The sequence below is a fragment of the Anopheles marshallii genome, chromosome 3, assembly GCF_943734725.1.
Source record: "Anopheles marshallii chromosome 3, idAnoMarsDA_429_01, whole genome shotgun sequence".
Taxonomy (NCBI): Eukaryota; Metazoa; Arthropoda; class Insecta; order Diptera; family Culicidae; genus Anopheles; species Anopheles marshallii.
In genome coordinates, this window is record NC_071327.1 from 33042570 (window position 1) to 33114117 (window position 71548).

Genomic DNA, 71548 nt, shown 5'->3' on the forward strand with positions numbered 1-71548 from the left:
AACTTTGTAGAACATCATGTTCGTCTATCTCTTCAACTTTTTGAGTTATTCTCAAAAAACTAGTGGCCTGATAGTCATGGTACGGAACAGCCCTCTACAGTGCTTAAAGCGAGCACTGTGCTCGCAGTGCTTGAGGCGAGCACTGTGCGCACAGTGTTTCAGGCGAGCACTGTGCGCACAGTGTTTCAGGCGAGCACTGTGCGCACAGTGTTTCAGGCGAGCACTGTGCGCACAGTGTTTCAGGCGAGCACTGTGCGCACAGTGCGCACAGCACACCTTGGTGTGAGTGCGTGTGCGCACAGCACACTGAATTTTGCTGCTTTACCCAACACTACCAGTGATACATGTGCTCGCAATTTTTTGCCGTTAGACTGGCTGACGACTAGAGAGGTGTCTTATGGTTATTTGTCTCGCAAACCATTGAAACGGATTGAATGTCAAGTTATTCTTCATTAACGAAGAGAAGAAAGAGGTATTGCAAAATTATAAAAATAGCAAATCGAACAGAAACTACGATGGATGTTATATTGCTGATACTAGATAGGTAATAAATAGACATAAATATTCCTTTTTATTAAGTTAACTTTTTGCATTCCAACATAAAGCTCATTATCTTTGTCTATACGCCATTTTTTCCTCACACAACACTTCTCTCGTTTTGTATTACTTATTCCTACATCTTGTTGCTTCGCAGCACAGTCAGAGCAGAACTCAGTCGTGCGGAATATCTTGAACCAGTGTTTCCGCCTTGCTGGGCACAACAATCTAGCCGGCAAGCAAATAATAAGCCACCGGTCCAAACCACCCTCCAGCGTAACCCGCTGACTAGACGTGCGATTGATTCGCTTACGGGGCAGCAAAGAACATTAATACGAACTAACGGCACGGCCAGCATGAATGCGTCAGTCACTAGAGAACTGCTACTTTGCCGGTGGGGCGCAGGTGTGCGCGGTGGTCTAATGGTAGATTGGATCATAAATTTATTAAAGAGAATCACCCCATTTGGGTTGATCGCAGTTGCTTCTACTGCCTGTCAGAAGCTCTCTATCTTCTATGACTAGACAGGAGAGAAACGTACAGTGAACTCTTGCAATGCTTCAATAATCTATGAAAAGGAATTAAATATACAATCTATTTAAATATTGGATTATATCAACAATCTCCTTCAAGAAATAATAAAAATGAAATAATCAAAAGAGCGTTTATTTCCAAATTAAATATACAAAGCAGTAGTGTCTATCAGTTCCTACTACACAACTAATATTCCACAGTGTAAAGCTGCGTAACTTCTTCCAGAAATGCTGCTAGAAAGATCATAAAGGAAGAAGATTGTTCCACCTGGTGCGGATCGTTCCATTCGACTGATCAACGATCGATATGTAGAACATTACGCTTCGCAAAACTTCAGCTAACTTACGTCATCAGTAACAGTAAAAAAAATAAGACAATAAACCATCCAATGCCGCAACCACCCTACGGACTTAAATACTCTCAAAAATAAATTAGAATTCAATGTTGAATCTGCGAAACAGTACAGTAAGAATTAGTCAAGAACAAGTGTGTAAAAGTACAATTTAATTAAACACACAATCGATTCAAATTGTAAGTACATAAAACATAATGTGAACGGAAAATACTCCACTAGTTCAAGACGATACTTGACCGTGAATTCACCGTGACTTCCAACGTGCAATTGAATTGTTTTGTGGAGCACACGTTTGGTTAGGTTTGGTAGTATAAACTAACCCAAACGATAGTCTACTTTGAAATAAAAGTCTCCCGTGTCTCGCCTATTGTTCCGCGTTACGGTTCAGCGAGCGGTCTCTCGGTTGCAAACCATCTTCTGGACCTAGGATAAGCAACGATTGGCGATGTTATTTCGCATATGGGGGATGTTTTGCTGTTTGTTTACCGTATGCAAATGAGTTATTTTAAGTAAAACATTTTGCACCATGGAATTCTTGAATAAGAAACATATTTCGGTTTCATTTTTATATCAGATCTACCAGGTGCATGATTTCACGGTTTGTTTAAATTATGCCAATTTGAAAACAGGGTTAAGTAAGGAGGATAAGGATTAAGCTATATATCTGGAGGCAACTCACAAAGAGTTAAAAAGAAGTATACCAACTTGTGCTCGAACTATGACAAACAGACAACTCCCAGTGATCGTGAGGTCTCAGACCTCTCCTTCGACAGTAGACACGATGTTTCGCTTTTTGCTCTCCAAGATCTCAAGATCAAGGGAAGTAACCGACCGAGTTCCTTCCATTCGCAGCAGCAAACGAACGATGAGACTTGTTACATGAAGGTGAATCAACCGGGAACTGGAAAAGCAAACCGGCAAATCGAGAAAATCGGTAGGAATTCCGTGGACCCCCTAACGGGATACTTCTAATGTTATGTTAGTTACCCACCCCCATCATCCGAAGCGGGTTTCCACCATCCTCCAATTGAACTCGCTCGCTTCGCTAGTGTTTGGCAAAAGGTGCATCCATTACGGAAAGCGAAGAGAAGATTTTTCTTTACTTCAGTTACGTTACGGGCGAAGAGGATCTGTTGGGTTGGGCGAGCTTGTATACCCTTCCTGCCTACGCATTCGGGTTGGGTGTTGCGCTTTAGTTCACCCGACTTCCTCTCTTCTCGTCTTCCATTTCTAATTTTTCCCACACCAATGAAAACCTCTTGGCCCCTCTCTCTTGGGTGGTGTGGATTGAATTGATTGGGGTGCTATTGGGGGGATACATTCCCCGGGTGCTTTTTTGCAAAACCACAATTTGCAACCATCGGATACAGACACATTTGCAAACACCATTCTTCTGGGGCAAGAGTTGCTTTTTCAGCTCCTCATCCCAACAACACAACTAAACCGCAAATTATTTCGCAATATTCCAAACCGGGTCATGGAGTTGGGTCTAACAAAATCGCAAAACTTCACTCGTCCGGACAAAGTTGGCTTATCGACCCCTTATGGATAATTTAGAACGTGCACATCCCGCAATAACCCTTCGCAACATTAATTATCAAGTGGTTTTTTTGTAACGCTTTTCAAGTTCCTTGTCTATTTGCTAGAATTAAGCTGGAGGCACGAACTTTATTCTTTTCTGGCACAACACGGAGAGCCTCCGCTGACACCTAGATTTGTGCCGTTCACAACAGTCCAATACAAACACCGATACGCAGGTGCAGAAAATAAAGCCTTGACCTGGGCTGGTTCTATGAAAACGACTGCACAGTACTACTGCGTCCGGGGATGTTGTGGTCGATGCAGGTAAAACTGCATTATGCTTTAACCTCCCACACACGAATACTAGTGCGCCAGTAGCACGTGGAAAGAATAATTCAGTCGGTTTCATTTGCATTCTTTGGTGCATTGAGTTTTCTAACGTGACTTCTGTAGCTTTTCAATGCTATAATGTCCAAATTATCCAAATTTGAATAATAAAATTAAATAATTCCTTATTTAGAGATTCGTACAGTAGTTCATGAATTCCGCGAATTTAATGTTTGATTGAGCTATGCCATTCGTGTATGATGACGGCTAATTAGTTCGTTAAACTTTAAATATGATGTCCAGCAGAGTGCTTCAAGAGTGCTCAACCCCCTGTGGCACGCAGGGCACCTTAATACACACCTTGCTGTGTTCATAAACATGCAATCGAACATCGAACAAACCCGAAGGTCCACAAAACTCACCTAAAACAAGGTGAAAAAGGGCAATTTTAGTATGTTGCCGGTTTCCTTTTACATCCGGCCAACCATACCCACACCGTTCCCTTGTTCCCTTTCTATGTTTACCGACTGTACCGAGCACGCAGCACTCCACAGAAAGGAAGTTTGTATGCAAAGGTAAACAAAATATGGCTTCGACGTTTGATAAATAAACAAACTAATCACCATTAGCGGGGTGGTTCGATTTCCTGGATAATTTCGGTCCAACCTTACATGGGCTTTGTCTGACATTGTCCGATGCACCTTCTATTTAGCTAAAATAGTGAAATTTTTGTTTTTTTTCGGTTCAATTTGGAGTACAAAATGAAAATAAAAAGTAAATTTCCACTTACCACGTGTTGTTGCCTTTATTAAGCATAGCAACCAATAACTGTTCCAAAACCTGTACCAACAAAGGCAGCCTTGCTTGGATGGATGTTGGATTGATGTTCCTTTGTTTTGCCAATTTTCGTCCGAGAATCCCTCGCCAGACAACACACTGTACGCCAAATCCTGTTTTTCATTGTTTTTCTTTTTTCACCCCATGCGCGCACACACACGTAGAACCACTCCTGCGAAATGACATACCAGAGCACGCAGCGTCACTTACACACAGTCACACCTTCTATGTTTTCGATGTTGCTGATTTCGATAGCAGGCTATGGATAAAATTCATCCCCCAATTGCTCTCCGCACCGAAACAAGGTCACTGCACCGTGGGAAGGGTGTTCACAGTACAAAATCATTGGCTAGTTGCCGATGATGACGCTGATGATGATGAATGGGCGACTGCGATTCGCAAAGACGCACACAGCAAAGGCAACTTTCGGAACACCACGAATTTAACCAGCAGGTAACCTACTTTCGTCGATGTTGAATTTTGGGAACGCTTTCCTTTCACCGATGGGAGTCCGCGTGTCGCTTCTGCTTTCGTTTCTGCCACATAGAAGCAACGCTGAGATAGAAGGCGGAAGAATGGGGATTGCTGTTGGATTATGCTCTATGTATGCTGCTGCTGCCTCCTATACCAGCGGAACTTTACAGAGAGAACTCGCCCTGAGGAGGAAGTTCACACTTCCACCTTTCACATGCCAATTGCTGCCTAAATCTCGCCTAACTAGCGGATGTCCAAATTCCAAAGCACTCCCACATTGAACGTACGGAGAATGGTGTATCGTTTTGTTCCACTATATGCCACACAGCAGCAACATATCTTTCAACGCCAACGTCATCACTGTTTTTTCACCAAGCCTAATTTTTCGCGAAATTATCGTTCTTTGCTTTTCATGCGAACGTAATACGCGGAGAAGCAGCAGTTTCCAAAACTGATGCAACAGGGTGAAAAACACCAAACACGGGGAACTAAATTCAGCACACAGTTGTTAATTAAACCTTTTACTCTAATAATAACACGTACGAGATTCAGCTCCAGCTGCAGCTACTGCAATTCACACGCAAATTTGAGTCGAGATTTTTTGTAAGCGAAGAAAATCGAAACACTTGCGATAAATTTACAGGAAACAAACTGGCTTGTTCAACCTGACGTTTCTCCGAAGCGATTTGACGTTTGGAATGCTGGCGCAGCATGCAATGGAATTGCAATTGTGACCGAATGTGGGTTGAAAAGTTCGACTGTGCTATGTTTTGTCCATGTTGTGTGGGTTCTCTTTCCAACTGTACGAAAGAAGTTCCGCCCGACAGTCAGGCTGGATCATGTAGTACAAAATGACAGTAGCGCGCAATGCGAAATAAGAAGATTCTAAATTGATATTTTAATATGAATAAATAGTGCCCAAAAACAGGCTAATAAAACAGCTTAATTCAAATCGTTTTCGTGGTGCTAAATTAATCGTACTCTTTTGTGTGCGTTTTTACACCTTATTGCATTTTGTTTATGTTGCTCTCCAACGTCAATGTAGCATGTAGCGAGAGCCCGTAGAAGTACAAAACACCACACAATAACCCCCGGCTCTGTATACATCAATCAGCCGTTTTTTGTGTATGCGAGAGAGGCTATTTATTTACTCTTTTGCAAAAATTTTCCCTACCGTAACGAAAACGGAGGAACACAACCTCCGTGCGTGATTAGTGAACTGATTATCCCTGGCCGTGTTTTTCGAGGGTTTAAGGTGTGATCGGTGTAGCACGGGAAGTGGGAAAAACATCCAAAAACCTTGGAATCAGTGCACATTTTCTGCCCAATATGTCTGATACGGTTATCGATCTGGTTAACGATTCCGAAACGGAGGATGTGATAATGATCGAGGATCAGCCGGAAACCAGCGTACCGAAGGTGGAGCGGGAATCGATGGATACCAATGAGCCGGAAGTTGCGGAAGATCAGGACTCTGATGATGTAGAATTTGTGCCAGTGAATATCCAAATGTGAGTATTAAATCGATCGACCTGCCTTTTTCTTCTCTTGCGTTAATATGCGTACAGCGCGGTGCAAAATTTATGGTTATGAATGCGTGCTCCGATACCTTTCCATGTGAGCTTTCTTGCACAGCGTGTAGGATGAGTCAAACTATTGGGATGACGCTGATGATGAATCTTCCTTTTTGCAAAGAAGAATTAAACAAATCAATACTGAAGCTGCAACATCATCATCTGCCGCTATTGAACTGAACAAGAAACGGTGGCCAAGGTGATTTATTTTTATGTTGCACCCTACAAAGCCTACCTACTCCTACAGTCGTCTCCGCCCGTCGCGTGGCACACCTCTATTGCCGTCACACAATCTCATTTGGCCTCAGGTTTCGAGGGCAATAGAATTACGCACTGAGGTAGAAACAATAACGAGCATCTCCGAAGTGGTCCAATTCTCGGTTCCATTGTGTAGAGTAAAACAGTACAGTAGGTCTGCATTAACCCGAATATTGAAACGAATCTATCCGCCAATACTCTGTGTATGCAATTAGTGAAATGCAAAAGGAGGACAATTTCAATAGAAAAAAGATTTAGCATGGTAACCGTATCGTAAGTGTGCTCTTTATCTTTAGAATTCATTTTATCTGCGCCTTCGTTTTTTGCGGCGCAAACAATTTCCTGTTGCGGTTACTACAATCCTATCTTCATCTTAAAATGTACTCAATTCCACAGTTCTGGATGTTATAATGCATGTTACTTATTTCACTATCAGGCGCTCAATTATACTGTTTAACAAATTTATTAATAAAGTAATTCCGATTCATTCTTACACGATTGCTGCGACCCTGTTTGCTGTCGTGCTTCATGAATCGAAGCAAAAAGTGAAAAATTAAACAATTCTTAATTTCATGGGAAACGTAACAAAACGATAATGTTCTTTTTTTCTTCAACACCCTCTCTACGTCACACGATCGTTGAGGTACTGAAGGGTGTGCTTAAGCTTAATTGCCAGACTGTGTCAACTTAAACAAGAGAATTGCATGTGTAGCATGCAGACCGTTGCCCTGGAATACGCAAGGCATGCTGTTGTCTTCCACCATAACTTAAATATGTACCGGAACGTGTAGGATGAGCTGTGCTCGATCATCAAAGCGGGCCGCACAGATCGAACATCGATAATCGGATCTGCCGGTGTCAGTGTCTTGTGAGGTAGTGGTGGTTCTGTCCGCGTACACACAACCATCATCCGGATCGTTTTCTTCGTCCATCATTGCTCTGTCCTCTTGCTTTTCTACACCTGCTAATTCCACCATATGCAATGATTCTGTATACGCTTTGGTAGAGGTAAAGTTATCCTGGTGATGGAAAATGTCCTCATGGCAACTGCTATCACCACTACTATTACTGTTGTGCGTGGCATCCGGTGGCAAACCATCGTTCAGCAACATTGCAGCCAACCGCTCGGAATTACCCGGTGTATCACTCACAGCGTTAACCGAATCCGTCGCTTCCAATTTCACAACCGTTCCCGATGTGGTGTCATTTTCGTTGCTTGGTTCCGTTCCCGTTGCACTCGCTTCGTAGGCCTGCTTCAGGAAGTTGACCTCACGTTCTAGTTGACGGCGTGTAAGTCGCTGGCTACGCAACACTGCTGGTGGTGTTTCTTGGATCACTTTCTTAACCTTCTGCTCGACCGGTTTTTGCTGCGGCTGTCGGCCCGAAGCAGCCTTTTTGTTTTTCGCCTTAGATTTTCCTTTCGACACTGCTTTTTGCTTCCGTTGGTTGAATTCTTTCCCACCTTGTTGTGGCTGCCCGTTGTTGTTGGTACGTCTAGTTGAGGGGGTAGACAACACGTTCCTGGATGGAGCACTCTTTAGCGGTGATCGTAGAATTTCTTCCAGATCGTGCACGGTGTCACTGTTAAACCGATCCGTGTACTTATTCTTGTGCGATATTTCCATCAACAGCTGATGGTTAAAGTCATCTTCCGAAGCGCTAAATGAGACAGTACTTTTGCGAGGTTGGCCGTAGCCACGTCTGCATCCATCATCCACCATTGGCTCATCCATCGGATCGTCTGTGTTCCCATCGTCCAGCAAGGGAAAGCTTACGGAAGAGATCCGGTGCGAGGGTATCTCAGGCAGCAGCGAATTACTCTTTCGACTACGGAAAAATGCTTCCATTACGTTCGTGATCGTGCTGCCGGTACTGTGTGGTGAGGAGTGATCCTCACAATCCTTCATCTTGCCCGCTGCATCAGGAGAATCTTTACTGGTGTATGAAATCGTACGCTTGCGAGATGTCTTTTTTCTAGCCGAAACTACTTTCGCCCTTGACGCGTTTGTGCGACAACTGCTTGGTCCAGCCTTTTGCTTTGACTTTGCTTGGGGCGGTTTATCATGGGTGGAATTTGAAGGTTCGTCTTGCTGTCCATGAAGCAACACGATATTGCTTAACAGGTTAATACCATTTTCGTCCAACATATCGTGCGATGAATGGGATGGTTTCGAAACACTCGATCCTCCCAGAACCCGACGGCCACCGTACTCGAGATTAGGTTCCCGTTTAGTCTTGTGTGTACCATCCGGAAGGGGCAAAACTATTGAGGGTTTGGGTTCGTGACGCTGCTGCCTGGCAGTCTCCGTAGTGCCGCTGCTCTCTTCGAACCCAGTTTCATTCCCCTCGTCTTCAGCGTCTTCTTGGGACTTATTCTTTTGCTTACGTCGGCCACTCTGCAACCGTTCCAGCTCGTGCGGTTTCAACTTCCGCCGTCGTTTGTACTTCCTCGGAAATGTTGGTGGTTCACGCTTCATTGCCGTGTTCATGTCGCTGTGTTTAATTAGATGCTGTACCAGATCATCCGTGGTAGAAAATGGAGAACTACACACAGTGCAATAGAACGGCTGATCCGGTGAACCACGCTTTGCGTCCTCTTGTGAATGATGCGCACGGATGTGTTCTCGCAAAACCACCCGCTGATTGAACGCCTTCGGACAGACGGGACAGGCGTAAGGTTTTTCCCCGGTATGTATCCTTTCATGCTTCCGCAATGTGCCACCATCGGCAAAGGCTTTCCAGCAAAACCGACAAGCGTACGGCCGTTCACCGGTATGGATGCGCATATGAATTTGCTGCGACGATCGAGAACCAAACGTTTTACCACACTCATGGCACGGATATTCGTTCGATTTTGTGTGCGAATGACGATGGTTCATGAGCGTACGACCGTCGGGGAACTCTTGGTTGCACACTTCGCACCGGACCGTCTTGTTCCGGTGCGATTCCATATGGCGCTTGAGTCGTGTCATGTGATGGAACGTTTTGCCACACTGCGAACAGGAATGGGTCCGTTCCCGTGAATGATCCCACGCGTGCTTCATCAGCGTCGTTTGACTTTTGCACCGCTTGCCGCAGATGGCACACGACGTTGCGGTCAGTTCGCTCCGATGGCGCTCCTGTACGTGCTGCTTAATGGTGGCTTCGTCGAGGAATCTTTCGCCACACAGCTGACACTCGTGTGGTTCGTAGCGAGTGGTGTGTGATTCGGAGTGTTCCAACAATTCCATTCCGCTCTCGAACGTTTCTCCACACTCTCGACACGACAGCGCGGTTGGCTGGGTGTGCGTTTCGGGATCACTAGAGCGATTCTCGTAGTGCTCGATCGAGTAGTCAAGATCGCCGAAGTCTTCTTCTTCTATTTCCTGATCCGAAACGTCCTCGTCGAGATCATCACCGTAAGCGACGTTTTTCGAGGATGTTTGCACCAATTCTTGTTTGACGGCCACATTATGAGGCAATGCATTAACAGTGGAGCTGGTAGCCATACCGTGCTTTTGCTGCGTATGATTTAGTATGTGTTCCAGTTGGTAGAAAACAGCATTGCATTTATCACAATTATAGCGATTCCCGGTGTCCACCGATGTTCCGCCCGAGTCATACGCTTCATGATTCGGCACCCATTCGAATTTGCTTTCATTGATCACGGTTTCGCTGGTTGTATTGATTTGCTGATGCACCCGGCTTACGTGAAGTTGTAGCTGCGGCCAAGCATAGAATTGCGCAAAACAATAATCGCACTTGTGGCTCGGCTTGTTTGTATGGGTGCGAGAATGGGCCATCAACGCTTTTTCTCTTCCGAACGATATACCGCACTGTTGACATACGAACGGTTTGCGTTCATCGACTATTGGAAACACTGTACCAACCGATTCAGTTGTGGTATCTTGTGAATTTTCGATTGGTTCTTTTTTAATATGACGATTGGCGGGCATGCTAGTCCGTGATGCTCCAGTCGATCGCACCTGAGTTGTTTGGATTTTGGCCGACAGTGCTGGTTTTGTTCGTGCCGTTCGCAAATCGGAAGAAACAGTTTGTCGCTTTCCTGTCATTCTCTTCCCTGTCCCAGCTGCAGAAAAAGATGAGCTTGAATAATCCACATCGATAATAGATTGGTGATCGACCCCCGTTGGGCCGTTGCCGAAGGATGTGCGATCCATGGGGTCTTCATGCTCGTAGGAATTCGCCGAAGAAACACCATAATTCGTGGTCGAAATCAACTGCCTAGGTGGTTGCAAATTGTAGCTCACCATCGGGTCCTGTATGTACAGATCTTCATCCTCACTCGAATGCCTTGGGCGATGTTTAATGTGACCGACTGCAAGTTCCGGTAAATCATCTAGCATAGAAGAAAACAAACAGGACAGTGAAAAATTAGTGAAATGATATCATGGATGTGGTCAGTCTCTGTTTCACGTACAATCTAAATCCTGATCACCACGGAGAGATAAATCATCCTGTTCGTTCACGGCGTACGCGTGCTGCTTGAGATGATTGATGAGGTCCGTCCGTCGACCGTACTGAGCACCGCACAGATTACACACATGCGGCCGATCGTTCGAGTGTGCCATCAGGTGGTTCTGCAGGCTAGCCTTCTTGCGAAATCTCCGGCTGCAGAAATCGCACGGATACGGGCGGGACAGTGTGTACTGGTCCTGGTCGAGTGGAACCGGAATCTCATCCTCGACCGCGATCGTATTCAAACCAAGCTGATCGACTGTCACCTGCACACATTCTTCGCCTTGCGCTTGTACCCAATCGTCCGTAATAACTTCCTCTGTCACTTGACACTCTTCCGCGTAGTCGGCCTGGAGTTGCGGTGTTTGTTCCACGGTTTCCGATACTGGCCCGGAATCAACATACCCATCCAGTTCAAGATGACTTTGTTCCGTTGACTGCAAGGCATTGGTCGGGAGATGGTTTATTTTGTTAGTATCCACCACCGATGGCGGCATAACATCGGAAGATGTCATGTAGATTAAATTTTCCGGTGGAATTTGATCAATGTTCTGTATCGATCGTTCGTCCACGAGATACTCCCGGCCGTCAGGTGTTTGTAGTAGAATAGAATCATTCAACATAGTTCCCTGGTTGACCGTCGTTCGGTGAACCGGTTGTTGCTGCTGCTGCTGCGGTTGGTGGCTTTTTGTCACAGTCAGATTTGAATTATCGATCGCCGTGCCGTACTGCAGCGTACCATCGTTGTTGGCCACCGCACCTTGGCCGGGGATGGTTATAATCTTCACGTTTGGTCGCGCCTTTGTAACATATTTTAGTGTTGAAATGCTTCCTCCACCATTGTTTTGGCTGGCGCTGGTGCCAACCCTAGTCGTCTGCTCGGCTGTTGTCACTTTCCAGACCGGGAACGCGTTGTGGTTCATCGTTTTGACGGTTCCACCCGCTGTAGAAGTAAGGACGGAATTTGTATGAATTACTCAACACAAAAAAGACGTAGCAAGAACGTATCGTAATTTTCATTGCCGCTTTGCATTACGATAAAATGACAGTTTCCCAAGCTTTGGCACTTGCGCACACGCTTCGTGGGAGATAAAATGTTTGCGACCGTACGCCACCAGGGGGCGCTAGCTGCTCGCTCAATGTTGCCTGATCCAGGGCGATGTGTTGTTTCATGCTGCGGCCAAACCCCATGAAGCAGTATCGCTTTTGTTTGGTAGCGCAAACTTAGGTTATGGTTAACATTTTTGAGGTTATTGCAATAATATCCGACATCAAAACAAAACTCTGTATCAGCTGATTCGTGTACACAAACCGCTGGTACTAGGCGCGCGCGGAAGGAAACGCAAACGGGGTGCGGTAACGCGTGCGAAGAGGATTCCGCACTTTTTGATGGACCAAATTAACGCGATGAATGCGCCATTTTAGAAAAAAAGTTCTACTTTGTTATCGCTTTGCTGATTTGCCGGGATGATCAATGTTCCTTACAATAAGCCAGCGAACGGACCGACTCAAATTTCGTTTCCAGTTGGTCACATAATTACGGTGTTGAATATTGTGATGCCTACTTTCAAGGGTATCATTCGTAGCCGCGAATGTTTTGTCACGAATATCACTTCACGTTTAGTCCTTCTTCTTCCAACCAACAAATATTGAAGGCCAATTGTGAGCGGCTGGATCGATTCGACGGTGTCTTTCGCGCACAGTTTCACATCTTCTTCGTGATTTGCTCGTTGTGAAATATTCTTTTGGAAGTAAGAAATAAAAACATATACCGTGTAAACTAACTAAAAAACAATTGCAAATGCTAAAAGAGAAAAGCTAGACTGATTTCTTTTGGTTGCCCTTCACTTTGACAGCCAACGAGCAGATTGGATTAGTTCGGATCTATCGTTCCGGATTGGACGGCCATCACTAGCTCCGTGAAGGATGTGGTGAGCAGGTTGGATCATTCGCACTTGCATCTTTTGAGCATCTTGATAGCATAAATGAAAACGATTCATAGCGATTTGTAAAACAAATACTTCTTTTTCCAAAATTGTATTATTTCGTTTCATAACTTGAACTAATAACCCGTTTTTACGTTGGGTAAAAATTCGCTCGTGTGGGTAATGACTGCTATCTGTCGCCGTTAGTAATCATTACTGTCAAACCGCTAAACCCATGACCCAGCCTGACCGTTTATCATTCTGCCCTCGGATTTGGCTCGTGGTGGTGTGAAATTGGTTGCTATTTGGAAACAAATTCCCTACTTGAACAAAAAGCGACGGTAAAATTTTGTTTTCGTTGGCAAACAATTTCCACCGGCGCAGACAAGGGACAGAATCAGTGCAAATCTTTCCATTTTGGTCCCTGGCTAAGCAGCGATTGTGAGAAAGGTTCAACCCCTTCGCCATTGTTGTGCTCGATACGCGTTGTTCAATGGAGGAAGTGACGATCGAAAGGTGTGTATTGCGTCGATTAATATTGTCCAAAGTGCAACATTTTGGTGAAGGTTTCTTGAAAACTCCCGCGCGGTGAATGGCATGTAGTTTTAATTATAGCATTTATATAGCAGGCAGTAAAATTGTGTCGCAAATATCGTTCGATACCATTCTCACCTCCCCTTGACACTCCTTCCACTACACCTGCTGTTTGCATCATACAACTAGACTACCAACCTATCACTAGGTTCCTCCCCCACCCCCGTTCAAATCAACCATCGAATGTTTTAGCGATGTGAATATTTATAACTGAGCTTCTGGTTCAGGTGCACATCCGTTTGAAAAGCGAGAGAGTCAAAACAGGGGTCGTATTACGTTTACTAGGTGTGACCTTTACGAATGGCATGAATGTGAAGTTTTAATGCTTCGTTTTTTCCTTTTTCCGTTTATGTCGTGATAGGTTGGCGGAGGAAAAGAAGAATTCCGGAAACGATGAATACAAATCGAAACGGTACGAAGCTGCTCTCCGGCTCTATTCGGAAGCGATACACCTCAGCCCCGAAACGGCCGCTTACTATGGCAACCGATCCGCCTGCTACATGATGCTCGGTGACTATCGGGCGGCACTGAACGATGTAAAAACGGCTATCAGCATCGACGAAAAGTACGAAAAGGGATACATCCGGATGGCCAAATGTTCTCTAATGCTCGGTAAGTGATATGAATGAACAGTCTGGAAGAATGATTGCAATAAAAAAACTGCTTTGCAGGCGACGTGATTGGAACGGAGCAAGCAATCCGAAAGTTCTTGACTCTGGATCCATCGAACACGGCGCTAAGGGAAGAGATTGCTAGCCTGAAACAGCTGCGCGATTTGAACGAGAAAGCGGCAAACTGTTACGATAGGAAGGACTATCGCACCTGTCTGTATCATTGCGATAATGCGATCAAGATAGCGCCCGGAAGCTTACAGAACAAGCTGCTAAAAGCAGAATGCTTAGCCATGTTGGAACGCTTCGAAGAGGCCTGCAACATTGCGATCACGATCATGCAATCGCACAGCACCAACGCAGATGCGATTTACGTGCGTGGATTGACGCTCTACTACAGTGACAATCTGGAGAAAGGATTGTTACATTTCGAGCGTGCACTGATGCTCGATCCGGATCACAAAAAGGCGAAAGCGATGCGCCAGAAGGCGAAACAGCTGAAGGAAAAGAAAGAATCGGGTAATGAGTTGTTCAAGACGGGCAAGTACCGGGAAGCGCTTACCACCTACTCGGAAGCTCTGGAACTAGATCCGCAAAACAAGGACATTAACAGCAAGCTGTACTATAACCGCGCTCTGGTAAACTCAAAGCTTGGCAATTTGCGGGAAGCCATAAACGATTGTTCAAGCGCCCTTACGCTGAACGAGAAGTACATGAAAGCACTGCTACAACGCGCCAAACTGCACTACAACATGGAGAACTTCGAGGAAGCGGTAAAAGATTACGAAAAAGCATTAAAGCACGATCGTACGCAGGATGTGAAAAATCTGCTAAGGGATGCCAAGTTCCAGCTGAAGAAATCGAAGCGCAAGGATTACTACAAGATACTGGGCGTTACGAAGCAAGCGACGGAGGATGAAATTAAGAAGGCATACCGCAAACGAGCACTGGTACACCATCCCGATCGGCACGCAAACTCGACAGACGAGGAAAAGAAGGAGCAGGAGCGCAAGTTTAAGGAGCTGGGCGAAGCGTACACGGTGCTGTCCGACCCGATGAAGAAATCCCGCTACGACAGCGGTCAAGATCTGGAAGAGATGAACCATAGCGGTAAGTAGTTGGGAAAGTTGTTGCGGCACAATTGCAATGTATCCCTTTTGTTTTATCCGTATAATCGCGCCTCTCTCACCCTCTCTTCCAGCTGATATTGATCCGCAGCAGATCTATAGGCAATTCTTCTTCCCGTCCGATTACGGGTTCGGCGGATTCCAAGGCGGTGGCGGTGGCAATAGCTCAAACTTTTCGTTCCATTTCGGTTAAGAGGATGGTTTTGGTTGTTGGCACCTGGTATAGTAGTGCAGCAGCAAATGTTAAATGTGTAAGCGCGTATATTGTAACCCAAGCTAAACGTAATCCCGTGCATAAAACCGTCTGCCGATCTGTTCCCTCACTTCATTCTCCGTCCGTCACGGAATACGGAATTCGCACAAGGAAGTAAAAAAGATTTATTTATAGGCGCTCTACGCAACATTCGTCATTCACACTTCCTTGTCCATTGCAGACTTTAGTAACACATAAAACAAAAAGTAAATGTCTCCTCTGGATAACGAAAACTTTGCAATCGGAAGGCATAATATTTTTTCGTATCTAATATACATCAGTTGTGTTATACACAGAGTTGGTTTTGTGACTCGCTTTTGATACTGGAACACCTCACGCATTAAACAGAATGTAATTGATGGCGTTTTATTTTCCTCTTTTTTACATAAAACGCCGAACAAAACTGTTGTAATTTTTGTGTGATGCTATATAAATTATCTGTTCTTATTTTGTGTGTAGAAAATATGATTATTTGTAGATTGTTCAAATCATTTGGACGTTTCCTTGCGCCAACTTTTCATTGTGATTTTTTAAAATAATGAATAAAAGCATAACACCATTTTCCTTTTGCATTCACTATGCGGAATTGGTGAATATTGGGGTGCCATGATTCTTGTTTGGAATTTTGGTTTACCTAGAGAATAATTTGTTCTAAAGGATGTTCATCTTTGTGGTACTAGAACTTTGAAATGGATGATCTTTTAGGTCTGTCTTCCTTGCCTTTTTATTTGAGCCTTGAGCCTTGAGCCTTGAGGGCCGGATAGTCAGTTCTACGGTATGGTCCGGATACGTTTTGGTATGAGAACCGGACCCATTTAAGAATGATAACGTCACTAAAAAGTCGATTTTGTAATAATGCAACCACCCTGTAATTTGTTTTATTTATTACGAATTTGTTTCTTTACTTTTCAATGCTTGGATTTGTACATAATAATTTATGCTGGTACGACAAACAATTAGAATCTTACTCATCCGTCTATTCATACTACATGTGACTTAGGCAGGACCGTAACATAAACAAATATTGTAATCCAATTCAGAAACCAACACTTGCATACAGATACAACAATTTAGAGATGAAATTAATCGAGTTAAAATGGTGTACCGGGCAATTGGGTGATGTTAAGAATAAACAAAAAGGACAAAATGCACTTATTGCAACCGTACAAAAAAACTTTGTGCAAAAGAAATGCTGTCCATACATGCAGGTGTACGAATATCTGAAAGAAACCGCTCACCCAACTTTAATTGCAGACTAAATTATAGACGAAACATATCTTTGTATTGTAAGTTTTGTTTGCCGGAAGATTGTTTTGTGTTTTATTTCGTTTTTTAAATATTAACACCTCTCGTATAGTCAAATCACGTGTGTCTTTTAATGGTCAATAGTGTACAATTGAGTGTGAATGCTAACCATTACGTTATATCAAACATCTCATTACGATAATCATGGCACAAGTGTGTTGCGTGCACGTGAAGAACAATACATAACTGGAACGTTTCCGTATGGTGATTTTATGTTTTGAAGCCCGTGTCTACCATTTTGTACGCGGGATACACACAGCCATGTTGGTCACTTCCAGCGACGCCTTGTTCGCTATACGAGAACTCAAAAGTACACGATATTGCTTTAAGTTAAGGATGCAACAGGAAGTACACAGTTTTGGTTTGCTCACTGTAGCTCACTTTTATCATTATATTATTGTAACATTGTTAAAACTGTAAGTAGCGAACGTGTTGTTTTTTTTTTGGTACAGGCAGCGACGAAACAGCGGGTATCCGTGTCCTATGCTGGTCCCCGTTTCGGTAGTGTATGCGGTGTTGCATCATATTCTAGATTAAAAATGGGCAAAATCGTCCATAAAGGTACAAAAGTTTACAAACAACGCTCGTAACGCTTTTAAAACAACTCTCCTGCACCCAAATAACGCACCAAAAAATGGATGAAAGTTATTGAATATAAAAGAATCGTTATGTACGAAAGGTTATAAAACCAGAATTTAGCTAACACAAAACCCCATCACGCAATGTGGAATATCAGCCCCTACGTGGGCGAAAGATTTCCTAGCCAAGAATGAAGCAATGTTCCGTTCGCAGGACGTTTTTTTCTGGTTTGCACCATTCTGTTTAACTATCACGATTTTGTCTAACAATAAGTTCACTGAACTAGAGCACTATAAACTACCGTTTTGCTTTTGCCTACGTATCACGCACTAATCACTAGTGAAGGTTGCTAAATAGGAGCTAATAATACTGCTGCAAATTGCGCGGAGTGTAATTGGTTCGATTGCTATAACACACACTACCCAGTGTCCTCACTCATCACTTTGCGTCTATATGGCTTGTAATCTATGCTACCAACACCCTCGCATGCGGGTTGTCTAGACTTGTTCTACCGACGGCTTCTTCTCTAACTACCTTTATACTGCATCACTGCCTATACTACGTTGTTGTGTTGTAGAAAATTGTGTCACTAAGTAGTGTTGTGAAAAACAACTCCCGGGGGATTTTCCTTCTTGGTAAAATACTTAACTACACGGAGCGTTACGATCTCCCGGTGGAGACGAATGCTGGCAGTTTGTCTGACTTCACCACATCATCGTGTGTTGCCGAATCCGGATCCGTTTTTCAATGGGGTATCGCCAGCTATAACCATTCGTAGCTGTAATTTTGAAATGTGTTAGCAAACAACGCAAACCAACCAGAAGTTCTGTTGTGTCCACTTTTCTTACCTGGCACGCTGTGAATGTCGCATGAGGAAGTTGTTCAAGTTAGTAACTTAGTGTATACAAATGAGGAATTGATGAAGAAACTCTTACCTTACGATGGTTAAACTGATTGTAACGGTTATGGGATTTTCTCACAGCCTCTATTACAGCTTCTCTGATCCTACCGACATCCATATGGTCCTCCCAGGCCACTAAAGTGTCAGAGAAGTATCGATTTTAAAGACATAAAGTCATCGACCTAAGCCTTATTGAATAGAATCCTTTGCTGCAGATATTCGATGTGTTAGACCAAACGCCGGTGGCTCACCACCAAGGAACCGGCCCAGGTTTTACACGATCAATTATCAGATATGAGGCACTCTGCCACACTTACCAGCCATACAATCTGTGAACAGCAGCAACGTTTTCAGTGGTCGCTTGTTATACTTTGGCGAGATGCCATCGTAATTGTAGTGGATCAGCAGCCTGTCCGCGAACAACCGTTGATATGTGTCACTGAGCGAGGTATCGTGTGTTTTGAGCCGCCGAAGGATGTTAATCTGAAAATTTGAATTGATGTTCTTGAAGATATCGCGTTAAAATGCCCTATCGACCAGATCTTACATAGCGTTCCCTTGCAGTGTCGCTTGACCGGACCAATCGTTCCAACTGTTCCAGCTGTTCGATCGTTTCGATGGGGAATTTAACGCTCTCGATATCTTCCATTTGCTCTTCGCCCGCAGCGCATGGGTTCAGAAGCTCCGCTGGCAGGAGTATTACCTCTTCAACATCTTCTGTCTCGCTAACGGTAGCTAGTTAGGAGAGGAAAATAGAGATCCGTCTTAAAAACATAGAAGTTATTATTGTTTTAAACTACTTACTGTCCGTTTCGTCCATGAGAAGTACTACGGGTGCGGGAGAAAGTCTACTGGTGCTTTCACTATCATCCGGATCTGGTGGTGGTTTCCGCTTTGGAATACACGCATCGTCTGGTTCATCCAGCCCAGAGGATGATCCTTGATGATTACCATTGCATTCCACATCCCTATCTTGTTGTTGCATTGGTGATTCCTCCTCAGCTTCTGTTAGTCCGTTCTGCAGCGTTGATCCCATCTCTGCTTCATCCTCCGTCACAGGGACAGCTTCAGTACCGAGCTGGTCCGCCTCTATCACCGTCCGACTGTCGGAGCTACTTGATGCGCTTGCCTCAGCGATAACGACCGAAGGAATTGGGTACGCCAACGGAGCAACAACTTCCTCGACAGTACCAACCCCGTCCGGCTCATCTGTTGATCCAGTTGACTCTGTGTCGGGTTTATCACCCGCCACAGAACTAACGTCCTCCTGGAGCGGTTTCCTGGTGAACAGTAGCCGTTGTTTGTGAAGGCGATTGAATCGATAGATCTCGTTACTACGCAAACATTTCGTGCGAAACAGCAGGAACTCATCCAACTTCAGCGCACAGTCTTCGCAGATGGGTGACGGGAAGTCGAAATCCTTGGAGAGCTAAAGCGGAAATGCATACTCTCGTAAGTTTGGTGCAATTTCTCCCACCTGATAAGGATGTGATTGATTTACCATTATTGCCGTACATTCGAATATTTTCTCCACAAGCGTATCGGTTGTTTCCTTGCTGTTTTCCGACTGGAAGATTGACTGTACGATTTCCGACTTATCCGACAGGCACAGGCGACATTTGCGCTCCAGGTTAGGGATCAGATGTTTTCTGGCAGAAATGGAGCGACACTGTTAGCTCAGGTAAACTAGAAGCTGCTCACGCCTTATAGCGGGCTGGTGCTTACTTGAAGATACTTCGTAACTTTGCCATCCGGAAGCAGGCGACACGATGTGTAAGCGGTGTACGTAATCAAAACTGGCGATGCACTCGATGAAGTGTACAAAAACGCAAGTCAACTGGTTGGTTGTCCGGTTGTTACGGAAAAAAAAGAAACACACTGCAAGGATCTTTGGATGGGAAAAACCTAAACCATAAAAGCGAACAAACAAATCACTGAACAGGATATTCTTGGGTGTTTGCTGGAGTTGGATGTAAAACTATGCACAAAACACAAAACTCGAGCTGGAAGAACTGACACACCAAGCACTGCTGGAAAAGTGTGTTAGTGTGTTTGCCTATAATTTTTCCATTTTTATTTCCCCCAAACGCCACTCGCTATCCTTTTCCGTCTCGTGGTGGGCATTCCAACTGTCCACGCAAGGACGACGTGTAGTTTGACAGTTGAAAACTGATGTCCTGTTTCGGTCACACTAATTGGATGACGACGGTGGGGGACGAAAACGCACATGTTTACTAGATGGATCGGAGCATTTTCGGAGCAGAAAATGGCACACAAATTTTGGAGAGTGGTAACGCGAAAGGTGAGCACGAAACACATCGTGAGCTGTGAGAGGCTAACGTGGCGGTTTGGTGAAGATTTCATCGGGTTTCATTTCCACAGCGGTGCACATTGGTTTAAGGGCGCGCGTGAAACGTGATTGTGATGCGAGCTGTAATTTCAGCAGGTACGCAATGGACGCAATGGGGCGGCTGCCCTACGCCCCGTATCAACCTTTGCCGGTATGTTCTGGAACCGTTTCACGGTGTACCTTTCTTTGGGTATATCGGCCTGTTTCGTTTTGCGCTCGACGTAGATGGGGAATTTCTTCTTTGCCGGTTTGGACCGTTCCGAAACTGTGCGTTTGTCGCGAAAGTCTTGCGCTTCTACCTGCCAAATGCGTGCGTACGAGAAGTCCAGCAAACAGTCCATCGAGGGATCACCTTCCTTTTGTAAAATTTGGGGATAGACGAACACTAGGGTTAAATTTGGGGCGATATGATACGCATCGAGCGTTAACTTACCCTATCGTACGATGGGCGGAACGGTTCCTTCAAAAGACTATCACGATGCGCAATTAGGTTGTTCTTAGGACGTGCCAGATACGCCTTGGACCATTCGTAACGTGTCGGTGTAGGGAAGGAGTTAGTTTTACTTATCTTACAGCTCGCCATTATTACACACCCTGTAGTAGTTTATTTTTTATTAAAAGCACACGCAATTAATATATAAAAGACAAAATTAAAAAAAAAGAGCGCGCGCTATTACTTCCGCGAAGTTTCCGAATGACGAATGATAAAAGTCGTCAGCAAGGGTGGTGATGGATGTAAATTACCACAGTTTGCTAGGATATGTGATCTGCATCTGTAGCTACAGAAATCTCACATTCAATGAACGAGGTCTTAATAACTTACTTATCTGACGCTATAATCACTTCGCGGCCTTGGTCTCCTGCAGGAGTCCTTTAAACTGCTCACGGCCGAATGCCTTCCATTTCCAAACCATTATCCCGGCCTTTCTGGCCGACGCATCAACGCCATCACTCCATTTCAATTTGAGCCTACCACGCTTCCTCTGTTCATGTGGACGACCTAAAACAACTTTACGGGCAGGGTCGTCTGGCGTTATTCTCATGACGTGACAAACCCAACAGAACCTAACGTGTCTAATCCGCAGTATGACAGTAAGTTCGCCGTACATAGAGCTCCTCAATTTTTCTTTCTCGCATAGAGTGCCAAAAATCCTTCTAAGCATCTTCCTTTTTAACGTGGCTAAGAGGGTTATGTGAGTTTTGAACCAAGTCCATGTCACAGAGGCATATGTGTGTACTGGAACTGTATAGGTTCCATTTAGTCCTGTATATACCATCCTTCGTCGCGACAAATGTTTTCAGTAGAGAAGTTTCCTCAGACTGTAGAATGACCGGTTGGAGCACCCACGCGCGTATTTCAACATCAACGACTGTTTACCCAAGATAGGTGAAATTTTGGACGACTTTGAAAGAGCGCTCACTTATTACCTATTACCACCTAGTACGTAACCTCTGTGTAAGTGAGGATTTTTTAACAAGCTTGCTGGTGGTGCCACCATCAAATTGGTTTTTGCCTCGTTAATCTTCAACCCAAGGTTTTCTGTCGTCTTCTCAAACCTTTGGTAAGCTTCCGCTTAGTAGGAGAGTAGTAAACTAATGACTAATGTCTATGTCTTCAGAATCTGGATTGACTTGTAGCAGAGGTCTACAAACTACGACCCACGGGCCACATGCGGCCCTCAAGAGCCTCCAGTGCGGCCCACGACGCTATCACAGTTGTCACTATTTTAAGAAATTGTCTAATTATAAACACTTGTATCATTGTTTGACTGTTCAAATATTAACTACAGTAATAGTCAGTAACATTAAATACCAGAAATTGTGAAAAATAGTCATCTCGAGCGTAACATCTGTGTAAATAACTTGCAAGAAAATGTGTTAGCGGCCCCCAGGCTATCGTAGTTTAAAGCAATGCGGCCCGGGTGCTGAAAAGTTTGGAGACCCCTGACTTATAGAAGATGGTCTCCGAAGTTTCCACCTCCGAGTCGCGGATTGTCTGCTCTAGAGCGCTAGGTAGAAGAAAGGTCACCAAGAACAATATTCATGAATCATGTTCATATTCTCATTACTAATCGTCATCCTGTCTCTTCTATAATTGTATTTCGTATCAGGGGCTTTTTATAGTGTAAACATGCGGTGTCCAATCCAACCGTAAGCCATTGTCAGCTTTCCATTCGATTGCATTCATAAGTGCATCCATCCTGTTCCCACCGTTGATGTGATCAAGGGTTGACCTTATACATCAATTACATCACGTCAGCATCACGTCCACACGGCGGTGACAATCATTCATGACGTGACCACATGTAAGCAGTGCAAATGAAACTATCCTTTCCGCACGATACATACCATCCCATCCGGTTTCATTAGACATCTCCCAACCCGACACGCCGTGTTCTGTGGCATTCTTTCCTGTTATCCTTTCTCAGCCGATGCTTCAAGGACGATAGTGCAGTAAAACGGACGGTGCGATGATTAAAATCTGTTAGCCCTTTACTACACTGAACCAACCACCATCCATTGAAGGGGCAGGGCGCATGTGTCTCGGATCTTTCTCAGCATCACCCGTCTTTCGTGCAACGGCCACGGTACGAAGAAAGAAGGCAACATTGCCGCCGGTAATAGACCAACTAATTTGATCCAACCGTAAGACTAGCGACCAACAGCCAACACTCGGGCACACATTTCGAGCGCTAGTATTTAGAGTGGTCCATGTCGTGGGATCATACATTCAGCCGTGGCGTCCACCAGATGCTGCTCCTTCGGGGCTTTATTACATCCGGTTCCAATCCGGACAAAGAGGAACCATCTATCTACCCGCCGGCACTAATCATCAGGCAGAAGAGAAATTAAATAACACCTTCAATTCAGTGTCCCCAATGGGACAGCAGCGGGCAGAAATTACCACTCGGGGAGGGAAAAAAACATCAGTGAAACAACTAATCGAATAATTGTCTTCTGAGCGGAAAGCTGGGAAAGCCGTATCCAGCTGCTGGGATTTAAGCATATCTCGCCATGCTAAATCAACTCGTCGCGACTGCATCGCTGTAATTCGTGGTTGAACATCACCGTTGTAATTAAAACTTTCCCGCCCTAGATGGTCATTTGCGATAACTCCGTTCGGTGGTTGTCCAAAATTGGACACAGATTGTGGCCATGGTTTTTGAGCGTAGTTCGTCTAACTAAGCGCGGTGGCATTAATTAAAATTTCATGTTTGATTTTGTGAAAACTTCCAACCTCACCAACCTTTGGCGGGTTGCAGACGGTTGGCCGTTTCCGGGTTTGCCCCGAAGCTTCCGGTGCTGTTAAGGAGCTTGTTGGTTTGGCTGTTTCATTTACCTTTCGCGGTCGCGGTCTGTGGGACAACTGCCGAAAATATGGGACATGGGGCTGGCGATCCTGTGCTGGAAGGGAACTGTTTGTACAAACCGGGCAAAATTGACAATGACAAAGTAATGACTTCGCGGGAGTTAGGAAGGGCAGAAGGATCGCAACCTCAACACTTTGGTGCGCTGTGGTTTTCCACTTGAGCGGATTAGTGTCAGTCATTGTGGCCACGAAAGGACGCCCACATTGTAGGTTCTTTATTTATATTTTGAAGTCTTAAACCGTAACCCCTGCAATGTTACATAATTCAGCTTATGAACTGATTTTTCATTCTGTGATTTAAAGTTATAAGACATTTTGACCAAACACTTATGACCTATCAATAAAATAAATGTCCTACTGTATACGCGATAAAACCCATCCGAGTAATTGATTATGGATATTATCTATTGCAATTCCAAGAGACTACAGTGACTTCGTAAGACGTTCAGATTTGCCGGAAGTACGCGACACCACAACTCAACACCCCGCACAAACCAAAACAAAGGCAGAAACACAAACAGAAAGTCATCGCTCACTTCCAGCTTTTCGGGACATTATCCCATAAATAAAGAAATCATGACTACCCATCGTGGATCGTGCTGAGCTGAGCGACTCCCCGTTAGACCAGTGATGGGACGAAATTGGCAAATTGGTAATGTGAAGCGCGCGCGTCCACCGAATGCCTGTTGCTGCTACGGTTGGGGCTGTGCGTTTCATTAAGCACTCTGCCCGAGCATACTTCAGTGGATCGGTTGATAAGTGCTGAACCTTGGGCAGGAAGGTGCGTTAAACGTGAAGCGTCCCGAGGATGGCCAATTGAAGTAAATCAAAGAGCAGAGCAGAGGCAAAACCGGTAGTTTACATCATAAATGGATTAGATAATAAAGTTACATGTGTGTGAGTAATGGAGTATACCTAAACGGCGATTTAAAGGTAAAGCGGTAAAGAATTTAAATAAATCCCCTAACCATGCTAATCACTCAAACCATGCACATTATGTCAATGCGCTAGTACAATCGAGTACCTTCACTCTCAAAACAATTGACCGTGTCAATTGAGGCAAAGCAAATCAGGGCAACGCAGTTGCTGTGCGGTAGGTTCAGTTCCGATTCGAAAATTACCACCACAAACATTGCCCATTGAAAAAGGCCAAGGTCACAGCCACGAAGCGGATGTGTATGTCCGTGGCAGTGACATGTCCTCTTGCGTGGTGCATGTAGAGACTCTTCATTGAGTGCACACACACACATACGCAAGGGGGTTGCATTCTCGCTATGGGACGAATATAGGAAGAGCGAAGTGCAAAAAAAGGGTCACACTGACCAGCATCGTGCTGGTATGAAGCATTCGCGAAAAAGGGTTGCAAATATTACGGCACTCGAACTGATCCTATGTCCACGTTTGTGCGGAGGGTTTTATTTAAACAGCACGAGCATATTGCTTCTCACCGGTTGCTGTAATTTTCAGTATCCCAATATTAAATGTTTACCGTGTGCTATATAGCTTATCTGACCCGATTATCATTTGCATGAGTTATAACGAATTTCTGCTTATCAAACTTTTCGTTCCAAACATTCAAGATAACCGATAACGACTGTTGGGTTTTATTATCGCGATTTTAAAATGTGCAGTCGATCCGATTAGGCAAAACTCGTTTCCACCTTGATTGCACTGCGTACAACGTGAAGAGCGGGCAGTTCCCTTCCCAAGGGAGCTACTTGCGCGGTACCTTTACTTGCGAGATTTCTTATCGATGGGTTTGAAAGTAAGGCCAAAACAAAAATTGTAACGAAAACCAAAAAGCCCCTCACACCATTTATTTGTGGGCGTGTGTATTTGCTGGGCAACTTCCCGGCTTTAGCTTATCTTTAAGATGGGTCAAATTTGCTCATGGTGCCCTAGAGAGTCATTATCATTGTGGAGAGCGTTAATGGTTATGATCAAATGCTAGTTTCTTTAAGTGGTTTGTGTAAGTGACAAAATCTAGTACACCCTAAAAATGTGCTCAAAAGAATGATTACTTTAAATTAATATAAAAATTTCTAAATTTAATTAAAGAGATACAGAAAAAAATATATACCAAAGGAGGTTTTATTATACAGTTAATAATAAAAGTTTGTTTTACTGCAAATAAAATTGCTGTCTCGAAAAGAAACTCAATAGAAAGCAAACTTTGAAATCAATAGTCAAGCAATATACCACTATTTTGGCGCGCTTCTCCATTCACGGTGTTGTCCACCATTTGGATCAGACGTCAAATCGTTCGGACGCGAGTCAGCGTCGTGTTCCCGATTGTTCGGACGCTTCGGAATCGCGCATCCCATCATTCGCAGTCGGTGGAATTCGTATTCAATCGTCAGTTGTTTTAGACGCCGACCCGTGGGTGAACTCTGGAGCGTACCGTCAGCCAACCAGCAGTTTTATCGTACGTCTCGACGCGTTCGGTCCGATAGCAATCTTGGCGCGCGCCTTCACTAAAGAACGTTTGTGCTTGCTGTTTCGAACCGTGTCAGTGTTGTAATAAGTTTAAACCTCGCGGCGTAATCGGCGCTGACCGCACCGAACGCGCGTGCTTCCCGCTAGCGTTGTCTGGCAGTCACGCGTACCCCATTACTTTGGTTTAAAATTGTTTTCGAGTTTCAGCTGACGCGAAGCTCCTGATTTACCAACGTTTTCTTACCCATCGAACCATGCCCACCATTCCACCGCCACCGATACGCGATCTGGACGGTTTGCTAGCGCCCGTTCTGCCCGATGGAACCCGTGTGCTCGGTTACGAGTCGGAGTTTCTTACCGCACCGGGAGACAACTATGGCAGCACGATGTTGGCCGTTACGGTGCGAACGACACGTACCGCTTCACCTGCGGCAGAAGTCATCGAGCAGAAGGTAAACGGACGGCCGAAACGGTGTGGTAAAACCTGGGGCTTACTGGTACCACTGTTTGTAATGTGCGCATCGGAGAGCATGGCTCATGAAAATGTAGCTATTTCCATTCCCGCCGATCCCGACATCGATGACAGCGTGGCCAGCGGCTGGGCCGTGGGCGTGCTTAAGACCCGCTTAGTTAAGTGGCAGACGAGGAATAAATTAAGCAACCGGAAATCGGAATGGAGGCGCCTAGTACCGGTACTCGAGGCCTTGCCAGATTGGTGGGGGTGTTGCTTGATGATAAGAGGGAACTTTCGTGCATGAGTAACGATGTAAACCTCAATTTAAAGAGGATGATGAAGTCAATCGGTACATATTAATCATAACAATGTACCGCGAGGACCGAACGGAAGATTCCCGACCACGTGGTTAAGGTGATGGAGGCGCCCAGTAGCTTTCAGAAACACGACCACGTGGTTAACGTGATGGAGGCGCCCAGTAACTTTCAGATGAGTGTGCAAGAAAAAGGTGGTTTTCTTCTATTTCGTGCGGTTCATGAGAAAATGAAACAGTAATTAGTATGTTGAAAGGACGATGCGCACTGGCAAACAATCGGGAATGTGCATTGGTCCCATACCGGGATCTCAGTGCTAGTGACACAGTGTCACATTCTCGCTTGCCGGAACATGGTGAGTGTTTTTATGGAGGGTGAATGGTTAATCAAATTAAAACCATCATTCTTACCATCTTCAATGACGTGACAGTGTGCGAGACTACAGAATGTGTTTCAAGGAGGCCATTACACCCATCCACACGGTTACGTCCATTCTGCTTTTGTGCTACATTATCCACCGATGGCGCAGGGTTATAGAGTATGTGATAGAAAAGTAAGACCACCCCTCCAAGTCCGTAACCATATCCTGCGGTGTTGTGTCATCGGGATGGGCCTCATAAATTGTAAATTAAATCCTAGCGGCATCAAAAAGCTTTTTGCGCGCTTCGAAGGTTAGGATGCTATCAGTTGTGTCGAAGATAAATGATGCCGTCTCCTGTTGCTGCTGATCTGGCTGTGCTGAAAACGGGGCAAAAGGCACGTACATACATGGCAGTGCTGACACGCTTCAACGGTGACTGTTTTGTTTTATCCTTTTTTGGTCAAAAGAGCAAACTGTTGAGCGCACTTCAGCGTCGTGTTGTTCATTTTTCTCCCCTGTTTCAATCCGAGGAAGGTTTAATGTTGCAACATATAAAAATTCATTCCCGTAAATTTATACCCTTCACCCACGCGAACGAAACTATCGATTGGAACAACACAGTGCGGATGCCGTTTATGGTCCACATTGGTCTCACTTTTCTACTAGGTGTAAATGGTGTGAAAAGACGTCAGTCTTTTCTATTAAATTCGCGTTTCCCCTTTCAAGAGTGCTCATGATAGAAGGAGTCTTTTTCTGGAGAAGGATATCAGATTTTATCGGATTTCTTGAAGAAGCCGTTCAAATTCGTAGTCATGCTTTCTACCTTTCAACATGGCAGAATATTAGATAGGGATTGAGCTAGGAGAAAAAAAATCTTAGCACGAAGTAAGTGTAGAACGATGTTCCTGCTAGGTACACCATTTAATTGGCACTGATCGATAGGTCGCGTTGAACGATTTCGAATGAAATTCGAGTGCCTAATTTAGTGTGCGTGTGAGAGAGATAAATTTTGATGAATGGATTGCATCAGAGATAGAAACCAACCATTACGCATGTAAACATGTTATCGAGACAACATTAAACATCGACACATCTTCATGAAAGATCTGCGGACATTAGTGGAATGGAGTAGTGGTAGTAAACGTCATTCAAATGGACAAATAATGTTCATTAAAGTTATAAACCATCTGTTCCGAATCTGGTTTTCGGTTCATTAGGGAAAGGCGTGAAAATGTATACAAAATCTCTCAATAACAATATCTTAACTTTATCTGTTTTCTCTTCCGAGGAAGTTTGCGTCATCCCGTCCAACAGCCAAAACACAATCAAGCATAGAGTTGAGACGCTGAACACGAAAAAAAACAATCCTTCCAAAACAGGCAACAGGTGAATGCGTGGCGTGAATGATGATTTATCGGTCTTGTTTATCCCCCTTTCGAATCTCTTATCCTCGCTCGAAACGCTCGATCGGCATGGCATGTATTTTTGGTGTCTATGTGACTTGTTGTGCAGATTTAACCTTGAAAGAGAACGAGAGAAAAGCCAAAAGGGGCGCAATGGTAGTTGTTTGCTGATTTATTTTGTTTCCTTTCTCATACACGAAAAGAAAAACTAGACGAGCACGTTTCACTCGTGCTAATGACATTGACGATGGGGATGAAGGCAAGAACTGTTTCCTGCAACCACGTGCTAATGGGTCGGAAACCATTTTGCCGAATGCAGGACGGTCGTCGTAGAATACGAAGGATATTGTATTGTTGGTGTATCGTGACTGTATCTGCGATAAGAGTGTTTGTGGAAAAAGTTGAGCTTTTGGCAAGTTATTGTATTGTTAAATAGAGGTTTTTGCTGGGTGTGTAACAATATTATTTTCTTCGTGTAAGAAGGATGTTTTTTTTTAAACAAATGTAGATGCTCCCATCCTTCCCGGAAAAAGCATTGGCATAATTGCCGTCAAGCGGTATACTTAATTGTTACTTTTCAATACTAATAGACTGGGTTTTTTTTAATGCTTCATTGGAATCGAACACGAAAAGAGGCAGCCTAATTTTCTCGAAATTCCAATATTGCGGATGTTTTAAACGCTTTTCATGGAATTGTAGTTGTAAACATCCGATTTTCACCTAAAAAAAAACAAGCTCCTCAAGAAAAGGTAACAAAATAGTATCAGCATGGCGACCAGAAACGATTGTTTTTCTTCCTTCTTATACTTTTTCGTATTTCCCTTCTTACCTTTAAAAAGCGTCCTTCAGCGTAATCTCCACGCTGCACACGCTGGTTGTATTTCATTAAATTTTCGACCTGCTCAAATCTCAACCTTCCCCATCAGATCGAACCCATGTTGCAACAATCCCTGGTAGGTTCTGGGTGCGATAAATAAGCGTACCCAACATGTAAGGGCTGGAAAAATGGGAACGAAAGCGCAAAAAGCAAAAAGCAGGTCACTGTCGTCGAACTGTGCTAACCGAAATTGGGGTTTCCTCTCTCTTTCACTCCTACACTTCTATTCCTCCCAAAGGAAATGGCCGGAAACAGCTGCTCATATAGCAAGACATCACGTCCAGCCATTTGTGCGGAGCGGTAACGTCAACTTCACTTACACTTACGGTCGAGCCGAGTGTCGAAGTGATTTATTGAAAGCATTTTGTCTTTTTTCTTTCTTTCTACCATTCATTTTCCTTCAACTGCACCGTCACCGGTTCCAAAATGTAATGCTTGAGTTGATGCAAATAGGGATGTTGTTTTTTTGCGCTACCTTTTACAAATGCTGCTTTAAAGAAGGTGTGCCCTTTGAGGTGCTGTTGAACGGGCAGCGGTTGGAATGAAAAATGATTCACATGATCGATTTCTTAAAGAGCTGTATTTGTGCTTGTGTTTGTGAATGATTTAAGATGGGCACAGACATTTTAGAAGAGTATTAGTACATGGATGAAAAAAAAAACAACGATCTACTGCAATTTGTGCACTTGTTCTAGATAAATGTCCGTTTGTTAGAATTGCAGATGAGAATTATAACATCGTATTTTAATGACAATGCATACTTATTTTATACTCCATAAATATTAAATAAAACATTTTATTTAATTTAACATGACTTAACTTAATGAAAATTAATTGAACATTATTTACCATTGTATTGCTGTTTAACTAGGGTTTCGAATTCTAGTTCTAGTTCTAGTTCAACAGAAGCAAAGTTCAAACATCCCACTCCCAGTGACGATTTAAAAACTAAAACCTCATAATAAAGCTGATATTATTAATTATCTGAAATCGAACGAAAGTCCTAACCAAATAAATCCCCTCAACGTTTACACTCTTCTTCTACAGGATAACACCGATAGGGATCAGGATCAGCCTCCGGTTGAGATACTTCATCTCGTAGCTAAGATGCGCCCAAGCAGCGAGGAGTTTCTGGAGATTTTTCAAATCGATACAACCTTCGTGAAGGAGGCTGCCGTGTATCTGAAGATCGTGCCTACCCTGTTGGCACTGCAGCGTGAGCAAGGCTACGATGGAGACGATGAGCTAATCGATGTGTTTTGTCGCTGCTACAACGCTCGCGTATCGCTCGACCCATCGGTGGAAAAGGTGGACCAGGACGGTGTGATGTTGTTCGAGAACTTAAAGCACGCCGGATACGTCACTGCAGACCGCCGGCAGGGGTTCAATCGTGAACAGGCACGATACGTACTGCAGGTTAGTGCTGGAAATGGGAAACTGGATATGATTTGTGGATTTATCGTCCACAGACCTGGGAGGATAGTGAATCTTTGTTTTATATTCGTTTCCCCTTTTCGACAGAAATTGGCCCTCTTTCATGCGATCCCGATAGCGTTGCGCTACCTGAAACCGGAAGTGTTCGAGGCGGGCATCCATAAGTACCTCGTTAAGATTGATATCGATGCGGGACTGAGCCCGGAGACGCTGCGTCAGATGATGGATGTATTTCGGCAGGATATCGTGCGAACAGGTGTGGAGCGAGGGTTGGCCGAGCGAGCTCATGCCAAGATAAACGAGTGCCATCGACGCCAGGCGCAGCTGATTTCGGACCAGCTGACCGCTTACTGTACGATGCTGCACAACGACCTGTGGGTGAACAACATGATGATCAAATATGGTAATGTGTTTTTATCCATTTCCCTGTAGGTTTGGATGTTTGGAACGGGGGACAGTTAAGATACAGTTGCCCCTATCGAAATCATAAAACTAACAATGCCCTTGCCCGGTGTCCTTTTTGTTCTATTTGTACTTCTCGCTTTTGCGACGCGAATTTCATGCGAATCTACGCTATCATTATGTTACCCCGAACGGAACACAGACTCGACCGGGAAGACACCGTGCAGCTTGAAGTTTGTCGACTTCCAGCTGATTCAAATGGACTCACTCGTACGGGACGTTATTTTCTTCATCATCACCAGCGTCAACGATCCGGAGCTGGAAACGCAGCTGGACGGCTACTTCGAGTATTACTTCCAGCAGCTGGCCGCAAACATGGTCCGGCTGCAGTTTCCCAACCCGGAGGACTTTACGTTCGAAAGGTGGGTTTTTTTTCTGCCTCTCTACGTATTAAGTATCCACTGTTTGCCAAAAAGTGTGTGCTGGCCGTCCCATTGACGGCTGGTGGGCGAAACCGAAAGCAATTAATTAGCAGCATGCACAGCGCTGACAAAACCGAGTGGGTGGGACACATTTTACTTTTTTTCTACTCTTTGTTTGCCGTTTCATGGATTGCAGCTTTCGGGAGGAGATCGATCGGGTGGCACCGTTCGAGCTGTATCACATCGTATCGATGCTACGCGTTGTGTTGGCGCGCAAAGAATCGATCCCGGACCAAAGCGAACAGGATGCGGCACTGTTTTTCAACGATAATCTGGTAGAGGAGGATTACTACCGGCGGCTGGAGGTGACACTTAGAATCTACGATCAGCGAGGTTGGATTTAGACGAGCGGGGTGAATATAATGGCCAAACGTTGAAAGGAAGTGTTCAATTAAGCATAATAGTGGAATGTTTGTTACGGTGTACATACGGTGAAAAGTGGACAAATAATAAATACATGTTAATTTATATCACGTAATTACATAAGAAAAATAAAACTATATTCGTAATAATCTAAAATTATAACAATTATTTTACTTCACGTTTTGTGTTGGGTTTATTGGCCATTGTGTTGGCCTTTTAGCGTAATGTGGAAAAGAATAAATGAAAATGTCTTTTTTTATCCATTATTTAATATTAAAGTTAGTAATTTTAGACGAGATTAAGATTCGTATTAATCTATTTATGTGTTTCTGTATTTATTGAATGCTATTTGTTTCTATTTACATTTTCATACTTTTTTAGGAAGGCATGACCAGATCGTATAACTAAAGCTTTAGAATAAATGGTCGAAGAAGTGTAAGGTTTAAGAGTTTCTACAACTTTTTTGAGCTAAAATTTAGAAATTACTTTAAATAAATTAATTTGTTCTCTTACAAAGTTAAGAAAAACAAACGGACGAATAATTTATTACTGGGGTGGTTTTCTTGTAAATGGAACGGATAAAAACGGCCATGTTGCAACTGAGGGTGCGTTTCCATGCTTAAAGCTTCCATATTTGAGCTTTAAGCATAACTATGGGCTTTTCTCTTCTACATCGCTTCCATTTCCTTCTCTCTCTAAGCGATGTAAGACGTTTGAATGCGTGGAGAGAGACGTTTGAATGTTTGATTTAAGAATGTGAAATAACCGTTATTTTTGTAATTTTATGTATATTTGCAGTAACTAAAATTATGTTATAATATATAGAAATGGATAGTCAATAGTACACTGCTCTTTGTGATTTACAGAAATATATGGATTGTTTATTGTTTATTTTTAGTAGTTAAGGGATTATTTTCATGAAGTTTATTTGTGCAAAAATATTACTCATACCTACAACCTAGTCATCTTATTATATAAGAATAATTGATTGTATATTATATATACATAAGATTGTAATCGTATATCCATAGAATATTATGGAGCCAATATTATTATTTTTAGATGGAGAACCTTTTAAAATTTATTCTGCTATAAATGATTATGAGGTTTATTTGGTAATTATTGCACAAATGAAACACAAATGAAATATATTTGGATGACATGATGATCGAGAAATATGGTTATAAGCTCAAAAACAACATTTTCCCTACTTTTCTTCCCGTTTGCCGATGCGATGCCGCTTGCAAAGTGGACGCTTGTCGTCACACGTGTTCGGGTAGGTCAGGAAATGGACCACCACTCAAGACCACCACGCAAATCCCGCGCCGACGAAACAACACCGCACAGTAACCGGGGAATCGTTATTTTTATCTGATTTCATCCCCTTTCTCCTTGGGCGGCGCATCTCAATGCCAGCGTAGACCAAATGAAATACACTTTCTTCGATCGTCTTTGTGGCGTGGCCGTAACCGGCCATATCATTCTGCTACTCTGCAGAACTTCTCACTTTAGGCGCTTCATTTTAAAATTATAACAACAAAAATTAAATGGTTTCATTTAGCGCACGTCCGACATCGTTCATTATGTAACGCGCAACTGATGATGGTCGATGCATAATGATGAGTTGTTTCTAGACTTCGAGGTCATGGAAGTGGTTGCGGCTGGAAGGCTGGTTGGAATGAAGCCGAGTAAAACTGAATCCTGCAAAAAAAAAAAGAACGCTGAGGCATGATGTCCCATATAAAGGTTCCCGTTGCCATTTATCACAATAAAAATTATCACACACATTCATTGGATCGGCGAATGTGGCACGATGCCCTGCCGACGGTCGAGCGCGCGTGAGATCAAGCAGGCAATTAATTTATCAAACCAGTTTTACCCTCTTTTTACTCATTTTTCTAAACGATCCAAAGAAGACCAAAAGCATCGCATTGACATAAATGTTATGCTATGGATGAATGAGTGATTAAATGAACTTATGAGAATTGGTGGGCCAGGTTCCAGAGCAATCGAAACACGAGTGAAAGGCAGGGAGATATATGACTGGCATCAGGCGGATAGGTTACGAGATGTCGGATGTAATTGACCCAAGTCTGTGTCGCGATGTGAAACAAGAGCCCTGAATGCATAATACATGTTGATAATAATGTGTTGGCAGTGTTGGTAACCGCCGTGTCCGCAACAATGTGCAACGGCCCTAAGCGATGGGTTACCAATGTTGGAGCACTTTCTGGTGCATAATAATTATGATCCGATTGAATCTGTAAAACTCCCGTATCGAGTGCAGCAGCATTAAAATTCCATGCACATCGATCGAAACAACAATAACTTGTACCATAAACAGCACTCTAACCTTACGCAGAATAATTAGCAGCAATCGAAGTGCCATTGAGCAGATGATTGTGCTGGAACAGGAATGGGTTTTTGGGAATCTGAACCGCTCTTATCCCTCGTTGTCGGCAAGGTCAACGGACGTGTAACGGCGCTGTTGGCTGTGGTGGTTTTTTTTCGGGAAATTATACGTGAAAAACCAATTTCAGTTGCACTTTTAGGGCTGTTGAACGCTGCTGGAATTACACCGAACCGTTCCAGACTTTTCGGCTCGGCCGGATACAGTTGGTACACCTATGATGCGTGGGCGCTTACAGACGGTTACAAATTAATAATGCTTCCCGATCGGGATGTAATATTTTCTATTGGAAAGGTAGCCCAGATTAGCTTCTTGAACTGAAACGGATGTCCTTGAAAAAGATTGTTTAACTCCCTACTTTTCAACTTCGAGAAGCGCTCAATTTCAAACACGAGAAACTCTGAACAACCGCTTCCACTATGCATCTTTCCATATTTTATTGTTCCATGTTCGCTTAAGTGTAGCAGAGGCTCTGTTCAAGAGGTTTCGCAAGAACGGCACTAGAAGCTTCCGGGTGAAGATAAAACTGATAGTCGTCGAAGTCTTCGATGGCGAAGGCAATGGACTCGTTCGTTATCGCCTGTTGCGGGATTAAAAGCGAAGGTTATTCACACCCAATAGACGATAAGCTTGTAAGAAACAAAGAATATTGTTGCATTATATTCCATAGATGTGTAGTGAATTTATTGTGATCTCTCAACCATGAGAACGGCGATCAACATCGATCAGCATGAAAGGATGGCCTGGTTCTCGTCAGCTGTTTGTGGTTAAAAATGTCATTAGCACCTGAACGAGCTGGCGCCATATGTGAAAGGAAAACAATAAACAGCAAACGTCAATATTGGGTAACGGTGCTCTATGCACTTTTTTTCTCTTTATTTTCCCTTTTACTCTTTGTTCGATCACACACATACTGTCCATAATGGTCTGCAACCCGATCCAAGGCAGCAAAACGGACACCCCAGTCAAGTGCAGTGAGACCAGCTCGTGCAGCTCTGCATATGTGTCACGTCATCATCTTCGGTCGTTGGGCTGTGGATGTGTGGCGTCCTTGAGTCGGCTCGCACATTCGGTATGCAGCGTAGGAATGGGTTTTGAGGATCAAGGGCTGTGTTGATGCCGTTGTGCAGCGTGAGTAAACGCATTGCGAGTGTCGTATTAAGAGCGTTCGAGCAGCATTTCCCCCCAGCGTCATATGAAGCCGTGTGGATTAAATGGGGTGAGAGTTACTACTGAATTACTGGTGGTGGTGAGTGGAGTGAGCGAGTGGTTGCAAAGGCGGTTCCATTTGTTTTCCACGGGAACTTGTGCGTACTGGAGTGTTGTAAAACTCTTTGTTGGATTATCGATACCGAGCTTAAGGAGAGTAATGTGACCATATTTTTATTTGTGTTATGAAATGCTCATTGAAAGCATGCGATAAAGCTAATCATGGAAATAATTATTTTCTACTCACATTTTAAAACATTCTTTATTGCATTCGATTTCAAACTGCAAAGGGATTTTACTACGCTTTGAAATGGTCTTGTGCGGACAAAACAAACGTTTGTTTTGATGTTAATTATCTTCAAAAATAGTTGAGTAGCAAGTTCAAGGACTAATTGCTTGAAGTGATTATTTTTGTTTTTCGGGATTATTTGTTTACAAAAACAAGAATAAAACCAATTCTTTTAAAAAAGCCATTGGTATTGGAGATGGCAGTAGTTTTTTTTTGTAAAGAGAAGAGAAACGGTTACGGATAAATGGTCGAATTTTGTTGATTACATTTATTGCAGTGCATTGTTTTTAGACAAATAACTTCTCAGATCTGTGTGGACTAGAAATTTGCTTGCGAATTTATACAAATTGCACAATGTTCATGATTTCTCACACAATTCACTAGCACTTGTAGGACGCTTTTGTGTTTGGTTTGATTTTTAGTTGATTTTTGGTCAAAATAGTGAAGAATTTGTGTTCAAAATGGCTGTTTTAAATTGACAAAAGTTTACGTATATTACTTTTATTTAAAAAAAAAGTCTCAGAAAGTCAGAAATTGCTTAGAGCACTTGAGGTTGTTGTGCCGATAAAGAAGAAAATATTTTTTGTGGTTGATGAATGATTGTTGAAATCTTTACCATTTGAAACAAACAAGTTTGTTTGAAATGCTTAATGTATCAAGAACTCTTGTAATATCATGAAATTCGATGAATCTTTATTTAACCTTATTATCATAATTCTAAAATTCATGAAACAATTATTGCAAATGTCCCCATAACTTATTGAAATCCGATTTAAAATATAACGGGCGAACCATTCGTTTCGAAGTCCTCAACCGCCCGAGGCTCTAGAAAGCGACCTGTTTCGTACCCACACAAAACGGCCCGAAGCGAAATTTCTGCTGTCTCATCCAGGTGCAAAACAAAAAAAAACCTATCCAAACGAGTTTGACAAGCTTATGGACAGGGAACCGGGCAACGCACATGACAAACAAAGATGAAAACCCAAAATAATACAAAACAATGCGCACACCAACAACATCCGATCCGCGAACGGCGGGTTTGCGCGAGTTTTCAGGTTTTGCGCACAGCGAGAAGTTCGTTACCAAGCGCGTAGCGCGTCCACGTGTGTATGCGATGTATGGTCAATGTTGTTGTTGTTGATGATGATGAAGATGATGGGGTTGCTATATGCGCAAGGAGCACGTTATGTAATGTGATTATTTTTAGTGCTTTTCGATCCACACACTACCGCGTGTAAAGAAACCCCAAACTGATCACACCATTCCATGGGAGGCCACTTACCATAAAAAGAAGAAGTAACTTTTGAAGTTCCCACACCTTGGATCGTTGTGTATGGTTGAGCAGAATGTTCTCAGCTTTTAACGCATTTAAGACATTCTGGGGTCACTGAACACATTTTTTTTAGGCAAAAAACTACATAGGTATAAATACTAAAAGTTAAGAATACTAAATTGCTAACAACTTTATGTTCTTCATTTTAAGATAGCGAAGATACGAAATGCTGTTCCTCGGAATTCGCGTGGCGTGATGTTTACTCGAAGGTCAACCAGTTTGGTGATCGTTGATCACGTTTCTGCTTAGACACGAGATAAACATACCGCATGAAATGTTTCCGTAGAAAGAACTTCGAGAAAATGCCAAAGTCAAAACATTCTCTAACTAGTGGAGTTAAAGAAACGAAGAAGATAAATAGAATAGAACTCATTAAACGCTATATTCCATTCTCAGTTCTCCTGAAAGATAACTGCAACGCATTACAATGCAAATCACTAAGTGATTGCTTTCCATAGATGGTGCTCAATTAACTATTCCATCGACGATCGCCAACAATATTTATCGAACGATCGAAAATTATGATCACAATTCACAACGCCACAGGTGTCGGAAACAAAGAAAAAGAGAAAGAGAAAAAAAAATCAATTCCCACAAGCTGATCATCCGCCCAACAACTGCACCTACGTCCCGACGCATAGCGCACAAAATCGGAACCGATTTTAACGAGCATAACGCGTGTTTTATGTGCTGCTACTGACTGTTTGTTGTGGCATTTCGATGATCCATCCATCCGCACAGCGTGATCCACCCCTCGTGGTCCACTGTCCACTACCGGGAGCCGCCCAATCGCGCGGTTTTTATGACAATTTTATGGGACAGTTTTACGATCGTTTAATCGGTTCCGAATGTGGGTTAGTTTACATGAGCACGGGGTGGCGGTGTAGTTTGAACTTTTGTTTTCTGAACCTTATTCCAATATTTTCGGCATAAAATTCCACTTGACACTAGTTAATTGCTCTATCAGTTAGACCATTCAGGCACTAAAAATGTAGAGCTAGTTTGCAGTTCATTGAACTGACATGATTGAAGTGGTAGTAAATTATTGTATTATAAACTCTCTTCATAATGAAGTTAAAAGAAGAATTCTAAACAAACGGTTCGGTTTCACACACAAACAGTCGGCTAAGAAATGGCTACAGACACCCAACGGTGGCAACTCCAACATCCACGAACGTCATTGTAGAGGCATTGTGTAAACATAAACGTAAAACAGCTGAGATAAAAAGGCATAAACGAAGATTCTGTTTGCACTAGCGCTCACCTATATTGACCGCTACACCTGTCATCTGTCTGATTTGTCGGCATTCCACTAGTAATGCCCATATGAAAAAAAATCCTGACGTTGCACGGCGGTGGTTGATGTACGCAAGCACTTTGCAGCTTCGTTAACGCTTCCGTATTATCGCTGCACCGTCACTCTCAAACGGTGGGGATTGCACATTTGCCGACGTTGCACCTTGAACCGTTTTATTTTTTTGCTTTCGTTCTTTGTCGTGGGGCGTTGCTGGTTCTTGTTGGTCTTGGGGTGATGCTTCTGCTGCTTGATGTGTCCGCGTGTATCGTCATAACCTTGGCCGATCGAGAAGCGTGTACGCATGTGACATTGGTAACTGCTGGTGCTGATTTTGTTTACGAACCGATTCGTAGAACTATTTGTGAATGGTACAGCGTTGATGATACAAATGAAACCTAGGAAAAGCTGAATAATGTCGGTTACGAAAAATAAGTAGCGCTGGTTTCTTTTTGTATATAAATGGATTCCTGACCTGGTTTCGTTAACAATTTATAAATCTTTACACATTAAAGACTTTTTTTTAAGATTTACATTCTACAGATTATCGTGAAGCCTTTGTAGGTATCTGCATGAATCGAATGACTCCCACTGAACATCTATTTGCATAACTCATTTCATGAAGCATAAAACAAAAACAATTTTTTGGTGTAAACTTATTTTTTCACCTAAAAGGAAGCAAACTGGGAATCCATTTCTTTTAAACAGTTCAATGAAATGATTTCAAAATTTATTTGATATTCTCAACTTTTTCTATTTTGAATAACGTTGTATTATGTCTTGCACGTTCTTTCTGGTTAAAGCTAACCTTTTTTTTTATCAAAAATATTTTCTTGCGGCACAATTTCTGCTATAGAAAAATTAACATATTTTACTAGCATTATCCATTGGAGTCGTTCTACGCCCTCGCTCGACGAACATTATTCTGATATGTAAACTACAATCCCAAGGACAACACATTAGAAACATGGTTTCTTGATTGCTATCTACTAAACCTTCGATCATCAACCAGAACCAGCTAATGTCTCGCTCTTACTTTGTTTCGTCGAGTTTGCAAATGACAATCACACACATCTTCCAAGTGGCAGGTCCGGTTTGAAACACCTTTAGCTTTTTGGCTCGGTGTTGCCTTGGAAACACAATCCCCTCCCCCTCCCCCTCCCCTCCCCAACCATCCCTTCAGCTGAGAGTCGACTCAATGGAATTGGAAACAACGTCAACAGCGTCCGAATCCGCGATCTGCCCCATCCATACAATTCTTTATCATTTGCTTCAATTATGCTAGCCAGCCACGAGTGGGGGGGCAGCTTATCAGTATCAGCGTTTCAGTTGTGTTTAATTAACGCGTGACAGTATTTTGACAGCGCACGAACTGTGCTCGAAGGTTTTTGTGGTAGGAAAAACAGTAACAGATCAGAGTAGAATGTTTGAAACAAAAATCAATTGTTGAGTTCTCTGATGTATGTATTTATGTGTGTGGGGCAGTTGTGTTTTTCTCCCAATCGTTTCAAACATTGAGAAGGTTCAAGGTTATGCTATCGATACACAGCTGACGAAACCCTTCTGAAATAGCCTTCATTTTTCCTATTCCATTTTACCACCCATCGAACAGCTTTGACAAGGGGAAGTAAGCGTTTCGGTAAATATGAGAACCGTACCGTTCCAAAGAATGCTTCACCGAGCTGGTTGTGTTGCGTACTGATAAGATGTTTGTTTGTACGCAACCGTTGAAATGAAACGTGCAAACGTGGTTGGCTGTTTCACCATAAAACGTGCACAGTGTTTTGGTTACCATTTTGAGGCCAAATACGAATCTGGCGTCTTTTCCCGATGAACTTTGTGTAGTGAAATGGCAATATTAACGCAAGTTTTTAAACCATGCGGACAGTAACGGCAGGTCATGTCTACCAGGGCAAGATTATCGTCTTCCTTTTTTATGACACAAATCGCGTCAGCTGTCGTAATTTTTATTGCCTTATTCCAGTCGGTAGTAGGCTGTACACTCATAAACCTGTGGTCCCGGCGGGAAAAGGAGGTCAGCCCGGTAATGCTGCAAAACGGTGGCACAAAAAAGAATAAGATGAAAGGAGATTGTCCAACATCTAGCAAAAAGTTGATAAATGAGGTAGAATCTTCTTCTACCAGTTCCTTTTGGCAATGTCAATTTCACGTTGGACTCGAGTAAGTGGTCGCTTATCCGGAACGAATCATCTTCCCAATCATGCAGTGAACGGGTGACTGTTGATAATTTTCCGTTTTGAAGACGAAGTGGACAGTGGTTCAGAAATCGCTTCTGAAGCGTTCGGACGAAATTTACATGAGATGAGACATCTTACTGTACGATTTGGGTACAATGCACAGTTGCACGTTTTCGGTGCTGACTGCATTCACATGGCTTAAGAGCTTTAGGAACTATGGAAGCGATTTGTTGGACTGAAGCCAATTGTAAGGAGGAAATAAAGAAAAAGGTACCAGACGAATACACGTTCCTCGAGACAGTCCTGAAACGTGCTGCTCACGTTATACCGAAGATGGTGTGGCGTCTAGTTCACCCGAGTGTTAAATTGAGTAGCAGTCACCCATGCCCCTGTCAAGCAGAGTAAGACGTCGCTCAGATTCCCGGGGCAGAATTGTGATCGACAGGTGAAGCGTGAGATCGGTTGATATATATCGATGGGAGTTGTGTTTTTTTCTCAAACTCGCCAATTACAACTGCTGGCGAGCCTCCAAGGCATGACACGAGACCGCTGTGTTTATCGTCTAATTAGTGGCGTTTAGTAGCATTGGATAATAATGATGGTGATGAACGTGCGACGGTAATTGATTTGTTTGCTACTCGAAGATTAGCACAATTAGTGTTTATTCACACCAAACATTGTTGGACAAAAATGTTGGTTCAAATTTTGTTTTTAATATAAACTTTTATTTTAACTGTTTGTCGCTATAGGTTTAGCAAAATTGTTACTTAACGCTAGAATCTCTAAAATTTTAAAGCATTTATATTGACGATTTACTTCATAAACCATCATAATCCATCATCATAAAAAATGGAGCTCTTAAGAAGAGTCAGAGTTAGGAAGCAGAAGTCGTAGATAGAAGTCAACAGTGCCTATATTTTGACTATAAAATCTTTTTTTTTTCAAAAGTACCTTTTAATTACTTATCTGGGTAGTAGACCATTTAATTATCTAGAAAAAAAAATTGAGCACGAACATACACCTTTACAACTCACTTCGCTGTGTGGCGTAATTAATCGATGTAATCGATCAAAATCGTGAAGCAATCCTAGTAACCTCTCGTGATCGAGTGCGTTGTTTACACCTCCTAGTGCGATTCTTTGACAATCGATCTACGCCACTGATAACCCCTGTGTGCAGTTCCGTTTTGTTTAGTATTTTGTACATTCCAACCAAGCATATTTTGTGCATGTTTGCTTTCAGCAAAGATTCAATTTTAATCATCAACTACATCATCCCGATAGCCGCAACGGACACACGCTCCTGCAATTGATGAAGGTATCGCTGTGTAACGTAAATAATAATACGACTAAGCGCGATGTTGTCGAGACGTCGTCGGGGGAAGACCGTCGTCTGCTTCTAATCAGCAATTGACTACCGCGCTATTAAGCGATTTCTTTTGTGGCTCAGCTATTTACGATTAAGTGGCACCAAAGATGGGAAACCGATCGAGTACCTCTGCTCATGCCTTTGCCGACCATCGGGGTGTGTGTATGAATGTGCGGTTCTATTTATTGAATTCCAACGTCGTCATCGGAGCCGCGTTGTTCGCGTTCTTTAATCAGTTATCAATCCACTCGTTTATGCATCTTCCAGCCAACACTGGGTGGATGTTGTTGTTGTGCTTGTATGTTCTTCCTTCTTGCACCAGCCTCCTTAGCTACTAATCATCATTTTATCACCGTAAGTAATTGCAAAGTAGGCACCTTTTTTTGACTGCCCAGTTCCCGCATTTGGTCCGAAACCTCCAATAGAATTCACTTGTCAAATAGGCATTATCGGTGATTTTTCTTCTTTTTTCGCGTACTCTTGCTTGAAGGACTTTTGCAGTCCCTTCAGAGACAATCTTTTACACCTTCTTCAAGGTTTTTTCATCCTCCAAGACACGATGCAGTATGGATTGTACATTACGGTAGTATCGAAGACAACGGCTGATAACGGCTGATGGACACGTATTGGTAAACAATGGACTTTTGAGATGTCTTGGGAGGTCACGGAAAGGGAAACCGTACGATTTAAGATGGCGTAATGATGGATAGAGAGGACAACAAACGTACAGCGTTGGGACAATCGCTTACAAATCGAAAACAGTGAGTACGTTCCAAGATCAACAGATAAACGTCTGTTCATTAAGCTGTTCGCGCCTATTACACAACAGGAATTGTGTTACAATTGCCAGAAACTGTGCGCGTGTCAACGGATGATTGTTTGCTGTGTGGCGAATCAGTTAACACTTTCATTGGCGACGAATTTCCGTTTCGTGAGCTATTAAGATGTTAGCTTGGGTAAATTTACATAGTCAGCAGAAGGTGTAAATTGAAGGTGGGAATTTGAATAAATGCGTTATGTTTGTTCAAGGCTCGGAGAATAGGCAGGCACTGTCTTATCATAAAAATAGTGCTTCAAACATCTCCTACTGCTTGAACTTAGTACATTCCGTGCTAATTCTATCCATGACAGAAAGTGTGGCGCACTGTTGAGATCGGGACATCGACATCTCATCATCGACACGAACGCGTTCGTACGATACGGGGTCACCGTCATCAGTCATTCAACTGGCTGACAAGAGTTATTTTTGTCATAATGTCTTATGTTCCGCGCGCTACGTGGTCCATTAGCCGGCGTATCCGGTCGTCAAAGTTTCGTCTCGCACCGGGAAACGCTTCAACGGGTGTGCGATGCTGATAAAAGTGGCTAGGCATCACCAGACTCAATCAGACGCGTTGCAGCAGCTATCTACAGGCATTGTACAGGCGGCAGCTGCGGTGTTTCCACCTTGTCGAGATCATATCACCTTCACGGGGCATCTAATTCTAAACAGCCAACATGAACCGCCAATGATTGATTTTAATTTTTAGCTGCGTAATAAATGCTCTTCACCTCTTGTGTACTGAGCAAACGCCGATAGTACCACACCATCATCCGATCAAAATCAAATCCCAAGAGCTGACACAGCAGAAGACCCCGAGCAATAGCGTTTAACCGTGTGGCGAATAATTTAGATTAAAGCAAAATAAATTCAAAGCATCAGTAAACAGTAAATATAAACTGCCGGTTGGTTCGTCTCGTAAGCACGACGGTTTTGATGTTTGCGCTTTGCAATGTATCCTCCGCGTTGGTTTCGTTGCTTGTGATTTCAGCCAACACACAACCAGAAAAACCGGTTCACCTACTCGAGTTGCTGTGGAATGCAAATATCGAATGATGAAAAAAGGAGAGTAAAGGAATGATGTGAAAAAAGTGAAGTAAATGAATTTGTAAGAGCACAACGCGCAACATATTCAACCGATCGAACCCAGGAAGTGCGATCGTGCATTGGTGGATCGACCGTAATGAGTCAATATGGATTCGAAAGGAACCGAAAACTAAGTATAAGGAAGAGGATCTGGTTCACATTCACGGTTGCGTTTTTGGTGCTTTGTCTGTTTTGTTTCTATTGCGAAAGCGAAAGGTTTGCCTTCGTGTGGGTATATATATATATATGTCAAGTCATTGTGTAGGTCGGAATTTTAGGATTTGGGAAAAAAATTCCAATAGTTCGTCGAATTGGAATTACGTAGTATACTAGAACACAAACTTCTTTGACATATATTATAAGCCTTAAAGTACCCAATCAGCAGCTATAAACATATCGCTTAGTAACGCGCGTTACTATGTAGGGTTACGTTTCAGCAAAGGGTCTATAATGCTGAGTCAATCTGCCATTCTTCATGTAAATTTAGCATCTAGTTCGCCTTTCATCTAGTCTAGCGTTACGATAATTTAATCCAAGCAAAAGCAATCCGGTACAAAATGGCTTCTATTTATGTTATTCTACGCACCTATACTATGGAGGAGACAAAGACAACAACCAATCCACCCTTGAAGAGCATATCAACGAACCAACAGCTCGCAACAGTGGCGTCGTCGTAAAAAGACAGATATTTTAGACGATTTAACCTAGATTCGATGACACGCATTTGACGCTTTATCGCCCCCAAGCAACAGTCACCCCAAAACGGGGGGGTATACGTGTATTCCTGTACGCCGATGTATTGCTATTTCGTCTGCAAGGGATAATTTCTTTCTTTGAAAATCCGACCCAAAGGGGTGACTTTGATTTGTTTTTATTAAGAGCTTTACATTGGTCTAATAAACCTGCCGCTAGCATTAAAAGACGCTAAGGGATGGTGTTAACCGCTAAAGTCAGCAAGCAATAGCCTACATATCTTTAATCTTCTTTTTATTCTGACACAAAAGGAAAGCAGAAAACCTGGGTGATAACTTTGCAACACTGATAATGATGAGTGTCTTTTTTCTTTTCATTTGCCCTTGTACTACACCATCGTCATCGCGCAAAATGCGTGTATGTCGTGGTGCCATAACTGTGTTGCCGGTAGAAAAATTTGGTTCTGTCTGAACTTTACCCAATTTCGATCAGCTGGTGTGATGGGGCTGGGCGTTATAAACCAAGACCGGCATTCGTTTCTTCCGCGCAAAAAAAAACAACCAACCCCTTTCTGCTGTTCGGGTCGCGTTTTCCTCTATCGCGTTCTCATTTTGCGCTCCTTTATTATTATCATTTTTTCGTGGTCGTTTTGCTTCTTCTGTGCATCGTTGGCTGAACTGCGGGCCCTCGGCTCCGGCTGTATGTTTTGACGCTCACCTACTTGCGCTCTAGCGCAGCGTGTATTACGCGCAAGTCTCCACCGAACACGCGCACCATTCGCTTTCGTTCGCTCGCTTCGTTCATTCGCCCGCGGGAAATCATCTGATTGCCGCGTGTTCGGTCGTGCGCTTGCTGAGTTCCGTTACCGACACACTCAACCACACGGCTGGGCATGGTACTACGGTTCGACAGGGAAACTGATTTTAAAGAAGGTGGTTGTAAAACGAGGGGGGTTTCAGTGGTGGTGATGTTTTTTTTTCTTATTCTCTCGCTAGTTTACTTCTTGTTTTTTCTCTATGAGCTCATCGATATCGTTTGTCGTGTGCCACCACCGCGCTGGAACTGGCAATGGTAAAAAAACAACACTGTTTTTGTTTGGCATTCACCAGGCGGAAACAAACAAGCTCAATGTTAAGGGCTTTGGAAGGTGTTTTTAACCGTCGAAGGTGTAGCGTTGTTCATTAAAAGAGAGGAATATTGTTTCATAGAAATTATGAGGCAGATTAGGAGAGAAAGACCTCAATTTTGACTTAAAAAACACTTTACAACTAATTTGGCCGGATATTGCATTGATAACAGGGTTGCGATGTTTGATGCTAAATTGTGAGCAATGAGTTAAAAAACTAGTAAATTTCTTCAAAAATAAACTTCAATTATTCAAACTTACTCGAGTGTACTAATTACCATGGTAAAGTGAAGTTTTTCTATTGCATAATTTAAATGTACACAAAAAATCGTTACCTAGGTCAATGATCGATCATGTGCTGCAAAAACACAAATAGAAAGGCAGAAATAACCCCCCTCCCCCCTGTTTTGGGTCACCTTTTAACCCTTTTTCGGACTCCCTGCCCTCCGGAACGTCTGGGGCCTTTTCGAGTTTCGATGTGCTTGCATAAGTTGTACGAATCGGACGCAAATCGTTATTTCGGCAACCGTCCATCACGACTCCGGAGGGAACCAAAACCAATAGCTGGTGAAAGTATTTTGTTGTTATGCCTAGGCACCGACTCGTCAACTAATCAGCTGTCAGGTCTATGCTCCGTTAAACAATGTGTGCGCGGGGTAAGTTGGTACATTGTTTGGAGGTGTGCATTGAGACGGGACCAACCCATTTTTTTTAAACCTTCAACACGAGCTTCTAGCTGACATGGCAGCAAAGGACGGTCCCATGGTCTAGGAGTTCAAGGAATCGATTTTTACGGCTGAATGTAAACAAACATGGAACTGGACTTGGACATGGGAAGCAACGAAAAACTGGCTGAATAGAATGAAGACCACTGGTGCAATGCCACCTGATCTGTAATAGGATCCTTCCACCGATATAGTGAGGTGCTGAGGTTGTGTTTGTAAATTCCTAAAATGATGAGAAGGTCGAACAAATTTTGCTGGTGATGACGGGTATCATTAAGCCGGTTATGTCCACATCGTGCGGGAGAGGTTAAGCACGGTCGCTAAGAATGAATTTCGCCGAACGTCAAAGAGGAAGGAGGAACCGTTAAAAATAGCTTCTCGAAGAGCGAGAGCGAAAGAGGTGGCCCGTTTTTCTTCACCTGTGGAAAATTTTGCTTTCTCGAAAGAACCAATGAATGGGACGCATTCTTTTAAGCAGTGATTTAAGCATTTGTTTTATTAATATGTTTGTGTGATTTTCTTTAAATTTCTTCTTATTTATTTCACTGCTTCATTTGACCTGATATTATGATGCAATTAGTGGCTGTTGATCAAAATGCTAAGTAGACAGTTTCATTTAGTGATGATTTGATTTATTAGTTTTTTTTTATTTTCTTCTCTGATAGAACCACTTACACATCATACTGGACTTACGTTCTAAAACAACAAGTAATTTAACGATAATTTTCATCTTTTGTATCTCTCTCTCTCTCTTATTCTCTGTCCCTTGCACACTTAAACACACTCACAATCACTCCATGTCTTTCTCTTAGTTATGCTCAAAAGTAGTATTTTCACGCGTTTAGTGTTCCTTCGATATGATAACGAGGATCGGAATTTGCGATGATTTCTTCTTCATTTCAAGCTAGTATCGTTCCAGCCCTGGATCTTCTACTCATTGTATCTTTTTCTCACAAAATAATGCACATGCCGTCCCTTGGGATTAAATATCGTGGTACCTCTAGCAAGCCACCTCTTTGTCAATGAGTTAAAAACGAGCTGCATTGTTGTAAATGTAGCGTATTTCTGTTGTTAAAACAAAACAAATAAAAAAATGCACCATTCCCGTATACAAAACAAAAAGGAATAAACCCTGGCTGAGTCGCTTAAACTCTTCTCGCTTCGCTTGTCCTTGCGCAGAGCTCGTAGCGCTTTGCTAAAACTTTGTACAATTCCTTCCTACACGTTTGTAAAATAGAAATACCTCTGAGTTTGCATGCTTGTCAAAAAAACAAAACGACACATCGTATATAAAAAGCTGGTTCCATTATAATTGCAGCTCACAATTATGATACGCTATTCCAAACGGGCACTTATACCTCCGACGCTACCGCCATTATCATCTTCATCAGTCCATCGAGTTCGCATCATGAAAGTCTTGACATGTTGCACGCATTCCATACTGCATCTCCCTCTCTCTCTCCCAGTGGAAGCTTTTCCCACATTGAATGGATTTTTTTTTCTTCAGGTCATGACCCATATAGAAACATAACTGCACAATTAGTAATGTCCTTCGGCAAGCAAGGGGGAAAAAGAGTAATAACAACGTATACATATGATTTTGTGCTTCTCCGCTCCATCCGCTGAGTTCTGTATCGTTTGCATGTTCTGATAGCACGGTATCTGCCGCTCGTCTATATTAGGAGGGTTTTCCGTTGGTCATTCTGTGTTGGCATCATTGCGTCATCTTTCAGGAGCAGCGGTGGGTTAGCCAATGTAAGGATATGATGAGCAGGGGGGTAGTAAGGGAGAGAGTGTCTTTCTCGTTTACCTCCACGACCGCCAGACCGCTTATTCGTCCAACAGGCATGTAGTAAGGATGGCATTGCAAACTGCATAAGGGTCACAGTTCGAGCTCGGACGGCGATCCTCCAGATAGCCCTTCTTAGCGTCGGCAACACCGCGTGGAATACGCACCGAGGTACCACGATCCGCAACGCCCCAGCTGAACTTGTCGATCGAAGACGTCTCCAGCCGTCCGACCAGTCGGCGCTCGTTGTCCTTTCCTCCGCGCGGATCGTACGCCTTGATGTGCTTATCGTGCTTCTTGGACAGCTTCTCGATCGCCTGCTCGATCGCCTTGATACCGTTCTCGGCACGCATTGGCTTCGTGGAGAAGTTGCAATGTCCACCGGCACCGTTCCAGTTGCCCTCCATCGGTTTCGGGTCGAACGTAACAACCACGCCGTAATCTTCGGCAATGCGCCACAGGATGTACCGAGACATCCACAGATCATCGGCACACTTCATGCCCAGAGCCGGTCCGACCTGGTATTCCCACTGTGCCGGCATTACTTCTGCGTTGGTTCCGGCGAACTGTACGCCCGCGTACAAACATGCCACGGCATGGGCCTCAGCAATATCCCGTGCCACCACGTTCTGAGCACCGGTGGCGCAGTAGTAAGGACCCTGGGGTCCAGGGAATCCACCAACCGGCCAACCAAGCGGACGTCCATCAATGTCCAGGAAGGTGTACTCCTGCTCAATACCGAACCACGGCTCCAATTCCTTGGTGCGGTTGAACGCATCCTGCATGGCGGCACGATGGTTCGAAGCGGTCGGTGCACCATCTGGCTGGTACGTATCGCACAGCACGATCACATCATTCTGGCCAGCCTTGAACGGATCCTTGTAGAGTGCCCGGGGCACCAGCTTCATGTCCGAGTTACCACCGAGTGCCTGATACGTGGAGCTGCCATCATACTGCCAGGCCGGTACATCCTCCGGCTTCTTCGGCACATAGTCGAGGACGCGATCCTTCAACCGCACGTTCTCACCAGTACCGTCGATCCACACGTAGGTGGCCTGCACATACTTCGGATCGTACTTTAGCCGGGTGTAGCGATCCAGCAGCGTCTTGTTCAGGTGCGCATTCGGCGAATGCTCCAGGATCTTGGCACAGTTCGGCCCACGGCTGGTGCTGATCATGCGCACCGACGGTTTACTAGCCAGACCGGACAGCTCCTGGCGTATCAGCAGACCAACTACACGGAGGGCCATTTTGAGATTGTTCACAAGCTTGGTTACACTGACACACTAAGGCGAAAAGATTGCAAAAAATAAGCAAGTCTCACTTTACAAACGCGTCGGAATTTTCGAAAACCGAACGAACTAACAGTGGGGCGGTTTTAATTTATTCCACAACACACCTACGAGATTTCACAGGGATTAATTTAGCTACCGACTACGTTGAATTTCTATCACAAAATGAAGTGTCGATGTTCCGAACAGGTCTACTAGGATAGGTTGCAGATGCGCACACACTATCGACAAGGGTTTTTTTTTCCTACGCTCACTCACACACACGTTCGAATACACTTCGCACGAATTTGGTAGTAGAGTAGCACACACTGGTAGTGATGTGTTTCGAGCACTTCTCGTACAGTTTTTTGTGCGTCTGCTTACTAAAAACCGCTTTAATTTAAAGCCGTTCAAAGTATGAACTCCAGGACAAAAGTTTGGAGATCAGCTGCTGCTAGACGTGCTAGTGAATGTTGTAAATCCTGCGAAACAGATGGAAAGAAGAGAGAGAATATTAGAGTAGGATAAAGCAGTGGTTTAGAAAATTTAATTCTGGACACAAGAACTCGATTATTGGTACACCAAAGGGACAAAGGTTGGAATGTCTAAAAAAAAAACTATCATTGCTGTTGCTATCAATCGGCACCAAAAAACACAGCAAGAATAATAATACTAAGATAACTGTCGCTTTATCGTCGTCTGGGCAACGCAATAAAGTTCAAACACGCACTCTCTCAAAAACACAGCCTGGACAAATGCACTTTTATGGAGCAGAAAAGTTGTTGTCTCGAAACCGCACAGAGAATCTGGATGCTTCTCTTTTTTTTAAAAGAAAATCAGGGACACTTTTGTTAAACGCGTGCTGATATTGAAAAGGGAGTAATCGAAGCAAAACACACTAACCAGCTGAAACTGCCACACAGCACCTTCTGCGCCTCCTCTGCTGAAGAAGTTTTGCTGCTGCGAAAGCACGCCGCTGCTTCTCGTACCGCTGCTGTAACTTAAGTGCGTTCGTTTTAAAGCGCGGTTCAACTACTTAAATCGCGGGACCCACGTCCGCTGTGGGTGTAGTGGTGTGTCCGCTGCTTCAGGGGGTGCACACAACCGCAACGCTGATGCCCCGTGTGTCCCATAGTGCCGAGCCCCGTTAGGCCACCCCACGTTGGCCGGTTAGCTACAGCGAAAAGGGAATGCGTAGTAGTGTTGTGTGCCCAGCAGCACACTACTTTGCAGTTTATCTCTCTCTCTCTCTCTCTTTCTCTCTCTCTCTATGCGACGGTTTTCTCCTTCTCCGTTGTTGTGTCTGTCCTTTCCATTTCACTTTCGTTTGAAGCCTTCTCACTGTCCGGTCTCTATCGCGTATCCTCTCTCTCTTTTTTTCTCTCGCTCTCTCTCTCTCTGGCCGGTTCGGATTAAAAATCGATTCTCCCCAACTGCCTGTAAGTTCCATCTAATCTTTCGCATGCTCCATATCTCTGTTCTTCTTGAAGAATGTTTGCGTTTGCTCTCTTTTTTTACGCTGCTGGCTATTGGACAATAACAATTCTTTAAGCCTATGCCATTATGCAGTTTTTCAAATATCAAACGCATACAGCGACGAGCGCGTGTGATACGTGGAGCTTGGATGGAATGGTAATTTAGCACATTACACGCCTGCAAAGTGAGCTTCAACGACGGTTTCTTGCGGAAGTCTTCTTGCGAGACGCTGTTAAATCGCTTTTTCGATACACTTTACACTATTTCAAGGGTTTAAAAATCTTCCCAATAATACTCACCTACTGCAGATTGTAGTTCTGAATGATTAAATATGTTTCCTTTTCTGCTGTTGCTTGTAAAGTGTAAATTACACAGTCTCTTCAGAAACGTGCTCCGTGAACGTGTTGCGCTGAACCAATGGCGAACCAAATGCAACAATCAATGCACGCTATCGAGTGTGAACGAACAGAAAGATCACCCTCACATTTGCCACCCTTATTTGTGGTGAGATGGAGCACAACAAAAAAGAGACAGTGAATGAGCGAGAGTGCGCCGTCCTAAGGGATGCTGTGAGATTTTTCTTCCGCAAAACTGTTTACATCCTCCCAGTAAGGGAAGAAAACTCATTCTCATTTAACAATGGGATAGTGAGATGTAGTTTTCGGTCGAAAAGAAGTGATCCATTTGTTATAAATTAGTTTTCTTTTCTGTTATTATCAATTGCTCGTTAGGATATATATTTCCAGTAGTAAATTTCCAGAAGTCAACATTTGATGTTACACTTGGCGTGTATTTCCTTGCACTTTCATTGAAATGAGCATGCCCAACGATTTCCCACGACTTGTGGCGTGTAATCTCTTGAGAGAAAGTACGTATTAACTGATATTAAACCAAGTAGAGAGTATCGTGAAATGGTACAGTTTAGGTGCCACTTTTATCTGTCGGTGAGAATGGAACAAAGAAAATCACACCCACGATCGCGAAACGATTACCAACAATACAAGCGTAAATGTGAGGCTAGCCGCTTCAAACTACGAAAGAGATGCGAAAGATGCGAGCGGCAGTTTGAGTTCTTTATTATGATGCGATTTTTTTGATCCCATTTTCATTGAAGCCGGCGGTTTCTGGCGTTCTGATGTTTAAGCCTATTGTATGTTTAATTTTTCTTCGAAAAATGAGACAATGCGAACACACCAAACAATTGTATTTCATGTGCGTTTGGTGGTAACATAAACCGGTCGCATTCTTGCTACGTCCTAACCAACGGTGAAGAGGAGTACGTGGGAAGAGCGGAGAAGTTATTTATTGTTGGGCGATGCGAGCAACAAACCGGTATTTGCAACAGCTGAGCAATTGTGATCTGTACCGGTGAGGCATTGAAAAGTGATAGCCGACGAAGGAGAAGACGAAAAAACAGCTTGACCGTTGAAGATTAACCCTTGTGATGTTGGACATTTTTACATTTTATGCTGTGTTATTATCTTTCTTCTTCTTTCTCACCAAATGTGAGTAAATGATGATTTATATGCTGTTTTTAATAAAAGTTTTGATTTTTTAAAGGTAAGATATGTTACCCTGGTGGCCTTTAAGGATATCCAAATGCAGAGGTACACAAGTATTTTATCGTTATTTATGCAATCTGCCAAAATTACGGGGATACTCTTCCATTGAAATTGTCTAATTCCCAGACTCGTTTCCAGGTTTTACTGTCCTGATGCCTTATTGGCACCTGAGATGCTGGTCATATGCGTGACACGATGACCCGAAAGCTGATAGTCTGTTACCTAATCAATGGTACTTGGGACACTACTTTAATGGACACCAGAGAATTAGGAGGATATAGGAATTTCGGTTTTGGGATATAAGATGGTGCTTCAAATTGATTATTATATTTTTTGTCTGAAATATCATTAAATTCATTTTTTTTTGAATTTTTGCTTATAATAGTAATAATAATATTTATTATTATATGAATTATTACCCGTGAAATATATACCACATTACTCCAATACGTCTGCAACATAAACAGCAACTTTTCTATTGATTTCAATTCAATTAACAGCAAAATTTCACCCCCAGTTGATACATGCTAACTGCAACTGACAGCCTACAAAACAGTTGGAGCGCGACACACGTACACACAAAACTGCATGGCCGCGTACCTTCAGGCAGTCCATCAAGATTTAAAGCCTCTCTATATCGCCGCTTATCAAGGTAGCATACATTAGTAGTGGGCTTAGCAGTTGTTATCGGTGGTAATAGAATTCGAAACGAAGACAAGGGCACACATCAATCCATCCCTATGGGGCCACCTACCCTACGGTGGGACCTGTAGGAGTAGATTCCCTTCAAAACGGGTAGGTTGTCTGGATGGGCGCAGCATTAATTGAGTTATTGGTTGTTGCAGCAGGCTCCAAGAGATGTTTAGAAGCTTCGAGCAAGGCGGGTGATCCAGCTCGGGGGAATATATGGCGCTATATCGCTATGTGTCTTGCGTTATGATGATTGACAGGACAGTATCGATGTCAGCAGACCTAGTGGGTGTCTTATCACAAGCATACATGCACGTGTGTCTCTGTGAAGCGGAAGCGAGTCAGCTGATAGAGAATTTATGTATTTCGGTTTTGCATGTGAAACTGGATTTGTTAACCTACTTTCCATTAGACCCTTCTTTATTGATGGACGGCAACATTACTTTTCCCAGTTCTGTTATAATCGTTAACATTATCTAATTTTAATGCTACAAAAATTGTGAGAGAACTTAATCGAAAGACATTCAAAGCTGCCGCTATGTAATCGCTATGTCTTTTGTAATTACCAAACAGATCAGGCAATAAATTTCAATATTATAGCCGATTCATCCAAAAACAGCTGATAGTGAGCGCAAAGTGCGAAGAACTGAAGCAGTCAAAAAAGGCGAAATCCTTTGCATCATTTCCAGTTTCCAGCGGCTTTCAACGTAATGACGCACATGAGTCGTGCTTTCCTGTAGAGTATAAATTGAAGAAAAAACAAACAAACTGCTTTGCTCGGGCAAGCAGCCAATGCGCTGAGTGATAAGCGATGCTTGACCTGTTGCTTTGCATTTGTGCCCCGCGAACGTCTCGTGACCGAACGGCGGTATGGAATCGCTACGCCAAAGAGACGTCCCAGATGGAAACGAGTGTACGACTCCATCAATACGAAAGGTCGCGAATAAACACTCGAAGAAGAAATGTAGATAATAGACACACGAAAATCATGGCATTCAAAGACAAATAAGCTGGCAGGGGAAGAATGAATAATCGAACCATGCTACAGCTGATTCTGAGTGCTCCAAAAAACTCCGTGAAGCAACAAATTACCATCCCATTAAACTGCCGTTTAGCTGATAAGACGAGCGAAGGGCAACAAGATTTAGATTAAAGAAGAAGTGATGCGAGTAAGACGTTAGTTGAGTTGGTTGGTGCCACGTAATGGGAACTTCGTAGTGTAGCTAATCCTTATTCGCTCAGGAAAAAGGAAAGCAGCATGACATTGGGTTTCGATGTGGAAGTCCAATCGGTAAAATCTTAAGACCGATAAAGCACCGGAGCTCACGGTGCACTTTGATAGATGTGACCACAGAGAATGCATCACTCGGGAGGATGCGTTGTAGAGGAGCGATAGCGGGGGATACCTTGCGCGTGGCAAAACTCGATACAAGACACGGAACACGCATGCAGTGGTGGCCTTTTTCCTTCCGCACACAACACGAGCGAAGGTAGCTTATGTAATGTAGTTCAAGGAAACTGTGTTAATTGATCGGAAATGCAGTCAAGGGATTGCCGGGAATCGAGAGATCAACTATCGTCGAGCTGTGCAGCATCGCAAAGGGTAGGACAAATTAAATCCGACCGTAAGGGGTGAGTTATCCGTGCTTTGGTGTGGTGAAAAGTTTTCTAAGCCCACACCACAGCTCGCTGAACTGAAAACCCGATTGCATACTGGCAGGCGGTGCTGGAGATGGTTGGAGGTAACGTAACCGAGTTGTGGCTTACCATAGTTGAGGCAAGTGTGTTTTTTGCACACTGATCGGATACGGCATTGGTTGACACCCGAAGGAAAAATCAACGTTATTACACGGACAAAGGTGATTACGTTAACAGTGTAGCACACGGGAGGGGAACGTTTTATTGCACGAGACCATTCAACACTAATAGGGATTGAATTTGTTTATTTTAACAGTTTTTTTTGGAAGATGTATAATAGACGACAACATTTGAAAACATTTAAACGTAAAATTTTTGGATAATCAATAATGATTCAGCTTCAAGTTTTAGTTCACGTTTTAGTATTGAAAATTTTCGAAAGAGCCGGTACATACTTAGTTTGGACATTAACATCACACCCTTCATTAGTTGTTAGTATGACATAATAATAGTTTTAATACTCTAATTCGAATATTCTAACATCAGCAAAAAATAACGAGTAAAATTACAATTTTCGTATAATTCTTAGTCAACCATGAACTGATGGATTCGTCAACAACATCCAAAAATGCTGTAGTGGGCCAAAAATGCTGCTGAGCATCTTACTCTCGACCATTGTTTATTTATCGGACACATATGAGAGTATCGCGACTATGTTTATTCTACAAAGTTCTGGACTTCGATCGTCTTAACAGAAGGTTTGAATGGACAAGATTCCTCATACCGCAGAAGGACTCGTTAGTAACCAACACCGCAGCTGAGCAGCAGCACTGACCAGAACCGTTCTACTTTATTATTTTAAATCATTTTAATTCATTTTTTTCCATCTTGGAGCGTAAACCTGATTTTAAATGCAGTCGAATATTCTAAAGTTTCATTACCATTGGTAATTTGAGCCTGTAATTAAAAAATAAAATACAATACGCCTGTGTCTCGTCTAGTGTTAATTATTTTCCATTCACGCCTGCCGTTATGCAATACGCGTAGCACGGGCGGATTGAAGCTGATCGTAACATGGAGAAGAAGAGTGGTTCGAAACGACGGTTGAATGCGTACAAATAAAACGGAAACGAGTGTGTATGGATACAGGATGTTACCTCAGGGTAATGTTACATTAAAGTACAATATTCAGATAATGAACTTTCAGATAATGAATAATGTGGTGATGATGGCGAAAGACAATACAGCGGTTTTATTGCTCATTTATCGACATGCTATTTTAAAAATGATTAAAATGATTTTTGTAATGCAACACGTGTAAACTATCTTTATTGTGGATTTCATTATTTTTAATAATCCTGTTGTGTATTTCATTCGAAACTCTCCACTACCATTAATTATTTAAAAAGGAATGTATTTGTTCTTGCACTGATTTCATAACAAAAATATTTGCCCACTCGTCCTACTGACACGGTATAATTCATTTAAATTCTTTTGCATGCTTCATGTTTATGAAACAGCTCACCTAAACTTGATTGACCTTTGTGTTATGCACGGAAACACTAGCATCTCACTGCAGTAGAAGGCGGCAAAACTTTCCACTGAAATAATAAGTAAGTTTTACGACGTAAAACTTGTCCGTACCTATTTCCACTGCAGGTTGTAGCATTGCACCGCCTATTAATACTTCCTTCTTCATAATCCATTATGAGCACGCTTTACGAAAGGCAGTTAAAAGTTATGGTCTTTCTCGTACGGTTCGGGAGCATGGTTTATTCCTACGTCGTGTTTGCTTATTAAACGATTAAAACAGTGTACTTCCACGAATCCAGCATGGGATGATAATTGGTGAAAATAATTAGCACTACCCAAAGCACTCCAACGCATCGAACATTCGCGTTGGCAACGGATTCGGAAACGGAATGGATGATTTTTTTTTTACACCAAGTTTCTCACGGTTACAATCCGCGCCTGTAACGATACACTTCGTAAGGTGGTATCACCATAACAGAGGGTGCCCCGTAAGCCAAACCGGAAAGGTCACTACGGAAGCAACCACCGGGCCTCTTCATAACACGCACATCCCGTACCGTGCTTCCTTATGGCGTAATTTACCTTAGCACGCGTTTTCTCGAAGCATGGCATAAGCGATTGCTGGCGTGAGCATAAGCGCCAGACAAAAGGATAATCGTACGTCGGATGGGAAGGGGTGGCTAGTGCTTTTCGACGAAGGTACTGGAAATCAACGTGAAGAATCTCACCGGGTGGGTTTGTCATCGGCATGCCAATTGTTGCCAACATCCATCAGCGAAAAAGTGCGTCGTAGAGCGAAAGGATTTCTTACCGGCATGCCACCAACAGATGGCAATGGCAGCGAATACCTTCAGCAACAGTCACCACGGTGGAAGAGGTCGGGAATCCATCTCGGGCCGACGTCTTTCACGCAGTGGTGTCACTGACATAATACTGTGGTAAGCAATGGTTGTTGTTGCATTTCTGAGAGTGTGTAAAAATCGGTGTAAACACAGTCTTATCATTTGTTATGCCGTGTATCGGATCCATGGAACGCGACTGTACGTTCTGTAATGTTTGTTATCGAACGTGGTTGTAGGTATTATCGAATCTTTCATCCCATCTTGGAAGTGGTACAGGTAAACGGAAGCGGTCAAACGGTAAAAAGGGATTTTAACCTCACCCGTTCAGGGACATCTCACTGAAAGAGAATGTTATGTGAATGGGTGCGAGACGTGTTGCTAGCGAATGTTTACATCGATATGAGTTCAGCTACGATCGAACTGCCACACCGGAATGCATAAGGTCATCCCGTGATCGATAGGAAGCGATCGTTGTAAACGATACGTACAGACACTGTTGACCCTTGAGATCATCCCTGTTGGCGCTTAGCTAACACGGTTGGAGTGGGCCTAATGTAACGGTTGTTACTAATCGCACGAAATAGGGCGAAAAGTTAATTGCCTGTTTGGTCAACCTTGATCGACTGTGAAACGGGGTCGATTGATCCACTTAGTAGTTCTAGGGCAGATTATGCGTTTGTGTACACTATGTCGTGTTTGAAGCTTCACATTTGCTTTCCCATTCTATTCCACCAAGTGGCCATCGGTCTCGTTCATATCCCTTAGAGCACACGTATTAATACCAGCGCGAATTGTAGCACGTTGCAATGTGGCCGGATGTTTCGTTTAACAGTGCCTGATACAATCCTAAGGGAATGAAACCCCTTAATGGGCGAAATGATTACATTTAGACCGTGCCGTTTGACAGTGGTAGGCGTTGAATGTTCACTTAAAACCGGTGTATGATTTACATCTTCTAAGGGCTGAAGCATCTGGGCATCGGCATTTGTTTGCATTGCTGTACATTGCACTGCACGGCATGTTGCTGGGTACAGTGTGACTTCGTAAGGTTGATGGTAAAATGCAAGATAAAAGAAAAATGATTCGAAAGGATGAAAGGAAGAAAGAAGTGCATCTTTCGAAATGCCATTGGCCAGCGTGTTGTTATGAAAGTTATGGTTCTTAAGGGGGGAGAAGGAATTTCTTGGTAATATGCAGTTTGTAATAAATTTAATATTATAGGTTTTTATTTAAACGTAGTTTACTAATTGTTAGTAAAACAATCCATTCTCGTAGCTCTTGGTACATAAATGTGGGTTTCCTGATATGAAACTCTCAGATATGGATCTTAATATCTGAAGGCACTGCGTCCCATAATGCGCGAACCTTGGAGTTGGCCAGGTCTAAAGTATTAATGACCTGAAAGTTTTTAACATGTCTTTCATTAACTAATGTATTGTCATTAGGTTCGCAAATTCTGGAAGATACTGCTCTCAGATATGGCCCCCAATATCTGAGGCCACAGTGTTTCTGGATATGGAATGGGTCAGAAATAGTGCATTAGCTATCTGGAAACTACTGAACCAATATCAATTATTGAAACTTGGAGCACTGGATGTATGAAAAGGGCTATAGAGAAATTATTATTGAAACGACAACCATAACGCTTACGTCCTCAACGATAACCATAACGCTTACCATACTGAACATCTTTATTTGGTATGTAATACATTTAATTAATTCATTCCATAAAATACCGTACCCTCTAGGGAGATTTGATTAACTCTAACATCTTAGGGTGATTCCCCAGTGCGGAAAGAACAACACTTACTACTGGCCTACCTTACGCTTCATTCACGGAGCAACCTACCGGGGCAAAGTAGTCGACCCCGTTTGTTTACGTTTCGGACACCGATACGTGACTCTTTCAATACCACGTTAAGAACAGGACGCAGCGGATTGAAAGTAATGGAGTTTGGTGAGAGGCGAAAAAAAACGAACAGTAAGCTTACCCAGGCGAAAGATTCGAATTGAGGAAGTTCGATGATTTTGTCGATGTCTTGACCCGTGCCAATGGGTTTGTGCCCGGTAACGTGCCGTTTGTTGGAAATGAATTTCTCTTTCTCCAGCAAAGCGGTTTTGTTTTGTGCTGTACTGGCCACGGTGTGTTGCTAAAGGGTGGAGTGATGGGCGCCACCTAGGGTAATGGGTCACTAAAAGCGGTATGACTTTGAGTGAGTTGTTTGCGGTAGGTATGTTAAATTGTGCAGCCAGTGCGAAGCTGGTGATCGATCGCTTCTTGGCCGTTCAAGGCAATTAGCAGCGACGGGGAGGGATGGAATTGCTGTCAGACGTGTACAATGGTTTCTTGTACGAAGTTCATGCACCTGAAGGAATTATTAAGTGTAACCAGAGATCGCTGTAACAACAGTCATAGGATCGGTTTTAAGTTCATTGGTGCATGGAAAATGAGGGGCAAGAGATGTTTGCATACCACTGACCTGATGTGGTGAGCTGTCCGTCAATTGAACGCGCTTGGTGCTAGGATATTAGCTTCCAATCAGCATCAATCGATTGCCTTAAATGGAGAAGCGTTAACAGGAGTGCTAATCGTACCCACCCGCACTCTCTAGTTCGGTTGAGTTGAATGATCTTGGTCAAGTTCAGTGCCGTTTCATAAACATAAAACATGGCACCGTAACGAAACGAGCGTCCCGTCCCAGTAGTCTACAAACCAGATGTCCAGCAAAAGTATGGAACAAAAGAGCAGATGATTTTTGGGCGATGAAAACAGATCGTGTTGCTTGAGAGAGACAGCGTTTTATGATCGATTTAATTACGACTTCCCCTTCCTGTTGAGTGAAATGAATTATTTTTCAGCATCCCAATTGCAAAAAAAAAAACGCTGATATGAAAATTCACGTTGCAGCGGACGCTTGTTGTGTGATGGAAGTGATGGACTACGTCCCCGTAGCAAATACTTCAAGGTTGTCTGTTTATCGAAAGATTCGCGCTACACGTTTCCAGTGCAGATAAGAGATCTTGGATATCAGTGCAACGGCGACCGTGATCGTGAGCCATATCGTTTTTGCGCTGCTGTTGGGTTTGTTTTGTGGGAGCCTTATCGTAGTGCTATAAAACGCGAACGGGTGTCGGTGAAGCACAGCTGATTTTTTATGTCTCACTTTGAGACGTTGTGTTTCCTTTCTGATGAACTGTACCGCGGGTTGCATTCCTTTCCTAATCCCCATTGCAATGTGTGGAATTATTGGTCTCAAAAGCGAGATGGGAATGAAATGGTTGGAAATAAGTGTAAAATGATAATCATAATTTGCGGTTTCGTTCAACTGATGACACGACTAATACGTAATTGTATTGGCATTTTAAATTTCTTTGTGATTTGATACAGGAAAATTGAATCTGATTTAAAGTCAATGGGGTAATATTCAAGAAATTGAAAATAAAGGACGTGATTTCAATCGTTAAACTACTTAACAGTATTCTTAAAATATGGGGTTTTCCCCGATTTCATTGAGCTTGTAATGTTCAGAATGGATATTTTTGCACTTCTTAAAATTTCCTTCAATTAATTTGTTGTTTTTTTACGATTCAAACCTGATTTCTAATCGCATGCTAACCGTTAAAATATCAAACCAGATTTTATGGAATGCAAACGCTATAATATGAGCAGCGCTCTCAAAATAACCTTAACTTTCTCATCGCTTTTCTTCATCACAACCGATACTGAATGCAAAACGCTCACAGAACAGAAGGAATTTTCCTCTCTCGTGCGAACGCCGGCATCGAACCGAACCGGTTTTCTATAAATGAGGGTCCACGGCGAGAGCCGGCTTCAGTTGAACAGCGTAGTTTTCCCGGTGCAGATATACCATATCACCGATATCATTCATAACGCGCTCTAGGCCCACTACCGCTTGTGGACTGCGGTTTGTACCGGTTTTTCGTGCGTAGCATGTACGAGTGTTTGTAGCAGGAACGGTCATCACAGACGTCAGCCGTGTTCGTGTGGCCTTTTTTGTGTTGTTTATCCGACATATCTGCAGCATCCGTGTGGTAGTGCATGAGCGAGCAATAGATTGCTGTTGGCGAGCGTTGGTGAAGACTCTCCCATAATTTGGACGTGTGAAGTGTGCAAGTCGGCAGTGAGCAAGAGCTCTCAAGAAGGAAATAAGCGTGCAACAAGTTGTCTACGGTTGGTGGGACACCGTCGTGTAACGTGTCGTGAGATAACAGACTGATTGGGTGATAGTTGAGTGTGATCAAACAGTGCACTATCTATCCGGAATAGCAAACCAGTATATCAATTCTGTATGAAGGTGTATCACGATAAGAGAACACTTAAATCTAGTTCACCTGTAAGGACACTCTTCCTTAGTGTAAAGTGTTGTGTGGTTAGAAAAAGACGCTAAACATCAGCTGATAGAGTGTGCGACGGAAGTAAGAAACGTGATCACCAACGCAAAGCATCACTGCGTAAAGTGTAAAAGTTAAACCCCTTCGGGCAGCGTATTGGAAACCTTGGCGACAGCGTGTAAACCCCTTTCGGAGCAAAGTTGGAGCTACAAAGCAGCACAAAAGACGACAATAGGTAGGGGCTATTGTTTAAATTGTTTCAGCGGGTATATTTTACGAAACACGTTCCCATCCTACACGGATTTCGAGCGCCCGAGGTGATGGAATTTCTATGAAAATGGTTCTATTTCGTTCTTCTAGCCGGTCGTTTTCTAGCGCGACAGTGGGCTTTGTTAGAATTAAAATGTAACCCACATCGAAGGAAATGTTGCTCTTTCTCTTACGCCAGATTGGAAGATTTCTTGCAAGAAAGTGATGCCTTTTACAAAGGGCGTAAATGGCGCTTACAGTAAAGGACGCACGTGTCCTACGGTTTTTTTTAAATTATATTATTTGGGTCAGTTTGTTCAGTACCGCTCGTTTGCTACGATGTTTGCTTTATACTTATGAAAAACTTATGAGCTATTTACTTTTTGGTCGCTAGAAAATGTGTCTCGACGTAGGGTTGTAGCATTTTTCGGATGTAGGCACCTCTTGATGGAGAGGTGAAGAGTTGTTTTTTTAATGCTTCATTTCCTCCTCAATAAAAAATTGTTCATTCCAATGAATGAAATTTTGCCCACATGAATCACCCACATACCGCCACATGTCATAACCCTCGGCCGAGCTGATGCGAAACTGAGCTAGATGATTAGTGAGCGTGTGCTCAATTTGGAACACGAATTTTGCCCCGTTGGATGAGCGATGGCAGGCGGTACATTGTGGTAAAGCACGGGGATGGATGGGCCCTAAAATTTATGAACCATGCTCGTGTACGTGGGATAGTAATTGGCTGTAATCCGTACATTATCCCATCGCTTCACTGACGCAATAAAGTACCGCAAGGAGAGGAATATGCGAATTTTGAACCGAAACTGCAGCGATAGAGCTATATTTTTCCTCATAAAAGAGAGATGAAGCGATGAAAGTTGAATCGGGCGTGCATTTTCAAACCATTGCCGGTGAACTTTGAACGGATTATTACATTTGGAAGAAATTGTGCAAAGTTTCAGAAACGGTTGGGCAGCAATTAAACTTTACCACGGAAAGAATTTTCAGGGAATCTTTAAAAATAACAACTTTTCTGTTAAAATGGAATCTATGAATGAGCTTTAAACGATCATGCAGAAGAAGGGATGCAGTGTGGGTGGATTTTTCTTGAACATTTTCCAATCATTTTTGCATTTCGCTCAGCAACAACAACATGGTGCGTGGAAAGCGCAGCTACCACAAGGGTGAATTTCTAGCATCTCACGTGCATTGAATGTTCGAGAACGACTTACATTCCAGAGCTTTCTGTTCGTATATCTACGTCCTAAATGTCAAGGTCAGTACGATGCACATTTGACTCATTCCCACAGGCGTTGTGGTTCGTAGCTGGATGGATTGTGGTTTATTGTCTAAGTCCAACTCGAATGATACGTCTCGGAGATCGAATAGCCAATCGCGTATTGTTGGGTCAATGTTCATTTCCGTTATTCATGCGGTTTGTTCAACAGTAAATCCCACGACCAGGCGCCTCCATTTGAAGGGAACTAATTGATGTCTCTGTTACGACAAGTTGCTCGTTGATTTAGGTTGTGCGTTGCATTGGACAAGGGTATTAATCATTCAGGCAAATTATCTCGAAATGTCTCTGAAAGGATTCCAAAAGTAGAGTGGGCTTCTATGGGAAAAGTTAGGGGCAATAGAAAGATTGTGAAGTAAAAGGGATTTCTACCAAAGCTCACAAACGTGATGGTGGGGATTAATATTTTGACGATTCAAGATCACACGTTCTGGCGCCATTAGCGATTACCCGATGATGAATGTGGCTTTGCGACGGGAAACATTTGCCGCCGAGTGCTTGAATGGGTTTGAAGGGTTGCATAATTGTTTTTTTTTGTAAAACAATAATCCCTTCAACTAAACCCTTTCGTTCTTGAGCACGGTTGGTTAAGAAATCGCTTGTGCAAAGAGCAGTAACGCACACAAACGTCCAACTCGCTGCCTGCAACGGTTTGGTCAGGTCCACTTGAAAAACCACACGAACACTGACCGCCCGACCGTCGTGTGTTTGTCGCAATAAGTAGTGCGCAACGAAACACGATACGCCGAGGAAGCCAGCAAAGCCGATGATGGCGGAATGTCTGATGTTTTGGATGCGGGCTTCTGAGTCAGACGCCGTCACAGCGGGTGGACCGTTTCGTTAAGTAAGTGCGTGCTATCGGGTAGATAAATAATAATTGCGAAAATTCACATTCCTCTGCATAAGCGCAACTGATCGATGAGACGAAAGTGACCCGAATCGGAACCATCGCAACAACCGACCAGGCGTCTCCATCGACTTCATTTTACTTCAGTTTACTTCATTTTTCGACTCCACGTGGAAGAATTGCCGCCATCAACTCGCTCCGACCGCGGCTTTTTCGGGTCGGAGTGGGATGTTTGTAAACACGCGTGAAACTTCAGCGCAACGCAGTTTCGTGACTTGGGAAAACGTTTTCTAATCCGGGCCGAAGTACCGAAACTGTTGCTGCCTAAAGTCTATAGTTTACGGAATATTTTTGTGTACAAGGGTACATTTTTCAAGCAGACTTAAGCCGCCACAGCTCGGACTGATTGAGTAATCCTTGTGTCTGGGTGTCTTGGGCCAGCTGCGTCGGTTGGTCCGAAACCTGAAGGTATGCGTCGTCTGCTGAACTGATTCGGTGCTCATTATCGGGAGGAATTTATCGTTTCGACCCAGAATTCAGCTGGCCGGTTTGAAAACGGTATTTGATTTATCGGGAGTGGTATTGGGAGTGTGAGACATTCCAGAAGACTGCTTCAATTCGAGGGTGGCAGATGGGAACGTTTAGAAAGCAGACATGCAAGCCTGATTTGATTGGTGCGCTGCTTGTAGTTAATTGAATTGCAAGGAATCTCATCGCAGCTGTGTTGGATGTGGTTTTAATCTAGTTTGAAAGAAATAATTAATTCATACATATTTCTCAATTCTTTTCCGGGACTAAACACTGTTACGTCCTAGCGCTGACCCGGAATGGAATGTTCTCAAAAGTCTACGAGTCTTAAGGAACATCAATTAACGATTTATCTGGACAATATTTCCTTCTTGCAAACAGAAGAAAGAATCAGAAGCTGGAGAGACTTTCGATATTTCTGTCACTCATTGGAATGCTGAAGGTTTTCTTTACCCTTGTTCAAATCCATCGCTACCTATTGATGCCCAATTCGATGTGCTGATTGACGAAGAGAAACGATTGCCTGAGGCCTTCGGATGCGATGAAAGTGAAACAGGCAAACTCTAAATTAATTCCCGAAGGTTGACAACCCTGCCAATTCTGGCTGAGATGGGGGAGAAGATGAAACCATGGGGGCAGTGAATTCCTAACAAGATTGTACAGAATTTCCGCTTGCTTTGGCCGCCGATAAATGCGAAACATTTGTGTATGTATGAGTGAAAGTTAGTTGTTCCCGTTTTACTATCGTATCGATCGTGGTGGGAAAAGGTGTAAAATCTAACCGGGAAAGTACCACAAATAACGAATTGTTGTATTGCTTTCTTTATCCATCCCAAGCAATAAAAGCAAAAGAGAGGGAGAGTCACGTTGTGGTTTTTATTTGAGAGAATTCTACCGAGTTTCTGGGTTGCGTTCAGACAACTGCAGCCGACTGCATTCCAAGGGTGTGGATAGGAGCAGTGCAAACTTTCCCCAACATTCCATCGAACCATCGGTGCGTTTCACGCACACGCACGCACGCGTTTTAAGTTTCGAGTCTTATGTTGGATTTGGGAATGCTATTTTCGAATCCAATGCCGACGTGCGGACGCCATCACGGGACAATCGGTCGGGTTAGTATGGGGAGAGGAGGACACATTACCAACGAATGATGGCAATCGTAACCGATGCACATCATGATGATGATTAGGTTGACTATGCTGTATCGTCGCTGCACCACGGTATGCTGCTCTTTGATGCGCTGTTCATAAATTCCGTTCCGGACGTATAAATAGCACCGGAGGGTCGAATGCATTCCCGGAACGAAGCCTGCCCCGGTGCTCGGTTCTAATCTTGGAACGGTATCTACGCATTTGAACATTCTCCACGCATGGTATGCGAGGTCGGATGTGATTTGCGAGCCAAAACCAAAAAGGAAAAAAGAATACACGCCAATATGCAAATTCATTGCAAAAGGAACCATCTAGAAAACGCAGATCAATGAAGGAACCATCCCACAAATGGACCCAAACACTCCTGCTTCCAGGTGGAGCAACATGCGTAAACAGTTAGCGTACGGGGCTACACACCTATGCAGCGAAACCGGTTCATCTAGTGAAGTTTTCATTCATACTTGCCCACAATCCAGCTGCGAAAGGTAAACATCGTAAAGCAATTGCGCTAAATATTGCTTTCACTCATCGGATGAGAATGTGTGTTTGTTTACTTGAGCGGTTGTGCTTGTCTAAATGGTTGATTTTTTTGTTGTTGAGCTGCACAGCATCGATAATAGTTGGTAATTACCTATCCTAATCTAAGGTAATCTGGTGTTTTTTTTTTGAAAGGAAAGGATGCCAATAGCATATCTACTTCCTGGTTACAAACCACTGGAGAAAATCATCACAAATATGTCGGATATTTGTGTGTGGTCCTACCGTTGGAATCGTTATGGGGGATGGAGTTATTGGTTTGTTATTGCATTTTATCTGTAGCTCATTAGCAACATTCTTTCCTGTATATTTTGCTGCTGACTCAAGCAAACGCAATTTTTATCGTCTTGTGGAATGCGATGGAAGTAGACATCATAGGAAAGGAATTTTATTTCAAAAATAGTTTGTATCGCATAACATAGGATTTACAAGTACATTATCAGCGTTTAATATATTGATAAGTATGTTTAACATATTTATCCGATGGATATCTCTTAACAATCTGAATTGATATCAAGGTATGGAGATTTGAAAGCAAATTATATTAATTTATATTGTACGAGTACGAATATGTACATATCATTTTTTTTTCTATTTTGTGCTTTGTGAGATTGATTTGATAGGAGATTCCAGACACTTCATTTCCATTAACACGCCAGCAAGCATTCCGTCGTACGTACATGATCGTTTGTCACATTTTTGTGTACAAACGCTCGAACGACACACTAGCAAAATATGTTATTGGCTGCTGCTGCTGCCACTTTTTCCATAAATTGTATCCCCCCCGAACTCGAATGATCGTCAATGAATTTTCACGCTTTCACACACCGATTGTTTCCACGAAATAAATCACTCACGTGTGTGCGCGGGCACTTGCAAGAAGCAATGGCTCGGTTTCCCCCTGAATGACCAGGCAGCGCGTGTTTCTCTTCCAACTATTTATTGGTTTTGGCTGCTGCAGGGATGGTTCTTCATGCTGTACGGAACCCACACACGCACACACAGGCTACTGCATCTGGAGGGTCCCACGTGTAGGATTGCTGCGTCTGTCATCTTAATTACTGTCGTTCTCGCTCAGGCAACAGCTGGCCGGTAGCAAGGCCAAAGGGATTTTTACGACAATTCGCTTCCCACAAAGTGGTCCTATCCTCATCATCCAACGCGGATTTCGTTCACGTTTGCAGCCGTTTAAAGGAACGAAAACATTTTGATCAATTTAGATGATTCGTACGAAGGTTGCATTTAAAATTCCATAACCAACCGCAGCTGAGTCTTAGCTCGTGCATTATGCAATGGTGAATTTATGACGGGAGCAATCGTTAACACTGATCTTTTGGATTGAGGAGAGGTTTGGTTTTTTTTTATAGCCACCATGGGTGCCGGTGTTGGCCGCTTCTACTTAGTATCTAAACCATCTAGCAAAGCGGTAAATCTTGTTCCATCTATCGTCAGCTCAATGACACTCGCTCTGGTCTGGGTGGTGCATTAAAAAATCACTCCTCGCGGCCTTGGGTAGCTCTCGCGTGCACTCGAGAAAGTGAAATTAGGCCAAAGCTATAAAAACCTTTTATCGGATCAACGAGCAAGCTACCGGTAAAAGCGATCGATTGATGATGATGTGGACAAGTGTTTTCCATCGGGCGACCGTTTACGTTTCCGAAAGCTCTTTTTCATGGGTTGCACGCTAAATCCTTCACTATTCGCCGCCAATCATCAGGTGGAGAAGCATCCGGTGTACCTTGGTCTTGTTTGCAACGAATAACAGCAAACACACCCATCATGGTCACTGTCACCGTGGTACGGCTTGTCAATGTGGGAGATGAGGGCAAACTGGACTTCCCAATTTGCCCTTGTCCATAGCCACTGGGTGATGAGATAATTCCACACTTGCTTCGTTCGTGCTAAGGTCGGATTCCATGTTTTTAACATAATGCCTTAATTCCTTCGTCCCTGAGCAGGGTCGGGAAAGAGAGAGAGTGAGGGAGAGAGAGAGAGAAAAGAGAGAGAGAGAGACAGAAATAAAAAAAATAGCATAGCATAACAAATAATAAGAGGAAAAAAATGAAAATAATGAAGTGCCTCATAAACAAACATATTGATCGACACGGAAAATGATACGGCGGACAATAAAAAACAACAACCACTCCAGCCTATTGGTGTCACCAGTGTCGCAAGGGGATGCAACAATGTGCAACGGGAATGAAGGATTACAATTGAAAATTTAAAAATAGGAAAACTAACTCGTCCACAACATGCACAACGTGCTAACAAGGTGAAATTATGCAAGTTTTTTCTTCGATGCACACGCTGTGCTGAATCTGCAAAGCACGATTTTACACCGATTAGTCTCCGGTGGCCGATGGTTGTTTTGTCTTCATTGCCCAGAAAAAAGGTGACAGCAGGAGGATGTGGAGAACTGGAAGTTAGTTTATGAATTATTTATCAGGCTAACTGGAATAGGACGGATGGTACGTGTCTGCAGCCGAAAGGGAGCGTGTTGGTTTTGAGGTTGTTATGATGTTTATTATCGATATATTACGGTTACGGTAGCTCGGTGGAATCGCACACGAAGCGCCACAACTGTCCCCAAGAAACCGGCAGAGCAAAAGGTAGGAAGAAGGTAACCGAGAAAAACAGTCTCAAACACCGGCTGCACACACATGGTTGGTCTTTTGAACAGGCTGGAAATGCGCCAACGAACAGGACGCAGAAAATCGAACGTCAAGAAACATCTTCTTCTTGGCGATCATGGCGAAAGGAAGAGAGAGAGAGAGAGATAGATGCATAGGAATGTAAGCAAAATAACATGTAAATGAATAAGACCAAAGGAAGGTGCGCACGAATGTCGATCGGTACAGCGAGCCGGTATGAACCGGTGGTGTCGGTGAAACGGCGAGCCACAAAATGTTCGTTTTTATTGAGCCCGAGCAAGTCGTAATTCACTTCACACACACGGGCCTGTTGTGTGAGTAAATACGTCGTCAGTTTGTCGCCCGTTTCTGTGTGACGAAATTCGGTGCGTAGCTTCGAACGCGATCGCCATCAGGTGAAAATGTTGGGAGGGATGATTTCACCCCATGATCTTACTGTCATCGGGCAGGCGTGGAAGGGGTGGTCAGGGAAGAAGAATCGTTCGAGAAAACCGGCTGGCGCCAGTTGACACTTTTCCTACAAATCGGTTCCCCGTACCTGGTGTGGTTTTAATGTCTCCACCGCGAAGTGTCGCATTTTCCACGATTTGGTTTCATCGCGAACGAAAGTGTGTAGCAGTTTTCCTACTCAACCACAATGTAATAAAAAGGGGCGCAATAATGGTGGTGGTGATGGGGTGGCATTTCGATGAAACAAAACATTCAGCTCATAATCCATAAATTTCCCCAACTATTGCGAGCCAACTTGCTCAGCTTGGTGAGAAGGTGTTTGTGAGCGCTTGACAGTATGCGTTCAATTCAATCTCACACGGTCTGGGTTGTAGAAGTTAGTGTACGCGGTAGCTGACTCGATGACAAATGAGTCCCATTAAGGGATGGGGATGAAAATTTCTTGCTTGGCGTAAGATGCGCTTTTCCGACCACGACACCAGGCACCAGCTGGGGGTATCCTCGTTAAAATTTCCTTCGTTTTTTTTCGATGGGAGCAAAAGAGGGTTGGGTCGCATTCCTCGCACAGTCCAACCAACACAAAGCGCCTGAGATGACAAATTGTGTTGCAGAAACAGATCTTTTCCCGGGGCAATTCTTCGGACAGTTGGAGCAATATTTAATTTTTACTTTCCGACTAGCGACTAACTTCCGGGCGTATCGCAGTCAGAATTGGAAAATTGCACTTTAAATTCGTAGTGTCCACCCACGTAGTAAGGGAAAGTGGTTTTCCTCATTGTGTTGATACACAAGAAAAGGTTACTGCAGTCACGTCGGAAGCACATGTTAATGAGAGCAATTGTATTTTATTTTAAATTTGTTAAGAACATTTTGAGAAAAAAATTGTTTTGTGAAAAATATAATTGCAAATGTTTTCAGAAGTCTCCAAATAAGTAGTATTAATAGCGATTTTATATTAAAATTTAAAATTCAAATCTGACACACGTTCATAAATTATTGCAATAAAAGAAATTATTTTCTGTTTGAAATTTCAGAAGAAATATTTTTAAACAAAGAAAAAGACCGTGTTTAAGACACGGATTGGCAATAATCCAGTTGGTACGCTTCGTGCTTAAAACTTTCTTCACACCGAGGGCAACAAACTTTATCGTCATGGATAGCCGGAAATTATAGCATAATATTGCGTTGCACACTGTATTGCCGTACACGAAACACGAAACACTTGCCAGAAACACGATTCGAAGTGTTATTAGTGACACACGCAAACATTATGCGGCTCAAAACTGGTTGATGAACAGTTGCCAAAACTGCTCCCGCAAAAAAAACTAGGTTAATAGCCGTGCTAGTAAGCTATTTGTTACCGAGTTCCGTTGGAACATGGTATCTATGGTGTCTTCGTGATTTCTCGGGCTGGTTCCAGTGTTGGACTGTGTCCAGCAGGAGCAAAAACGGGCGTCGATCGAACGTGAAATCGAGAACGATTTGATTGGGCCCTAAAAAATAATGATGTGGTCGTTGACAGGAGAGATTGGATAGGTTTTTTTGTAACTCCTTCTTTCCGGCAAACTCCAATCAGTTAGGTGATCGAATAGGGCATGAGGAACTAAGTGGAAGGAAGTGTGATGCGAATTTCATCAAATGCATGATTATAGCAAGATGCTATCCTTTCATCACCTAATCGGGCAATTCAAATGGTCGACATTCATGTTGTTGTAAC

At 43.2% G+C, this 71548-nt stretch overlaps 6 protein-coding genes across 6 annotated transcripts; 2 read left to right on the forward strand and 4 right to left on the reverse strand.

The window, feature by feature from the left end:
* The first annotated feature begins 5914 nt into the window (after nt 1-5914).
* On the forward strand, nt 5915-15325 carry LOC128715255 (dnaJ homolog subfamily C member 7). Its single transcript, XM_053810135.1, has 4 exons — nt 5915-6096; nt 13756-14006; nt 14066-15115; nt 15207-15325. Exons 1-4 carry the CDS (start codon nt 5915-5917, stop codon nt 15323-15325), a joined length of 1602 nt encoding a protein of 533 aa, XP_053666110.1.
* Nucleotides 7185-11798, reverse strand: LOC128715253 (uncharacterized). Its single transcript, XM_053810134.1, has 2 exons — nt 10838-11798; nt 7185-10756 (listed from the first exon to the last, which is right to left on the reverse strand). The coding sequence occupies exons 1-2, from the start codon at nt 11796-11798 to the stop codon at nt 7185-7187; spliced, it is 4533 nt and encodes a 1510-aa protein (XP_053666109.1).
* Nucleotides 15326-18113: 2788 nt separating the features above from the next.
* LOC128712515 (uncharacterized) lies at nt 18114-19921 on the reverse strand. Its single transcript, XM_053807405.1, has 7 exons — nt 19896-19921; nt 19672-19819; nt 18975-19599; nt 18718-18905; nt 18488-18653; nt 18205-18305; nt 18114-18125 (listed from the first exon to the last, which is right to left on the reverse strand). The coding sequence occupies exons 1-7, from the start codon at nt 19919-19921 to the stop codon at nt 18114-18116; spliced, it is 1266 nt and encodes a 421-aa protein (XP_053663380.1).
* A 688-nt stretch (nt 19922-20609) lies between these two features.
* On the reverse strand, nt 20610-21103 carry LOC128715098 (uncharacterized). The gene is made up of 2 exons (XM_053809980.1): nt 20954-21103; nt 20610-20876 (listed from the first exon to the last, which is right to left on the reverse strand). The coding sequence occupies exons 1-2, from the start codon at nt 21101-21103 to the stop codon at nt 20610-20612; spliced, it is 417 nt and encodes a 138-aa protein (XP_053665955.1).
* A 5477-nt stretch (nt 21104-26580) lies between these two features.
* LOC128713660 (uncharacterized) lies at nt 26581-32397 on the forward strand. Its single transcript, XM_053808522.1, has 5 exons — nt 26581-26778; nt 30783-31151; nt 31257-31572; nt 31774-31993; nt 32190-32397. The coding sequence occupies exons 1-5, from the start codon at nt 26581-26583 to the stop codon at nt 32395-32397; spliced, it is 1311 nt and encodes a 436-aa protein (XP_053664497.1).
* A 16400-nt stretch (nt 32398-48797) lies between these two features.
* LOC128715229 (glutamine synthetase 1, mitochondrial) lies at nt 48798-50023 on the reverse strand. Its single transcript, XM_053810110.1, has one exon. The coding sequence runs from the start codon at nt 50004-50006 to the stop codon at nt 48798-48800; it is 1209 nt and encodes a 402-aa protein (XP_053666085.1). The 5' UTR covers nt 50007-50023.
* Between the last annotated feature and the right edge of the window lie 21525 nt (nt 50024-71548).

Coding starts and splice junctions, on each gene's coding strand:
- LOC128715255 (XM_053810135.1), top strand. CDS start 5,915: ATGTCTGATACGGTTATCGATCTGGTTAACGATTCCGAAACGGAGGAT. Junction 6,097..13,755: donor GTGCCAGTGAATATCCAAAT/GTGAGTATTAAA, acceptor ATGTCGTGATAG/GTTGGCGGAGGAAAAGAAGA. Junction 14,007..14,065: donor CAAATGTTCTCTAATGCTCG/GTAAGTGATATG, acceptor ACTGCTTTGCAG/GCGACGTGATTGGAACGGAG.
- LOC128715253 (XM_053810134.1), bottom strand. CDS start 11,798: ATGAACCACAACGCGTTCCCGGTCTGGAAAGTGACAACAGCCGAGCAG. Junction 10,757..10,837: donor TGGTGATCAGGATTTAGATT/GTACGTGAAACA, acceptor CTTCTATGCTAG/ATGATTTACCGGAACTTGCA.
- LOC128712515 (XM_053807405.1), bottom strand. CDS start 19,921: ATGGCAAAGTTACGAAGTATCTTCAA. Junction 19,820..19,895: donor AAGTTACGAAGTATCTTCAA/GTAAGCACCAGC, acceptor CATTTCTGCCAG/AAAACATCTGATCCCTAACC. Junction 18,306..18,487: donor GTTCACAGATTGTATGGCTG/GTAAGTGTGGCA, acceptor CTGACACTTTAG/TGGCCTGGGAGGACCATATG.
- LOC128715098 (XM_053809980.1), bottom strand. CDS start 21,103: ATGGCGAGCTGTAAGATAAGTAAAACTAACTCCTTCCCTACACCGACA. Junction 20,877..20,953: donor TCCGCCCATCGTACGATAGG/GTAAGTTAACGC, acceptor ATTTTACAAAAG/GAAGGTGATCCCTCGATGGA.
- LOC128713660 (XM_053808522.1), top strand. CDS start 26,581: ATGCCCACCATTCCACCGCCACCGATACGCGATCTGGACGGTTTGCTA. Junction 26,779..30,782: donor CAGAAGTCATCGAGCAGAAG/GTAAACGGACGG, acceptor CTTCTTCTACAG/GATAACACCGATAGGGATCA. Junction 31,573..31,773: donor CAACATGATGATCAAATATG/GTAATGTGTTTT, acceptor AACGGAACACAG/ACTCGACCGGGAAGACACCG.
- LOC128715229 (XM_053810110.1), bottom strand. CDS start 50,006: ATGGCCCTCCGTGTAGTTGGTCTGCTGATACGCCAGGAGCTGTCCGGT.